The sequence below is a fragment of the Bidens hawaiensis genome, unplaced genomic scaffold (assembly GCF_021521415.1).
Source record: "Bidens hawaiensis isolate Kalapana, Puna unplaced genomic scaffold, B.hawaiensis_p1.1 tig00033471_1, whole genome shotgun sequence".
In the NCBI taxonomy this organism is placed as follows: domain Eukaryota; kingdom Viridiplantae; phylum Streptophyta; class Magnoliopsida; order Asterales; family Asteraceae; genus Bidens; species Bidens hawaiensis.
In genome coordinates this window covers 11327-81544 of record NW_027495725.1, presented here as the reverse complement: position 1 = coordinate 81544, position 70218 = coordinate 11327, and the positions used below count along the sequence as shown (strand labels likewise).

At 37.4% G+C, this 70218-nt stretch overlaps 3 protein-coding genes and 1 pseudogene across 4 annotated transcripts in view; 3 read left to right on the top strand and 1 right to left on the bottom strand.

Moving 5' to 3' along the window:
- The first annotated feature begins 14343 nt into the window (after positions 1 to 14343).
- On the top strand, positions 14344 to 17429 carry LOC143584812 (protein NETWORKED 2A-like). The gene is made up of 3 exons (XM_077066771.1): positions 14344 to 14571; positions 15199 to 16437; positions 16683 to 17429. The coding sequence occupies exons 1-3, from the start codon at positions 14478 to 14480 to the stop codon at positions 17186 to 17188; spliced, it is 1839 nt and encodes a 612-aa protein (XP_076922886.1). The 5' UTR covers positions 14344 to 14477; the 3' UTR covers positions 17189 to 17429.
- A 1559-nt stretch (positions 17430 to 18988) lies between these two features.
- Positions 18989 to 28323, top strand: LOC143584811 (cysteine-rich receptor-like protein kinase 44; annotated as a pseudogene). The gene is made up of 8 exons (XR_013144428.1): positions 18989 to 19353; positions 25328 to 25749; positions 25863 to 25982; positions 26079 to 26188; positions 26417 to 26637; positions 26740 to 26958; positions 27069 to 27219; positions 28026 to 28323. The product of XR_013144428.1 is annotated as a cysteine-rich receptor-like protein kinase 44 (transcript).
- Positions 28324 to 28680: 357 nt separating this feature from the next.
- On the bottom strand, positions 28681 to 31161 carry LOC143584810 (nicotinamidase 1-like). Its single transcript, XM_077066770.1, has 5 exons — positions 31006 to 31161; positions 30670 to 30853; positions 30471 to 30604; positions 30207 to 30392; positions 28681 to 29113 (listed from the first exon to the last, which is right to left on the bottom strand). Exons 1-5 carry the CDS (start codon positions 31141 to 31143, stop codon positions 29021 to 29023), a joined length of 735 nt encoding a protein of 244 aa, XP_076922885.1. The 5' UTR covers positions 31144 to 31161; the 3' UTR covers positions 28681 to 29020.
- A 28733-nt stretch (positions 31162 to 59894) lies between these two features.
- Positions 59895 to 70218, top strand: part of LOC143584809 (nucleobase-ascorbate transporter 11-like) — an 11404-nt gene continuing 1080 nt past the window's right edge. Inside the window, exons 1-9 of the mRNA XM_077066769.1 lie at positions 59895 to 60442; positions 61929 to 62026; positions 62114 to 62284; positions 62348 to 62448; positions 62538 to 62673; positions 62756 to 62806; positions 62908 to 63195; positions 63873 to 64107; positions 64540 to 64820. Of these exons, the coding sequence (XP_076922884.1) occupies positions 59920 to 60442; positions 61929 to 62026; positions 62114 to 62284; positions 62348 to 62448; positions 62538 to 62673; positions 62756 to 62806; positions 62908 to 63195; positions 63873 to 64107; positions 64540 to 64820 (1884 nt within the window). The 5' untranslated portion in view covers positions 59895 to 59919. The remainder of the gene's footprint in view (positions 60443 to 61928; positions 62027 to 62113; positions 62285 to 62347; positions 62449 to 62537; positions 62674 to 62755; positions 62807 to 62907; positions 63196 to 63872; positions 64108 to 64539; positions 64821 to 70218) is intronic.

Here is a 70218-nt window from a genome sequence, read left to right as displayed (position 1 = left end):
ATTTAAATAGTGTGTACTTTTAATATACTTTTTGTTTATCCAAAAATATTTCAAATAATGTTATTGTCCTTTTGTTGGGGTTTTATATAATGTTCTTTTTTCATTTTTAAAAATTTAACTATCAGAATACTCAGTGAGTAGATGTGATTAGTTTTTTAAAAGTTTTTATTAGCCATCTGAAATTAAAAATGCTCAAATTGACTTAAAAATTGCTAACAAGAGCTCCAGATTTAGACATGGATCATGAAATGAGTCGAAATTAAGCCTGAGCTGAACTTTTAAGCATCAACTTGTTTTCAGTTTTAACGCATAATATTTAACTTGCAAAGCTAGTTACATACAAAATGATGGTTCTTGCATGCCTTCTTGGTACCTTAATGGCCATGTATTTGGGTGTAAATTTAGAAAAAAAAAAAAGAAAATTTTATAATAAAGAATCCTATCATACTTATTTTTAATTCATTGAAAGATGCCAAGATGGTGGACCAATTTGACTTGGAGAGCAAGGAACAATGGCCAAATAATCATCATATTATATATTGCACCTTTTGAAACATCAATTGTTTAATTTATTAACATTTTGTAAATTATTAGAACTTTGCTACAATCTATATATTGTGTGTAATAAAACACAAAATAACTAAATATCATTCTATGATAAATAAGTAAATTAGACCATGATCGTGTTGATTTCTATGTATCGCTTTTGAATTATTACATAGGTGTGAACTTTTTAAGTCCAAATTATAGACATAAACTCTGCAAGTTTTGGTTTAACTCTACAAGTTTGAACAATTACAGTTTGAACTCACGCATTTAACTAATAACGTATCAGCAGGTCTTTCTTTTGGTTATGGAAAACTTTATAATCTTTGTTAAAATATCAGAAGTTGAAAGTTAAGATAAATAATTCACGCAATAACCCCCAACTTACGATTAAAACCAAGATTTATTAAATATATATTTAGTTTTTTAAAACCTAATAAAAATAATAGGTGTATTGGTTTTGATTAATCTAAACTATCATCTTTTGGTCGTTGCTGGTCACAACTAACGAATTGGCTAATTATGATCCCACCTTTTATCATATTTGTTTCCAACGACGAATTCTAACGTCGTTAGTTGTAGGTCGCCGGAAAACCCACTTTTTTCCCGGAAAACTCAACATTTTCGTCTCAAACTTCTTTATAACTTTGGATTGGACCTTTAAAACCTTTTTCTAGTAAAAACCCCAATTATTGAAGTAGCAGGAACCCTGGAGCTATCATCGGTATTAGTTGGTGGTGATGGTGTTCAGGTTGAGTTTTTTCGGCAAGAAATGCAACTTTTCCGGCCAAAAGCGTTTTTCCGACAACCTGTAAGTAACCGCGTTAGGATTCTGTTAGTCGCAGACTGTTAGAAACGAATACGTTAAAAGATGGATCTGTTATTTGCCAATTCATTAGTTGGGGCCATCAACGACTAAAAATTAATAATTGGGATTAATAACCAATATACCCGAATAATAAGATCAAAAGATAAAATTGTTAAATAACAAAAGCAATTTAAAAATACTTATAATTATAGAGTTAATTTAGCATATGGTTCGTTCATGTTGATTGGTCATATTGCAATTTTGGTAATTTTTTTTTGGAACGACCAATTAAGTAACACCGGGTACTCTGTACGCGGCCCCCAATGGCTAAAGGTAGCCCGAGCCGGCCATGAGTCCGGACGAACGAAGCCCCTAGCGGTCCACCTATTGAGGGATTCCTCGGATAAAACCCGACCTCCACGCCCGCCAAACGGCACGACAGTGAGGAGCCGGTAAAACCGGGTGAGATCAAGTTTCGAACCCTGGCAAGCTAGGGTTATCCCTCATATCTCCCATATAAATTAGTAATAGTGAAGTTTGAACCCCTACCTCTCACTAATAAAATGAATGCTCTACCATTGAGCCACATCCAATTTATTGCAATTTTGGTAATGATATGGCACCTAACTACCCAGGTTTAAAAAGTGTGAAACAATAAAACACCCTTTAATAAAAAATCAATTAAAAAACTTTAAACTAAAAAAAATAGTATTAGGAGATCCACTTTCTTTACAGTAAAATATATTAATATTCTATTTGGACCCACACAAATATGACCGGTGTTTCTATTTATCGGTTGTTCATAGTCGAAAAAATGAAAATAATAATTGTTTTTGCTATTGGGATTCCCCGATCATGTTAATCATAAATGGGTGTTGTAGAGGGGGGGACATATTAGATAGATATTTGACATTTTTGTATGAAAACCGAAGAAACGTGGATCGACTTACTAGTAGACGATCAACCTTCCTCGGGTATGAGTGTGCTATATCACCGATGGTTTTCCGGAGTATGAATTATTCCACCTACAAAACGAGCAGCACCGTGAACTTACCCCTCAGAAAGGGACAGAGGGGTCCTTTTTGGGGTAACCCTCCGGTGTGAGAATAAGATATTGTAGGAGAAGATAATAATAATTTGAAAGTGAGTAAGGACTTAGAATATATTTTCTTGCTTACCTCCCCTTGTGGAGGTGGTGTGGCATTTATAGTGTTAGGGTTTCCAATGATTGGACTCAGACCCAATCAGGGCCTTTTTGGCCTCCTCCTATTGCTTCGCGCCACGTGTCCTTAAGACACCTGGTGCTTTTTCATTGATTATTCTCTGACCAAGGTATTTCACCTGACCCATGTGCAATCACGTGGTAGCACATGGGTTTTGCTGAGTTGTCCACCCTTCATTGGCAGCTGTCAACATCAGCATATTCTTTATTCCTTAAAGGATACCTTCTGGAAGGTTGTCTGATGAGTACAATCATGGTTGTCCTTATCCTGATTTGGATAAGGACGTGGTTGATTATGTGCATGTGTGATACGCGCCTATCCTGGGGATGCGCGAGGTCTTCTCTTTATTCTCACGCGCAGATGTTTCATACGCAGATGTGATATGCGCAAGCATATGTAATATGCGTGAGCATATGTGATATGCGCCACGCGCAGATGCGCCACGCGCAGATGTGATATGCGTGAGTACATATGATGCGTGAGCATATGTGATATGCGCCACACGCAGATGCGCCACGCGCAGATGTGATATGCGTGAGCATATATGATGCGTGAGCATATGTGATATGCGCCATGCGCATAGGTTTTGGCTTTGTGTCTTCATGACATCCTGATTTCAAGCCTCTTGTCTATATCTTGTGGGTTGACCCGCCCCGCTCGATGTTAAGGCGGGTGCATACCTCTTCAAAAACTATATCTATGAAAAAGTTTAAGATATTAAGGAACATATTTTATTTTATCTTTTTAGTTTTTATTGAGACCTTATGTTTGATTAGATTGTTTGCTATCTGGATCAAGGGGATGCTAAATTACATGTATTCAAATAAGCATTGATTGATTTTTTAGGTTAAAATTTGAATTTAAATGACTCTAGTTTCATGTGAAAATGAAATTAACCGGAGTTGGAGGGTTATAATCGTAATGGATGATAAGTTGGATGACGCCACACCCCACGTATGCCGTGCACCCCACGATTATGCAGTCCACTTTCTATCTGACCATGCTGCCACTGTCTTCCTGACAATAATAAAAGGCAGTGGGGTAATATGTTTTTTATTTTTCTTTTAATGTTTTTATAGAGAAAAAAATATGTATTCTTAATAATATTTAAATTCAGTCAAATCCATTATCATATATAAAAGATTAAATTACACACCCTAAATCATAACTCAAGAAGTCCATTTAAAAATGTAAGTTATTAATTTTCTAAATTAAATATATAGATTCGTAATTGGCAAAGTAAAGCGGATGAGGGTGTTATCATTAAGTGAGCCCCGAAAGACTACACAAAAACGTACAAGAGAAACTTCCCCTACTTGCCTGCATGGGAGTTGAGATCCCATTTAAAAGGGGTGCCATTTCTCTTGATGGATTTTCAAGGCCAAACAGACAATTGATTTCAAAAACGAACAAAAACCTTTAAGTTGGGAAATTACATAACAAAAATAAACAACAATAAAAATATCTCTTCTATAAAAATATCTCTTCTATAGAAGAGATATTTTTTTATTATTGTTTCTTTACAACATTAATGGATGAGTTGTCAAGCAACATCCTCAACATCAACCTAACAACGACCCATCGACACCGACAAGGTCGCAATGGAGGAGAAGTGTCGAGTTGTCATCAAGCAAAGGGAAAAAAGGTTTGGCTACAAGGAAGCTTCTTGTGTTGTCTCCATTTCAAGACTTGTGTTGTGTTAAGGAAGTTTCTTGTTAAGGAACGTCTCAAGTCTTGTGTTGTGTTAACAATATTTCATGTGTAACCCTTCTGATAGACTCGTAGGTATAGCTAACAAATGAATAACAAAAATGCAAATATTAGTTAAGGAAGCTTCTTGTGTTGTCTCCATTTCAAGACTTGAGACGTTGGTCAAAGTTGACTACCTATTTAACCTTTTCTTTGGCTACAAGGAAGAATATCATATTATTAAGTTAACGTCTAAAGAATAATTTTTCGTGTGTTAAATCAGCATTTAATGTTATGCAAATTTTAATAAAGTATCTAAAATACATCTTAGTACAAGAAGTATATATAACAAAAAGTTCACTGATTTAAATATCCAGAATCACTAATTTTAAATACTAATTCTGGCAACCGATGAGTCCACGTAATCCATGACGTTTTCTTTCTCAATTTAGATTTTGTTTTCTTTCTAAATTTAGCACTTTGTTACTTTACGTTATCCATGACGTTCTCAATAACAAGTTTTCAACGAGAAATTTTAAATAATAATTAAACATCCAAATACTAAACATGGTTCAAGAAACCTATGACAAAGATAAACTAATAAGATCAGCAGAAGAGCATGAAAGATCAAACGTGTCAATGCACATTTAAATAAATAATTTACTAAAGATGAAAGGAAAAAATAATATAAAATGTCATTTTTAATAACTGTTTTAACGTTTTACACCGTTTGACAAGATATTATTTTTTTATTATGAAGTTCATGATATTTAATCAAAATATATAATGTACTGGTCGATGAAGGGGATGCGTAATATTGATCGAAAGCGTAAAAGAAAATGTTTTATATCTTTTAGACTTCAATCTAAATGAAAATAATGATTTGAACTTGTAAAAGTAAATCGGCGCCTAGATTGATCTAGTAGTCGCTGGGATTGAGAGCTTTCAAGAACCAGTGGAAAGGACAGACTTGTTCCCCGCATTCCTTTTTTTCCAAAGAGAGTCATTAGTGATGTAGGGCATAAAAGCTTTGATTGAATGAACGTGAACAAGCCACCTTGGTTGTATATTGCTTTCAAACAAATCCAATGTTGGGCCGGTAATAGCTGAAGGTAAAAAGGGGGAGATAGAGAAGAGAAGATTCAGAATAGTCACTCCACTCCACTCCAGATAGTGCACACAGATTCTTCTTTCATTTGCAATTCCTTTCCGGTCGGAAAGGAATGGATTTGAAAATCTAGTAGCCGTCTGGAAATATGCACCCGACGCCTAGAAAAATCCATCCGCCCTTGCCTGATTTTGAAATAACCAGGTGGCTTCGGAAACATTTTTGTTGGGCGTTCAGAAAAGGAGGCGGAAGATGGGAACATTTATGTCCGTTATCGCACACATGTCGGCCGTTTATTGATGTACAATGACCAGGCGACCCGGTTGCTTTTGCACCGAACAAGATGAACCTGAATGAATTTTGATGGACATTTTAGGTATTGTGTTGATCTAAATGAACATTTTGGTCATTTTCTAAAAATACACATATTTTAATTACTAACGTATCATTCAAAAGTAAAAGAAATAAGCAAATCGAAAAATAAATTACATTTCAAGTACACTATAATTTACATTGATAGATTTTTATCAATCTAATCACAACAATTTGTTTTCGTGTCACATAAAAATAAATTTAAAAAAACAAAACAAAAAAAATCCATAATATTTAGGAGGCTTTGGTCACGGCAGTCACAATTACTCTCTTCAAGAGACCCGTTAATAGCCTTCAAACCAATATGATAAGATAAATTGCAGTATACGCCTGGCCGGTGGTCTTGAAGCCGTTTGCTTTCTATCTATCATGATGGGCGAAGTGATGGGTCAGAAATGGTGAGAGTCTTTGAAGATGTGGGATGAATTTTCTTGAACAAAGTTGGGAAGCAGCTGATGGTTGAAGAATCGGCACAATCATCGGTCTCCAGTTCGATGTGCTTGGTTGTCTTCTTCATCTTTTCTTGATAATGCTTTCTCATCACATAGGCTTCTGCAAGGGCTGAAGTAGCAATTGACATTTTTGGCAATATTAGAAAGATGAACTGAACGGTTATGAAAGGTGGTGTTGTGGGTAGTTGGCAATGGGGTATGGTATTTATAGGAAAATCTTAGACTTGGGGGAGTGGTTGACACGCTTTCAAATTTGACCATTTTTTTTAAGGTTTGACTTGGCTTATTTATAGAATAACTGGTTTTCAATTAATTAAAAATATCATTTCCTTTTTTTTTTTTACCAAAAATGCTCTTTCATTTTACAAATTTTTTTTGGTCCACAATTACGCTCGACAACACATGTTTTTAAGTTATTCGTTTTTATGTCCAGTGACATTGAAGTGATGACCGAAAAGAAATGGTTTAAAAGAATTTTATATACAACTTATATTTTCTTTAAAAAAGCCGACATTTAGCTTTATGGCCGTTGGACTTTTTCATACCCGTTGAGATCTCCACGCAGTCATCCATACAAGTGGTCCATGCTGTTAGGATTAGTGAAGACCTTTGGGTCGGGTTCGTTAGTTGACGATTAGAAGATAAAATAGGCGGCCCGTTTAATTATGGAGGAAAGCCCATTTGACGTTTTCTTGGTCCCTAAGTCATTTAACCTAATGGTTCTCTATATATACCATAGTCATGTATTATAATCTTCGTACCGTGCTTAATAAAATACCCTAGTTGCAGCCCGTGTACGTAGGTCACCTTGACCGAACCATGTAAAATCTCGTGTCTCTTATTTATTGCTTTCGTTTGTGCGTGTGTGTTTGTATTCCCGCTGCGTACGACTCTGTTTAATACTTAACAAGTGGCATCAGAGCCGAGGGTTCGTTAAACGCGCTGTGCACTGAGACGAGAGCTGGTTCATCTTTGGTAGGCTGGTTCCTTATTTATTTGTTCGTAAAGCCCTTGTAATTTTGTTTTGGTGTGGCACGATATTCATGAGAAGATTTGAGGTTAATAAATCTTGTATCTAAAAAGGAATTAAATTTCCTTGTTATTTTCTGTCGTGAGCTGCAAGCAAAAAAAAAAGGAGTCATCACATAAAACAAATAGGTTTTCTTTTGTTTTTTTTTTTTTGTGTGTGGGCTTGTGTGACGCAGAACCAACAAAGAAAGGAACAGAAGTCGTATTTTTTCTTGTTTCGCGATTAGGGTTTAACAACCCTTGAAGTCACTGCCTCTTCTTAGCCGATCGGAACGCTGCCACCAGTTTTGCGCCACTGCAGGAAAATACTATTAACCACCACCGTCGCTCAGCCACTGCCGTTTGTTGCTGTCGCGCGACTGTTAATCGAAGTAAGAAGTAGTTTCGGCTGCTTCTTGTCGCCGGACTAGAATCGAAAGTTGGGTGTTCAGATTCGGTTTGTTATTCGGGTTTGCTTTGATTGTGTGGTTTGGGGTATTTGTTGACAGGAGTTTCGGGTTACAAGAAAGGTTTTGTGTTTCGGGATTTTTGGGTTAGAGTTTTTGTTTATTGGTTTTTTCTCTGTTTTCTCGTTTGCGATGTCTGAAGACGGGAAGGTTCGAATCGACAAGTTTAACGGGACTGATTTTGCATGGTGGAAAATGCAAATAGAGGCGTTACTTGGGAACATGATTTGGATATGGTATTGGAGGAAAAGCCGGATAATATGGATAAAGCAGAAGAAGCAATTTGGAACTCAAAGGACAAGAAGGCTAGAGGTAAAACTACATTAGCTTTGACGAGGAGCGTTGCTTTTAATATCATGAAAGAAACCACGGCTCGTGGTATGATGAGGGCTCTGTCAAATATGTATGAAAAACCGTATGCGGGCAATAAGGTGTTCTTGATGAGGGAATTGTTTATGACAAGGATGCACGAGGGAAGTTCAGTCACGGGTCACATTAATGATTTCAACTCGATTATGTACAGGTTAGCTTCTGTGGGCATGAAGTTGGATAATGAGACTCAAGCTATTATATTGTTATCTTCTTTGCCTGAGAATTGGTCTGGAACTGTAACGGCCATTATTAGTTCTGCGGGGGCCGATGGTTTGACATTTGAGGGGGTCCGAGACATTATGTTGGGTGAAGACGTTCGCCAAAAAAGCACTAGTGGCGGATCATCTTCTGATATGTTTTATGCAGGCAGGGGAAGGGAAAATAACAGGAGCAGTGGGAGTCGGGGGAGGAGTTCGTCTAGAACTCGGAAGAATGTGAAGTGCTGGAGGTGTAATGAAGTTGGGCATGTTAAGAGTGATTGTCCAAATAGATTACAGGGAAAGGCTGCTGAGGTGAACACTGCTGAACAAGTTAATGAAGACGTCAGTGATGACGAGGCATTATTTTGTAGTGTTGATAGCATGGTGGACTCTTGGGTCATGGATTCCGGATCTTCGTTTCACACTACGCATAGCGGGGAGACGATGGTGAATCTAAAAGTTGGTAACTTTGAGAAGGTACGTATTGCTAATGGTAATGTTCTTAATGTGACGGGTATGGCGGACGTTAATTTGGTAACTCCATTGGGAACCGTTTGGAACTTGAAGAATGTTAGAGTTATTCCATCGTTGAAGAGAAGGCTTATCTCTGTTAGTCAACTGGATGAACTAGGCATAGAAGTAAAACAACGTTGGGTTTTGAAGACCGTTATTCCGATTGATAAAATCTCTCCTGGGGAACTCTTGCTAAAAGAGGAGAGTGGTAATGGTTCTCGGGTTATCTCTGGAACTGGTGGATCGTGCGTATCAGTTGAGATAGAGGATGGATCAATTTTGACTGATGAGTTGGAGCTTGGTAGAGCTTCAACTGGCCCTTCCGGTACTTGATGTTGAAGGGGGGGTGCTGCAACTAGGGGGTAAGTATTAGCTTGTTTAAGGGAACTGGAAGCTTGGAAGACTTGGTAATAAAGATTACTGATATTACTAACGACTGGGTTGCTTTGTACTTGAATGGCGGGCTAGAATTTATCGCAAGGCCTTCAAGTGGGAGATTGTTAGGATTAGTGAAGGCCTTTGGGCCGGGTTCGTTGGTTGACGATTAGAAAACAAAAGGGGCGGCCCGTTTAATTATGAAGGAAAGCCCATTTGACGTTTTCTTGGTCCCTAAGCCATTTAACCTAATGGTTTTCTATATATACCATAGTCATGTATTGTAATCTTTGTACCGTGCTTAATAAAATACCCTAGTTGCAGCCCGTGGACGTAGGTCGCCTTGACCGAACCACGTAAAATCTCGTGTCTCTTATTTATTGCTTTCGTTTGTGCGTGTGTGTTTGTGTTTCCGCTGCGTACCGACTCTGTTTAATACCTAACACATGCCCTAGGGGTCCGGTGCTATTGGAGCGTGATGCTCGACACCGTGAAAAGTAGCCAACATATCTCACGCCTTCATACCGCTTGGTATTAGAGTTAAAATGTGTTTTGACGGTTAGACGACATCAATTAAATATACAAATTCTCTTTAACTAGTTTTTTTACCCGGCGCAACTTTTTTACCCGGCGAGTTGCGCCGGGCAGCTGGCAAAATCTCATCGTTGAAACACGGGTGTTGGTAAACTTGAGCGTTACGATGATGAGTCGACACGAATTTGGTCAGTATCGGCTACGTTCGTCACGATAGAGACACAATTGGTAAAATTTGAGCGTTAATTAATTCGTCAAATTAACATATAAAAACATTAGCATATAAGAAAACAAAATATTAAAGACGATGTTTATTTGGTTGGCCGGGGTGGTGGTAAAATCCAACCGTTGTTGGTCCCGGGCATTGAGGCGGTAACTTGACACGAATTCAGTCGGTTTTGATTACTTACATTACGATACCAGAAATAAAGGTTGAAAAAATTATAAAAATTGAGGTGGATCAACGACCAAATTTGTTTTTTACTTTATTTTTTTGGGGGGGGGAGGGGGGGGGGAAGTAGTCGGTAAACTTGCGCATTGGTAAAACCCGAACGTCGATCATGGGCTTTAAATAAGGCCACGAGTCTGCGCGACCTCGGTCAGTATATTTCAAGTTTGCTATGATACTAGAACTAAAATAAATAAAAAAATTTGATGTTTGGCTAGTTTCCATTACATTTATTATGGTAATTGGAGTAAAAAGAAAAAAAAATTCAACCATTACGGTGCAGTGGCCCAATACACCACTTGTGGCACCAAAGTTGTACTTTATATATATTAGTAATAGTAATTAGTAATAACACACTTTCCTAATGGGAAAATTCCCAAAATAGTCCTTTTTAGAGAAAGGATTCATAAAATAGCCATTTTTTCCTTAAAATATTTTACAATTTGGACTGGTCAGACGCTTTGGGAAAAGAGAATGATAAAGAGGGACCAGGCCAAATTTTGAAAGAAAGTCAGGTAGGAGACGAGATTTGGAAAAATAATGAAGGTAAAGTCCAAATTATATTGTAATCTTAGTGTAAAAGTTCAAATTTTTTCAAATCTTTTTTATTCTAAAACCGTCTTGAAAGACTGTTTTATTATGTTTCCTACCTTTCCCGTCCATATTTTCAAATTCTTGGAAAAAGAGATTTTGAAATCTCGTCTTGAGAGACGAGATTCTACCACCAATACCACCACCACCCACCTTTCACCTTCTACCACCACCACCCACCACCCCCACCACCACCACCCACCGTTCGCCACTACCACCATCCACCCCCACCGTCCACCACCACCATCCGTCACCACCCACCACCATCGTCCGCCACCACCATCCGTCACCACCACCCACCGTCCTCCACCACCACCGTCTTCATCTTCATCATCATCATCATCAACATCATCTTTTTCATCTTCATCTTCATCTTCATCTTCACCTTCTTCATCTTTACCGTCGGGTGGTAGACGGTGGTGGTGGAGGACGGTGGGTGGTGGTGATGGATGGTGGTGGCGGAGGTGGATGGTGGTGGTGGGTGGTGGTGGTAGTGGCGGGTGGTAGAATCTCGTCTCTCAAGACGACATTTTAAAATCTCTTTTTTCAAGAATTTGAAAATATGGACGGGAAAGGTAGGAAACATAATAAAACAGTCTCTCAAGACGGTTTTTGAATAGAAAAGATTTGAAAAAATTTAAACTTTTGCTCCAAAATTACAATATAATTTGGACTTTATCTTCATTATTTTTTCAAATCTCGTCTTCTACCTGACTTTCTTTCAAAATTTGGTCTGGTCTCTCTTTATTATTCTCTTTTTCAAAAGCGTCTGGTCAGTCCAAATTGTAAAAGATTTTGAGAAAAAAAGAGCTATTTTAGAAATTCTCACTAAAAAAAGGCTATTTTGAGAATTTTCCCCTTTTCTAATTCTTATGATTCGACCCCTAAAAGAAATAAGGTATTAACGGAAAGGGTTTTATTAACATGTAAAAAGTAGACCATATACAATGAATGTTTTATAGAACATGACAAAACTGAGTTATAATAATTTTTGAAAGAAACGTATTAGATGACGTCACAAGTCATCCTTGGAGCGCAAGCGAAAATGGTCATTAATGCCTATGGATGGAGACCTACGAAAGAACCTCACCCATATATTTTGTCAAATTGTTTTTGGTTATTTACTTATTTTTCATTGGATTATAATATACCCATGTATATAGGGTTATGGGTTATTTAATAAAAATAATAACTTATGATCTGTAAAAAATTACAGTCATCATCAATTTTTATTCATTGATGCCATTCCAAATGAATTTGACATAGGAAAAACGACATTTTACCAAACTTGATGGTGTGTGAGTGACGAAATATATAAACTATGTATTCATGTTAAATTAAGAACCAAACCTGTAACAATATAAAACGCATGTTAAAAAAATCTATTGACGAAACATACGTTTAGATTGAATTCATAGTGCCAAACAATGCAAACGTAGTCATAATGGTTATCTTGAAAAGTGGATTCCACTACAAACTGTTAAACTGTTAATAGGATACAAATCAACTAATTTATATGATAGCAAAGTCCTTTAATTCACTACGAGGATGGACATATATCAGAAAAAAAAAGAAAAGAAAGAAAAGAAAAGAAAGAGAGAAGTATTTATAAGAAATCTTTATTTTCCCTACATTTTGGGCTTTTTGGTCCATTTAACTCGTTTATGTTTTTCTCCTTTGTAAAAAATTCACACATTTAAACTAAACCAAATGTCAAATGTGAGGATATAGCATAAGTACATAACTGTTAACAAAATATAGCCATAGGTTAACTTAAAAACAAATACTCTTAAGACTCTGCCCCTACCAAGCATTGAACAATAAAATTTTTCAAAATAGGCTAAATCTTCTTCTTATCAATTAATTAAGGTCTCCTAAGAGTGGTTGTAACTTGTAACTGTAAGTGGTTGGTTATGAATTAAGGAAAAAGAAAATGTTATTGTTCATAACTAATTTGAAAAAATAGTGTTCATACTTTATAATTTTTTAATATTTGATGAAAGTAGTTGTGAGTGAAGAAGAAAGAAAATGTAATAATAATAAAAATACTGGATTTATCTATTTCTATAAATTTATTTTTAATATCATATCTATTCTATTTCTATAAATTTATCGACCCATAACATTTTCCATCTTTATCTTATCATTCACATCATTAAATTTTAGAGATAAAAGATAGAGATGAAGACTTTGAAAAAGAAGAAAAATAAAAGTAATCTAGAGAAGAAGATAAAGACAAAGGTACTGTGGTGGTCCAATTTCTTAAACAATTAGATTATTAGAGTTATCGTGTGATTAGTCTAGGATTTGTCATTTTAATCATAGGTATTCTTTCAAGAGCATACATAGTAAGCAAAATACTACGAAAAGAAAAGGGAAGATACGAAATAACCATAGCGGAATATTGAGTCATAATAAAAAAAACTAATACTTGATATAAATATTTGAACGGGTCAAGATCTACTCAATGGAAGGAAACTACATAATGTGTATGGTTAATGCTTGAAAGCTGTGAATTTAGAAGTTCATTTTCGCAAATTCGCAACTGATTAGATCAATTTAATGTGTTTCAAGAACAATTTGATCAATTCTTAAGAGTATGGTTAATGCTTGAAAACTATGAATTAAATATGATTCAAGACTTTAAATTAAATGCGTCTCACAACTATAAGACCATCACCAACGAAAGGTGCCACTAAAAAACGTGTCTAGTCAGCTGCCATATTAGATTTTCATAAATGTATAAAAACGCTCATTTTCTCTCAAACTTTACAAACATTCTTACTAATACTTACAATTCCACATCATCACCTTCACAATTCTTTTTAATACTTTTTTTTTTATAATTAGCACTTTTCTTTTAATTTTGCATTTGAAAAACAATTAAAATAATTACTGAAATAACTAAATATAATTAAGATATGCAAAAACTAATCATAATGGATTATGCAAACTTAGGTAACTTGGTTGAGCTCGATAATGTGGGTTTGGGATTTGTACGGTGCATTTTGAGTCATAAGGTTGATCAACACAAATCTTTTATGATTCAACCAGGTGATCGAGAAGCTGGATGTAAATTTGTTAATGATATACACTAGTGAAAGCTGATAATGAGTGTTATTAGCATAAAAAAGGGTTTTTAGCCAGCATTAGGATAAATAAAGTTGGATACTCGAATAAAAGCAGGCACATGACTATGACGGATTCATGTATCTCACTTATGCATTTTGTTCAAACATGGCTATATAAATATAACACACTACGTCTCGATTTTCTATAAAATAAAATATTAGTATAGTTTAGCATTAAAATGGTACAAATAGTGAAAAAGATTATAAATTAACAACATATAATCATATCTTATTACATTAATGAAATTATTCTTAAATCGAGTTAATCGAGACGGACAAAAAAATCCCCTTGACAGATGCCACTATATATTTATAGGCTGTGCGAAAAATTTTGAGTCCTAAATTGCTTCTCACCCTTTGCATACATTTTTTATATCTAATTTCAGAAACTACTTCCCTCTATAAGTTATCTCATCAACCTCCCATCTTTCCTAATTTGCCTCAAGAAATCAAAAAAATTGTTGTTTTTGTTCCTTGTTTTGTTTGCTACACATTATCTCTCCAACCTTCCTTCCTCGGTCCTGAATTGTTCATCATCTCCTCCCCCCTCTCTTACATTCTCCCCGTGTAAGATCGAGGTTGTTAAACAAAACGTGGGGGAGAGACAGGAAGGAAAGACGATCAACTGGTTTGATTGGAGATGACCGAAAGAGCAACAGGCAAGGCGCATTCGTGGTTGTGGGCTAGTCACATTCGAACCAAGCAGTCAAAATGGCTCGAACAAAACCTACAAGGTTAACTAGACTTTCCTTTTCTTTTCATGTTTAATAATTGTAGGAGCTTAGATTTTGAACATGACTATATAGTTGTCTTTATATAAACTAGTTTTTTGATAATTTAATTGTTTTAAGAAATTAATAAACTATCAAAGCTCATAAATGAATCTAAATTTTCAACACAAAATTAAATTTTATGGATTTTCTTTTAGTCTAACGAGTCTGGGTTAGTTTCAAATAGAACCTTGAACCAGCTTAGCCAAAAAGACCGTGTCTGTAACCAATCATGTTCACCAATTGACCCATTTAACGTAGATAAAATGTGATTGTTTTAGATACATTTGTGTTTTTATTGCAAAATTACAATTTTAAAGCAGTAATATGAAAAAGAAATAAAAACAAAAATTTCAGATTAATCATGTCGTGCTCATATCAGCAGCCATGCTTATATCAAGTCATGTTTGAGTTCATATATATTACATGATTTTTGGGTTAATGTGGCATTCATGTTGGACCACCCGCCAACATTTTAACACGACTCACTTAACACTTTTTTATGATCATAAGATAACAATTGCTAATGCATATACGTGTAACATAATTTCAAACTTGTAACGCAAGATGCTTTTGTTTAATTATATGTAGATATGGAATACAAGGTCGAGCATGTTCTGAACCTGATTCAAAAAGATGGCGATTCATTTGCTAAAAGAGCAGAAATGTACTACAAACATCGGCCGGAGGTCATAGGCTTCGTGGAAGACACCGCCCGCTCTTATCGATCTTTAGCCGAACGGTATGATAAATTGTCAACTGAGTTGCAAAAGGCCAACACAACCATCGCTTCAATCTGTCCGGAAAAGGTTACCTATAAAGATGATGACGACTACTCGGTTGGTCCTTCAAAATTATCTAAAAAACCCTCTCAAAAAGCCCCCAAAAAAGCAATCAAAATTCCCAAAGCCCCTATACTTCCTGCCAAGGGTGTCCTTAACAATACATCAAAGACAGCAAGTAATACCAACCCATTGGATTCCAAAAAGGATGATCAGTTGAAGTCTTGTGAAGAGACCATAAAGATGTTGCAGGATAAACAAGAGAAGATGAGCCAGGAAGCTAAACTTGAACAACAAAGATTTGAAGAGGCTAAATCGAAACTTGAATCCCTTAAACACAAATTTAACCTAAACGAAGACGAAACCAATGTCGACAAGTCGAATGATTCATGTGTAACCGAGACCATTGACAAGCTCGTGAATAAAATGATAACCTTAGAGGCATCGGTTGTATCACAAACTACACTTAGCGACATGATGAAAAAAGACAATGATGATTTGCAAACACGAATTCAAATCTTGGAAGCCGAAAAGGCTGCCTTGATGAACATGAAAACCTTTGATAACAAGGTTGAAACGAGAGCAGGAAAGATAGATCAAGTTATGTGGCTAGAGATGTTGTTGAACGGCTTCGAGAACAAAGACGATATTCTTCTGGAAAAGTATGTAGCAATATTGAAAAGCTACAAGGATACCAAGAACAAACTAACTGAAGAAAAGAAACGAAACCGAGGAACTCTTTCGTTGATGAATTCCGCCATTGTTGAAAGGGATAATACGATCCAACAGCTTGTACAAAAGCTGAAAGTTCTGCAAGAAAGTTTAGGTGAAGATAGGGTGGACATTCCTACAATTAACTTTGATCATGAACCACAAGTTGTGTCTCCAAGTGAAGAAAAACTAAGAAAGAATATTGATGCGATACTTGATCAAAATAATGATCTGTGGCTAAGACTCAGCACAACGTTTCGTCAAATACATAGGTTCAAGAAACAAGTTAAAGATCTGCAGGAAGAGGTTAAAAAAGTTGAAGCCAAGGGACTGGCAGGTACGTATTGTTAATCAACTATATATGAAAAGTATAATGAGCATAATTACAAAGGAACGTGTCGTATTTCCTAATTATAATAGAGATAATTACAATAACACTAACCAATATACTTTATGTGATGGAATAGTGTAAACTTCATAAGATATATATTATGTAGCATTAATCAATTATATATCAAATCATATCTCATAATTACGGTTCGAGATATTTAAACCTAACTAATATAATATATCTGATGGCAGGGAAATCTAGCACATCTGTGTTTACCACAGATGAGCTATTATCAGGTATCAAGCCGACATACATACATCTTCAAGAAACAAACACTAGACTTACAGGTTGGTTACAACAAAGCATAATGCTCAATGACGAACTCGAGACGATCAACTCGCGTTTGTGCAACATCCAGGAAGAAATAATACAGGAAAAGGTCAAGGTGAGCACACATCAGGCTGCAAAGTTCAAAGGTGAAATATTGAACATGAAACAAGAAAACAACAAAGTCAATGAAGAGCTTGAAGCAGGTTTAGATCATGCCATTGCCCTAAAACATGAAATAGAGCAGACTCTAGAAAGACTAGAAGTGGAGTTTGGTCTTTCTACCAATCAGAAGAAGCCACGTAAGGGAAAGTCATCGAGGCGGTCACTAAGCTTGAGGTCATTGCTTTTTGGCGGTAAATCGAAGAAGCAAAAGTTCTCCTTTTTTTCATGCTTAGGCGGCCATCAAAAAAGAACTCGGTCAATGTAAGATGGCGGTGTGTAAGTCTTTCTATGGGTTGTTCATATGAATAATAAAGACATGGTTCACAATGGAAGTGTTATTGCCCTTTTGTTCAAAATTTTCAGAAAAGCATGACTCCTTTAACAATGGCAAAATAAACAGAAAAAATCTTGAGAGTCATGAGATCCAATTATCAACTCCGGCTCAACCTTTTCAGGAAACTAAAGTGGATTCTAAAATTGGTGTATTTTTTCGTAAAAGGAAAGGTATTTTTGCTTAGGATGTAATTATATGTGAGAATCCGAACACAATTTTTTATACGATTTCTAAAAACTCAAAATCACAGAATTCTAACATAAAGTTCGAGAGATTGATAGCTTAGAGAGTTGTGATCGCAAAGAAAGAAACAAAATCGAATTGAACGTAGTCAAACTCTAAAATACTAGGACCCCATGCTTCATCTTATCTCTTTTTACAATCGCGCTGCCCCTGTCGACGCACACCAATAGTAATTATGAACATTAATTGTCTTGGGAATAGAAATAGAAAGCATGTCACTAACTAGGTACCGGCTTAATTGGTTGCAAATAATCATCTTGAAACGAGACTTGTTCCTTCTTTGATTTTCTTGAAAGAAGTTAGAAAATAATTACCGGTTTTCGTTCTTTGATGCTGCAAATTGAACTTCTAACAACACTTTAGCTCCTCGGTGCTTTGTTATACATGTTGCATGAGTTCTTCCAGAGTAGTTGTGTTTAATTAGTGGTATAGCAAAATTAGGAATTTAAGAAAACAAATATATTTAGTTGGGAGAAGTCTAGTCTCAAAATATGTTGAGACGTAGCACGGTTGTGATACATCCCAAATTTAAAACGAACCTATATCATATTTTATCGTGGAAAAGTAGGTTCCAAAAATTTTATGTAACATCCATCGCATAATCTATGTTTCCTTAACCTATATCAACACTCCACACTTACAACATTAGGTCCTAGTAGTGAAAGGCAACATTTGATCAAACATCATTAGACACTTAAATTTACAAACTTGAAACTTTAACTTGAAGCTAGATGTATGTGTCGATGCGCAGTTATGAACACTTGATCACCTTGTAGTTCCACGTTTATAGCTTCATCGAAGGGATTGCAATGTCAAAATTAGTGTTAAATAATACTTAAATAACTCTACTGCACACTAACTTATTATTTATCAAAAATTCAAAACCAACGGTATATTCGTAATTTAATAAAATGCCACATTATATTATTAGAATTTTGAAACACTGAATGTGTGGTAGCTTTTATAACATATATGTATACAATAATAGGCACTCATGCAAAAGCATACTTGTAATTTTATAAAACATCGTATTTTAAAATTTATAAATTATAAAAACAAAATCTGCTCAAATTTTCATAATAAGTGAGAAAATGAATAAAGTAATATTAAATACACTATACAAATATTTAAATACAACGTATAGACAGGAATTAAGTATGAATGTAGATTAATTGTTCAACCATGCATAAAATATAATACAACGTATTCATATGGATATATAGAAAGTGTGAATGCGTAGTATTCAACATGTATAATACATGCAACTTGCGAAGAACGTAGTACACTGGGTAGAATTGCAGAAAACATGTTAGGTCACACTAAATAGGCCCTACTCTTGTCACCACTAAATATATCCACTTGGACTATTATTATTATTAGACCCACAACTTGGTTTCAACTTTAAATCCCACAAATTTCAACGCAAACATGAAAAACCAAAATAGCAAGGCAAGCAATATCCTAGGTTCTCACGGTGGCTAAACTAAGATGACGATCCTGGTTGTGTTGGTAATACTATTGTCGTTGACGGAGACCGCAATTTCACAGTCGAACACCAGCGTTAATGATCCGGACATTCCCAATCATTGCAGTGGTAGTTTACCAAGGTCAAATTTTATCATGAATCGCAACTCTACCTTAGATGAACTCCGAAGGCAATTATTGAGCAAAAGAGTTCTTTATGCTAGAGCACAGAATTCAAGTGGCGGGGACCCGGTTTTCGCACAAGCCCAGTGCCGGAACTACCTTACTGTAGATCAGTGTGTTGATTGTATTGATGATGCGGTTTTTAACCTTGTCAAGTGCATGGTTGGTGACGGCGCTCATGTGTTTCTTGACGACTGCAGCGCCTGGTAACGTTTTCTTTGCTTGTAGTAAACTCATCAGATTTATTCCGTTGTTAAACAATCTATTTATCTGGATACATCATCAACTTTATCTCATTCATAGTGTCACGTACTCAACGGCAGACCTGTGGTATATATTCATTCATCTCGGCTGCATGTTTCTAAATCAGCTTTAGCCAACTGATTAAAATAAATAAAAATTATAAAAGCTAGTTTAAGTAATGCAAATTTAATTTTAAGAAACTAAAATTAATGAAAAACATATAAAACTAATGTAAAAATTAATTCACGTAGTATAAAATTAATTTAAATATAGTTAACAAATTCCTGCTTGATAAATTAAACCAACGGAATGTTTAATTGATTAACGCACACCTCTCGTATACAGAAGAAGACTCAATGATACTTTTTTTAGCGGCTATGAATCTTTCAAATGGGCTACTGGCTAAATTTACCGTATCGGGATACACTCGTTTTTCGATTCGGGAAAAACCGTCACCTAAGGCCAATGTCCGTGAACACTCGCCCGAAGGCAAGACAGTGCGGTGAGATAAAACTCGTTTAGTTCAAGATCCAACTAATGAAAGCAATCGCCTAGTCTCCCATCATCACCCTGGTATCTCTGAAATTAAATGTTGTGGGCATGAATCGAACCTGAGTCACATGGAACACCAAGTCTCTTCCTACCACTAGCTCATTGGCCTCAATGATATTAATATTAACAATATAATAATCACTGAATACATTAATAGAGGAGTAATTTTTCTACGACGGATTTCGTAGGAGGTTTGTTAGAAAACCAACCTTTAACGATTTTCAAACAAAAAGGGTGCACAAGAAAAACATATGCTTTGAAATGATTTTTAAATATTTTTTAAAAAACATTTCTTACAAAATTACTACAAAAATATACCGTTACAAACTTAACGACTTTTTTCTGGTTTGCTATTACATTCCCACAAAGTTTTCCAACCAATAATCATTTATTTCTTCTTATTTCCAAGAAACTTTCAACAAAAAGGTTTTATTTATTTACAACGAAATTCCAAAAAAATAAATAAATAAATAAACGAAAAAGTTTCAAAAAGTATCTGAAAACTGCAGAATTTCTTTTTATTTAATCTGAAATATGTAGAAAAAATTCCAAAAAAAAAAAAAAAGAAACATGCAGAAAAAAATCCAATAATATTTACAAATTAAACACCATCCTCAATAAAATGACCCGCCATCTTGGCTTTCAATTTAGATTGTCTTCTACATTCACCCATGATGTTTCCACAACGACCCTTTAGTACGCGCGTTAATGAACCTTCATATATGTTTTTGTCATCCTGTGGAATGTGGATCCCATCTTCACATGATCTGTAAAATAAATAGTAAACGTTAAAATTACAAAATTAAATTTATATATCATAACTTATATAAATAATAATTATTTGTTATATGACCCTAAAACAACTAAACATACGATCCAATACATCTTTTGAGACCTTTCTTAATGTAACCCAAGTTCCATCAAAATGTCGTTCTAGTGAGGGTTTAACACTCTTGTGAACCTTACCATTCCCAAACCTACAATATTGAAATAACTAGATAAATATAAATATAAGATGAGTATACAAAATTAATATTAAAATGCTAAAAATTAGAAACATACTTTTATCAAAATGTGCAATCCATTTCCTCTAAAATGTGTCATCAGGCTTCAATGATTCACATGGTAGGATCATCTTCTTCAACTTTATCTTCTTCAACTTTATCACTGTAACCCTTATCGTTATACTCATCATACTCATTATCATCACCACACAAACCCTGAAACCCACGGGTGACGAAACACCCCGGCCATATCCGCCAATGAATGCATCACCATCACCCACAGGGCTATTCTTGTATGTGCACCCCCCACCACAAACGACGACGCGTCCCCCGCAACAATATCTCTTTCTAGCAGCATTAGCTGCACTACTAGGAGGATTGGACTGATGAGATTTCCCAACCCGAGGAATGTTAATGTACAAGATATATATTCAAGTTAATTTAAACATAAAGGATGCAGTATATAATTTGCGGGGAAGGTTTATGTGCATTTTAATCTTAACACGAGAATGTAGGAAATAATACCAATTTATAGAAAAATGAGAACGTAAGAAACAATATCAACCACAATACCAATCTACATAAACAATGATTTATAATAACAAAGGAAAAAACCTAAAAATTACAACAAAAAAATCAAAATCAAGAACAAAATAATAACAGCAAATACCAACAAATACTTATAACAGCAAAAGAAAAAAAATCTAATAATAGCAACAAAATATAAATAAGCAAAGACTTATAACGTCTCATAATCGAAAATTAGCAAATACGAACAAAAAATAACAGCAAGCACCTATAAAAATAAACCTAATAGTAACAACAAATTGTTTCTCACTGTTTTCATGTTAAAAATAAAATGTATTTGATCATGTTTCTATAATTTGCTGCTATTATTGTTGTTGTTTAACTAATAAGAATAATAAGAGTTTCAAAATGTGTCCTTTATGTTTAGGATAACTTGTATATCTTGTCAACTTTAATAATTACATTTAACGTCTCTTAACTGAACATCTGATAATTATACTTTACTTGATTGAAGTTAAATGACATGATTCGTAAATCACCCTGAACAAAAAGGACGTAATTTGTAATTTACTCCAGTAATAGCAATATACTAATTTATTTAACACTTTTGAAAGAAAAAAAACCATACACAATTTAGGGAAATCTTGACAACTACTCACTATAAGTGGGTGTCCTTTTCTCGGTACCCAAAGATGGCGGGACAGTTTCTCAATGGTGCCGCTTGCCACGTCAAGCCATCTCGAGTTTTTTGGGACAATGTTTCCCAACAGAGTTTTCACCCATAGTAATACCTTCACATCTATGGCAAGCAACATTTTAGTATAGTATGCATATCTTGCAAGAATAATGATATGATTCAACCCTTTTCCTTACAATTAAGAAGATTAAGAATAAAATGATATATTTAATATATAATTGATTTAAATACTTCTAATTTTCACTCATTAAACTTAGCAACTTTTAACCCTGTTAATTTTCTTGTTAGTGTGGCATTTTTTAGTAATGTGACATACTTACGTGACATTTTGTTTTTAAAATCTTATAGGTCCCACAACATCACTTCATTATTAAAAATTAAAAAACTTAAAACAAAAATTAATAAAATCTCTCTTTCTATCTACACTCTTTCTTTCTCAAATCTCAACTCTCCGCAAGTCAAAACATAATTGACCGTGACTTAACAATAATTTATCATGTATGACCTAATGTTATCTTCTCATTTTGTAATATTTTAAAAGTTTGGATCCTCTTGTTTCTATTTTAACTTTAGTTTTGTTCAATTCAACGAATTTATGACTGATCTATTTGTATTTTTTTTAATATGCTACGTAATTTGCAACCACCTTATTTTTTTTCTTTTTTTATAAAGTTAATTGGGGCCGCCTTATTGCAACTTAATTTTTTTTCAAGTCGCAAGCAAATTTAAAACCAACTTGTTTTTGTTTTTTAAGGTTGCTACCAATTTGCAACTGACTATTTTTTTTTTTACCTTTTTATTACTATAAAAGTTAGAGACTGATATTTTGTTTTTATTTATATTTTACGAGCCAAGTTTTTTAAATTTGAAAAAATTTTTAATTTTATTTGTATTCTTTCTCTTTATAAATGTTGCGGATGAATTTGCGACAAACATATTTTTGTTGTCTAAAATGACGAATTTGCAATCGAATTATTTTCATTTTATTTTTTAGAAGTATAGAGCTGATTTGCAACCGACTTACTTATAATTCTTAGATGTTGGAACCGAATACATTACAGATTTATTTTTGTCATATTAAAATCTTTTTTCAAAAGGTTGCGACTGAATTTGGGACAGTCTTATTTTTATTTTATTTAAGTTTGTAATTTAAACTAGGGATTGCTTTATAGAATAGTAATCAAGTTTTAATTTTGTTTCAATCAGGTTGCTGGTGTAAAGTTTTGTTTAATTTATGTCACTTAACATTTATTTAGTGTTGCAATATTAGATATTTGACCTAGATAGCAGGTTATCAGATCCCTTAGCGACGGCATGTGAGTGCGACTTGCAAACACATAAAATGAAGGGTGGATGGTTTTTAGTTCTTTCTAAATACTTTTAGAAGAGTTGAAGAAATAACTCTCAAATCTTTTATGCCCATTTCTCTTAATGTACGAAATGTTCGCGGACTTCTATAATAACCCAAACGTGGGTGAGGACCCCGGAGCTGGTTCTGGCTTTTCGATTTGTGGCATCTGTCGACATCTCAAGCATTCTCATCAAAGTATACACAAACTGTAGATAACTTTTCGATTTGGGGTTTCACTGTTCATGCCGTATAATTTTTTTATATTTTCTGAAAGTGGTTGTAAGCGGAGGAAAGAGAAAAGATAATGATAAATGTATACAAAGTATTATTTAATTAAACAAAAGAGCGAAAAAAACAGTTATTTTTAGTGTAATTATATGATATATATAGATATATGGTAAGGAATGATTTAAGAATGCTCTAAGAAGATTATAAGAATAAAATGATATATTTAATATATAATTGATTGGAATTCTTTTAATTTTCACTCATTAATCAGGAACACTCTTAAACTTAACAACTCTTAATCCTATTAGTTTTCTTGTTAACGTGGCATGTTTTAGTAACATGACATATTTATGTGGCATTTTGTTTTTAAAATTTTATGGGTCCCACTCCATCACTCCATTATTAAAAATTAAAAAACTTAAAACAAAAATTAATAAAATATCTCTTTCTATCCACACTAAATCTTTCTCAAATCTCAGCTCTCCCCAAGTCCAAACATAATTGACCGTGACTTAACGATAATTTATCATGTTTGACCTAATGCTACCTTCTCATTTTGTATTATTTTAAAAGTTGGGATCATCTTGTTTTTATTTTAACTTTAGTTTTTGTTTAGTTCAATGAATTTACAACTGATCTATTTGTATTTTTTTTAAGATGCTACGTAATTTGCAACCAACTTATTTTTTTCTCTAAATTTTATTAAAAAGTTAATTGTGACCGCCTTATTGCGACTTTATTTTTTCAAGTCGCAAACAAATTTAAAACCAACTTGTTTTTGTTTTTTAAGGTTGCTACCAATTTGCAACTGACAATTTTTTTTATTACTATAAAAGTTAGAGACTGGTATTTTGTTTTTATTTATATTTTAGACTTGAGCCAAGTTTTTTAAAATTTGCAAACAATTTTAATTTTATTTGTATTCTTGCTCTTTATAGATGTTGCGGATGAATTTGCGACGAATGCATTTTTGTTGTCTAAAATGACGAATTTGCAATCGAATTATTTTCATTTTATTTTTTAGAAGTCTAGATTTGATTTGCAACCGACTTAATTGCACCACGGCGAGTAATCTTTTAGAATATTTTATAATTAAATCATATTAACACTAAAATGAGTAGCCACGAGTAGATTATAAGGTCAAAATAGTCGCGACGGGTTAACTAGTAACAAACTACTAGTATTAGTATTGGATATGTTTACGGAAGAACTGGTTGCTGATTTGATCGCTACTTTTGCTACTGCTTTTTTTTGTCGCAAATGTTAGTGGCTTTTGTTACTTTTTAGTATCGTCTGATGCTTACTGAACAGGTATAAGGATGGAATAGCTAGCAATAAGATAACCAATGTAAGAAATTAAAGAAATTATATATGAATCTAAACAATATAAAACACAATAAGTTATCCAAGACACTACAACAAATCCTGTCTAATACGTTGATCCTTTAGCGATGGCTCGTGAGTGCGACTTGCAAGCACATAAAATGAAGGGTGGATGGTTTTTAGTTCTTTCTAAATACTTTTTTAGAAGAGTTGAAGAAATAACTCTCAAATCTTTTATGCCCTTTTCTCTTAAGGTACGAAACGTTCGCGGACTTCTATAATAACCCAAATGTGGGCGAGGACCCCGGAGCTGGTTCTGGCTTTTCGATTTGTGGCAATCTGTCGACATCTCAGGCATCCTCATCAAAGTATACTCAAATTGTAGATAACTTTTTATCAGATGTTAGAGATGCTACTCCAAAAACAGCTGATTTATATGTAGCAAGCATGAGGCGAATTACAAATGAAAATGCAACCGTGTATGCTATTGCACAATGTGCTGAAAGTATAAGCAAAACCATTTGCCAAGCCTGCATGAATAAAGCATACACCAAATTAATAGAATGCCTTCCTAATACCGAAGGAAAGTATTTCGACAATGCGTGTTTTGCAAAGTACTCAGAGACTCCAATGTTTAATGATAACCAGACAATAGATATAACAAATGTCCTAAAAGGTGAGAACACTTCATTCAGTTTCTTGAAATAAATAATTGTTGATTATTGATATTTTGTATTGCGATTCTATTGAAATTATTGATTATTTGAGTTTATAACTTTTATATGATAGGCGATCATTCAAGCAAGGTAGCCATAATTGCCGGAGCCATTGGTGGTTTAGTTCTTGTATTCCTTTTCTTTGTTTTGTGCTTGATTCGATTACGAAAGAACTCCAAGAAGACTGAACAAGGTGATTGTATATATACTTTCGTATGAGATACTTTTCGTTTATTCCTTCATAATATTGATAACATATATTCATGTATGGACCATATTTTGAATGCAGAGGATTTAAAGGGGACACTACATTACAATTATAAAGATCTGCAGTTGGCAACCAATAATTTCAGCGAAGTAAACATTATAGGGAAAGGAGGTTTTGGTGAAGTGTTCAAGGTAATAAAGTAGAACAATAAGTAATTGAATGCTGAAATTTACGACAACGCTTACAGACTAACGAGATTGTAACAAACAATCTATCTGAAGAAAGATCTGAAACTTTTATGATAAATTTTATTGAATTTAAGTACAAAATTCCTTAATGAAGACACTGTTTAGTAGTGTATTTATATCTTTATGAAAAGAAGGTTGTTCTTTAACGAATTGGTCTCGATCGTTTAATAGGCAATCATTGATGATAAGAATGTCGTGGCAGTGAAGAAACTTCAAGCACAACATGTTAAAGCCAAAGATGAATTTGAGAATGAAGTTAGGCTTATTAGTAACATACGTCATAGAAATCTTCTTTGTCTCCTTGGATGGTCGAGTGACAGATCCGATCTATTCCTAGTCCTGGAATACATGGCGAATGGAAGCCTTGATCGTTTCTTATGGGGTAAGTTGGAGTTTCTAATAACTACATGTAATTTTAAATTGAAATCTTCATTTTGAAAGTGTTGGTACATATGATAAAAAAATCTGCTCATTATACAGGTACAAAAAGGGAGGACTCTCGATTGGAACCAACGATATGAAATAATATTAGGGGTAGCTAAAGGTCTTGCTCATCTACACAGTGAATTGCATGTAAAGATTATTCATAGAGATATCAAACCAAGCAACATTCTCCTTAGTGATGACTTCAAAGCTAAAATAGCGGATTTTGGGTTAGCAAGGTTTCTTTCAGAAGACGAATCTCATGTTAACACCAAGTTTGCTGGGACATTGTAAGTTAAACTAACCATACTGCATGTTATACTTCTTTAGATGCGTTTTATTTATAGTTGAGTTCTAAAAAGTTTATTGTATATAATATAATATAATAATGTAATGACAGGGGATACGCAGCACCAGAATACGCAGTTTATGGTGCTTTGTCAGACAAGGTTGACACGTACAGCTTTGGTATCGTGATACTTGAAATCATTAGCGGCCGAAGGTCTACTGATACAAACTCTGATAGACCCATGGAGTACCTCTTGGAACATGTGAGACGCCAACTTTATAACCATTTCAACTTTTATTTGTTCTTTTTATAGAAAATTAAGACATCAAATTAAGAAACACAAAATATGCAAAGTAGTTAGGGAAAAGGACAGAAAAAAATAATAAAAAAACAAAAATAAAAACAAGTCAACGAAAGACACATGCCTCCAGTGTTGAAATATATCGATCATTTAATAAAACACAATATATAATGTGCCATAGGATCAGCCGTATCACATCTCCAAGTCATTATTCATGCACACATGACGACAATGTTAATAAATTAAACAAACGTAAATAACATAATGTCTATGTGGTCAATCACGTTTTAAAGTGGATAAGCATGTTGAGGCACACGAATGAGTCTATATTTAACACAGAGCAGAAATGATAAAAACAACACTCTTGATAAGAACTTGTTTATATGTATTATATATTAGCGAACTAGATTAAAAATCATGTATCACACGGGTTGGAAAAAATAATAACTGGCAAGTAATGAAATTTAAAAGTCATAATACGATATTTTGATATAACATATATATGATTAAAATTACGTATAAGTTATTATATATTCGAGTTACCATATTTAAAGGACGAGACAAGAGAAGCGGGAAAACAAATTTTCAACTCACAAACTTTGTGACTCACTATGCAACAAATTTGCTTATTTATTAGTTATAGATAACGAATAAATCAACCACCTTTTGTATCGAAATTCTAAAATTGGCCCATATTGTCAAAACTAATAGCTAGTTCCGTAGTAGTTTTGAAATCTTAATAGAATTTGCTATGTATCTGTGACCAGGCATGGAAGCGGTATGAGGAGAAAATTCATATAAAGATTATAGACGAAACATTGGACCTGAATCAGTATCAGCAATAACATGTTATGAAGATCATTGAGATTGCCTTGTTGTGCACCCAATCGCCGGCTTCAAATAGACCACCCATGTCCGAAGTTGTTTTGATGCTGCAGGAAGACCGGTCATTGGGAACAAGACCGTTAACAAGGCCTACTTTTATACACAATCAAGATAGGAGGATTCATATAGCTTCTTCAAAGCAATATACTGGTGTCCCTAATGTCTAGCACACATGCTGCTAGAACTTGTCAATTTTGATGATTTTGAGATTTTAAAGTTGTTTAAAATAAAAGTAACGAACCAAAAACCAGGGTGCCTATTATTACTATTTTGGTGTATGAAACGCAAATCGCCAATTTAAAGTCACTTATTTGCCATGCCTTCTATAGAACATATCATGGGTTAGAACATCTATGCAACAACTAATGTTACATTAAGCAAATTTATATACTAACAGTTCTCAAATGAGGTGTCTCTGCTTTTTAATGTTCATTTTATGGCTTTAATTCAGTTAATTATTATACAAATATATACTTAAAATTTATGAACACTAGGCCCATGAGCCGGCCCTATAGCTTGATAAGTGAACACCAGGCCCGTTTAATATAAAAGCTATTTTCTATGCTTGAGCTTGGGCTCAAGCTCATATAAGCTCGGCTCAGTTTGAGCTTTTAGCGAGCCGGACTCGAGTAGCTCATGAGCGGCTTGGCTCGTTCACACCGCTACCTCCAGATCCCGGTCCGACCTTCGGTTCCTGAGATCATTGCATATGACCAAAGATTCATGTGCTATTAGTTTTCTTAATCAACAAATACAAGACATTTTCTGATTTTACACAACCCACAATTACTGCAGTCCTAATCATATATACAAAGACAAGAAACAATATTACAAATCTATATGTTTTCAAAGATCATAAACATGGGCCCACCTCAGCTCATGCCTTCTTTGATGCTGCAAATGACACTTTTGACACCACCTTAGCTCCCCTACTCTTTGCCATGTAAAGGCCAACATGGTGCATAAGTTCCTATTATTGCAAGATGGTAGACAAAAATTAATATATTTATTTTCAAATAACTATTTAAAAAACTAAGATATTGTTATAGCCATGCTGCCTTTCCTACCATATAAATTCAGGTTAGGCACATAAAACATGTGCATCCATGATTATGAATAATACTAGCGCGTTACATAGATAAATGTATAAACACATGTTCCTATTGTTTTAAGAAAAATATTCATATAGTGAGCTTTGTTACAAATGCCAATATTAAACTTAGAGGTGCGCAAATCGGTTTCTAACCCTAAACCGGTTTGGTTTGAGGTCAACGGAGTCAAAACCAGGTTGTAGGTGAAACCGGTTCGGGTTGGAACCCATTTAATTTGCTGCAAATGCCAATGTTAAACAAAGAGGTGCACAAATCAGTTTCTAACCTTAAACCGGTTCGGTTTATGGTCAACGGAGTCAAAACCAGGTTGTGCGTGCAACTGGTTTGGGTTGGAACCAATTCGAGGGATTGGAAAACCCTGACCAATGGTAGCCAATTTGGTTCGGGTCGGGTCGGGTTGGAACCGGTTGGTGCTTGAGGATGCCCCAACACCAATGGATGAGTGCCCACTGTCCATAGCCAGTTGCGAGCCTTTTGACTTTTGAGAGCGTTTTTGAGATTTTAAAGAACCATCAAAAAGTAGCAAAACAGTTCAAAAAAAGTCATAAAATGGTTTAAAAAAAGTCACAATATTTATTTATACCAACATACGCGGGCAAAATGGTTAAAAAAAAGTCGCAAAAAACCATAAAAAAACGGTTAGTCTTTTTGAATTTGCACCAAACCGGTTCCGAACAGGTTTCTAAAATCAGTTCTCAATCAACACCGCCAGGTTTCTCTGTGTAGATGCCCAAACCATCTGTTTCAATGTTTACCCGTTTCGGGTCAGGTTTCTTATTGTGCCTCTAGTTAAACACAAACGAGATTAGAATAGTCTACTAAAGTCGGTTCTCAATAAAAACCGCCACGTGATTACCAGTTTCGGGTTGGGTTTTCTTTAACCGGTTTCAATATGCGTCTCTAGTTAAACACACACTTGATTAGAATAGTCCACATAGCAAACGAGTGTACCTGAGGGTGAGCAAGAGCACCAGGGATATTTCTGGCAACATGAAGCGGAAGATCAAAAGTCGCACACGCACCAGAATATACGATCACTTCCTTTAGAGGTTTAACATGACCGCGGTTTCTTGCAGATAAGGCAGAACACACGAAGTCCAATACACATACGTCCGTGCATATCCCAACAACCAATATCTGAAAAACAAAAACAATATCACATCAGTTTGTTAATTTTCAACAAATTTGAATTAAAATAATCCTCACAACACTTACGGTTTCAATCTGGTGTTTCTTCACCCAATCTACAAACACATTAGACCCGTCTTTCTCAAACGAACCAAGAAATCCATCAATGCAGTCTTTACGTCTAACTGTCACATTTGATTCATTCTCTAGCCATTGCAGAGCTACAAAACATATTATAATATTAACAACAAAGAATCAACGAGTTTATACAATAATAATAATGTACCGGGGACCAAGTTGGCTTCATCTGTGCCGGTTATACAATGAGGAGGATAAGGGGGCTCGGGGACATCGGGATGATGAGAATCAAGAAAAGCAAAGACGGGCCAATTCTTTTCACAAAACATTCGGCAAAGCTGCGCTGACTCCTCAACCATTTTCGATATTTGTTTATCGGGTGCTTTTGGAGCCTGTGCACATTATTATATTAAAACAGAGTTACATAAAGATCATTTGAACAGATCTAAAAATGTAGCAATTAGATCTAAATCAGTGTATATATATCCTACAAATATGAGACAAGAATTAAATATATTAAGCAGTTGGATGAGTGAAAAAGTACCAGATGACCAGCACCGAGGGTACAGAAGCCATTAACGATATCGACGAGGACAAGACCGATGTCACCAGTCAAGACCACCGACTCTTGATCCACCGGCAGCTCATTTCTCACCACATCTATCGCCGTTCCCGACACCATTTTCACCGATCACAGACACGCCAATATTATTTATTGTTTCTCTGCTTTTCTCTCCCTCTGACAGTTGTTTACTACTTTATTATGATGCCCTTTGAAATGAATATAAAGTTTCTGTGTCTGATTGGATTTTTTCTTAATATATCATATGATGATGACCATATGATACCGGTCTTCAAAGGGAATTGGGTTTTACAGTTTAGTCCAAAGGGTGTATAAAGTGTTCTGAATGGTCCTTTTGCTTTGCTTTATATATTTTCTATATTGTATGTTGGTTTATTAGGGGGAGAGCCGATGAGTGCCCAACATCGGGCGGGTACCGGATTTCATGAACATCATTGCCTTCAGAAGTTTATCGAATTAGGGTAGCTAAATTCGGCTTGTAGAAGCTGATTAGGATAATCATTGCAATGTGACCGTTGGGGTGTGGGAAAATATTTTAAAAAAAAAGTAAAAAAAAAACAAATCCTATTTAACATACAAATCAGATTACCAATTTCACAAATAAATCAATTTACAATTACACACAACATATAATTCTCATGGAAAATTCAAGAAATCAAGCAACCAACAAATCCTCTAGCACTCAAGGAGGTCGTTCATCCAGCCGATGTGCTCATACAGGAAACGGCTCTAACATGAGGGATGGCAATTCGATCTCAAGTTATCTGGATCGGAAACGTCATTTGACCGGTGAAATGTTGAAAGTAACTCTATATCAAAAGCATCAAATAGGGGAGAAAGATGATTCGACTTGTTTTTAAACTATTCGTACGTGTTTGTTTTTTTAAGTTGTCGTATTTGAATGTAATATTTGAAGTTGTAATCAAATAATATTCTTATTTTTTATTTTATATGTTTAATTTTAATTTAATAAAGGAAAAAAAATAATTTTAGGATACCTGAGAGGAGTGTTTGAATTTGAGGCCTTAAGGTAGTTTAAAGTGTAAACAACATGATGGTACAGAATTGGATAAAGTAGGGTACTTTAAGGCAGCACACTTCTCCTCCTTATTGAAAAATAAGAAATAAGAACACCTAAAAACATTATATTCCCATATTTACAATTAGTTTATATATAGGAAATATTCCTGAACAAAGTATGAAAATAGCGTGAGGGGCAAAAAGTCACCGAAATCCAAATACGCGTATTTTAGGTGTGGCGCATAAATGCACATATATAAATATATAATTACGTAATATGTTACATAATCATGTAACATTTATAATCATGTACTTATATTATCTTACTAGCTTATGTACCCGTGTGCAACACAGATTGGAATGAATAAATTTATTCAAACGACGACATTATATGAAATACAAAAAATTTGTTAAATTGTTTGTACAATTATGTACCATGCGATATATTCAATTACATATTAAACAATATAAAAATATATATATATATATACATGTTGAAAATTTCTAAATCTCTAAATATTTCTTTATATAGAGCATTTATTGTTTTATTTGTAACGTTACCTTATCCATCTCTACATATATATTATGTCTTCATTTTTAGTTTTGTGTTCTTAACAACGGATGTAAAATATCGAATTGTACAAAATACAAATAAATACACATTTGGCTTCCTCTTTGATTTCTCGTTAGTGTATTAATATGGTATAGTTTTCTTTTGAATCTTAAGGTGGCAAGTGACACAAATCAAGCGCCACAACAATCTCTTTATTTGTTATACCAAACATAAAGCCAACATAGTCACTTTGTAATTCAAAAACATATAGTGAGTAAAAAAAATAGAACTATATAAAACATATAATCAATATAGTCAGTTGGCAACTCAAAATGATTCATTCTATATTATGGCAATTTCGACCCGTTTAGTTTTGAATGGATTGATTGAGTTATGTTTAATCAAGTTATTAGAAAAATAAATAATATTTGATACCAATGCTTTTGAAATTATACTTTAGACAAAAATCTTTATAGAAAGTAAATTAAATTTTGGAGGCAACTCGGCCCCCAAAGTATGTTAAAAATATCACATTTTCAATGTGGTTTAATTAATTAATGAGAAAATATTATTTAAGATCGGTTTTATATATCACCTTTGGTATGCTATATCTAGATTAAAACACACCATTATTAATAAGTTCTGGAATGAGTGGGTTAGGTTGACTTGCTACAACTTTTTTCTAGTTATTTTATTTACAAATAAATAGCGAATCATTTTGAGTTTTGTTACGAATAAAATTCAACTTATTTAACATTTTAACCCATTTTAGATAAAAGCAGCGTTTAGAAACCGGAGCATATTGGCCGTCCAACCGGCAAATAAATCAAAAAAATAAAATAAAAACCAGTCGGTTGTTCGCAAACCAGCTTTCAAACGACAAAAATAACTGGAAAAAACCAATCGGGATAACATTAAATATTTTTAAAACCGAGTAATTGTACACAATAGTTCACGCACCACCTAATGATAATGATAAGTTTGATGCACTACCTTGCCTTTTATAAATATTGGCTTCATTCTTGATTTCTCATTTGAGTAATATGACATGAGATATAGTTTTACCTTGAAGTGCCAAGTGGTATAAAGATTGTCCAGTTAGGTGTCAAGTGGCATAATCATGTTTTTGTTTATTATATTAAGGACGTGTTTTCGTTGTTCTTGTTTTTTTTCAGCAGCATCATAATAGGTATTGTTCGTGTTAAAGGCTGTAAGAAGATAACTATTTAGATAGAATAAAAACATATATGTTAGGTAGATTTTTATTTTTATTTTTCAAATTTAAATTCAAGTGGATAAAATTAATAATAATGACATACCATTTAAAATGTTTGACAAAGGACTTGTAGATGCATCAACTGAAACATTAAAACAAATAGTACAATCTTATATGCTAGTTGTAATATAAAATAAACACATATCCCATAAATTATAATTATAAGTAGGCAAACAAATGAATTATAATTTGTTGTATAACTCCTGTTAGAAACATCGTTCTCCGTAATAAGGTGAGCGTTTTATCTTTTAGGTATCGCCTTATCGTTTGACAAAAGAAATACATTTATATAAGGGAATCATATAAATGATAAAAGAAGGAATACATTTAGTTGTGTATAAGGAATATTTTAATATCTTTATTTTAATTTGAAATATTTATGAACTAAAGCTTTAAAGATAGAGTGTCACATGACAAAATATTAGACAAATTAAAGGTGATGTGGTTTAATCACATTTTTGTTTATTATAATAGTAGATTATGTATCACATATATACAATCATGTACTATAATGTGTAGATATAAAATGTCAATATATAATTACATACAATTTTATAGAATCACGTATTAGGTTATATAATCACATAACATTTACAAAACAAAAAAAAAATTGAAGAGTTGAGAAAGTGATCGATGAGTGAAAAACTTTACCATATTACTAGCACCGACGGAACAGAAGCCATTAACGATATCGAACAGGATAAGGCCAATAAGGACGTTATCTCTGTTAAGATCATCAACTCTTGATTCGTTGACAGCTCATTTGTAACTGAAGAGGTATGCACCCGCCTTAACATCGAGCGGGGCGGGTCAACCAACAAGATATAGACAAGAGGCTTGAAATCAAGATGTCATGAAGGCACAAAGCCAAAACCTATGCGCGTGGCGCATATCACATATGCTCACGCATCACATATGCTCACGCGTATCACATGCTCACGCATATCACATCTGCGCGTGGCGCATCTGCGCGTGGCGCATATCACATATGCTCACGCATCATATATGCTCACGCATATCACATCTGAGCGTGGCGCATATCACATGTGCTCACGCATATTACATATGCTTGCGCATATCACATCTGCGCATGAAACATCTGCGCGTGAGAATAAAGAGAAGACCTCGCGCATCCTCAGGATAGGCGCATATCACACATGCACATAATCAACCTCGTCCTTATCCAAATCAGGAGGACAACCCTGATTGTGCTCATCAGACAACCTTCCAGAAGGTATCCTTTAAGAAATAAAGAATATGCTGATGTTGACAGCTGCCAATGAAAGGTGGACAACTCAGCAAAACCCATGTGCTACCACGTGATTGCACATGGGTCAGGTGAAATACCTTGGTCAGAGAATAATCAATGAAAGAGCACCAGGTGTCCTAAGGACACGTGGCGCGAAGCAATAGGAGGAGGCCAAAAAGGCCCTAATGGGATCTGAGCCCAATCATTGAAAACCCTAACACTATAAATACCACACCACCTCCACAAGGGGAGGTAAGCAAGAAAATACACTCTAAATCCTTACTCAATCTCAGATTATTATTATCTTCTCCAACAATCTCTTATTCTCACACCGGAGGGTTACCCCAAAGAGGACCCATCTGTCCCTTTCAGAGGGGTAAGTTCACGGTGCTGCTCGTTTTGTAGGTGGAAGAATTCATACTCCGGAGAACCATCGGTGATATAGCATACTCATACCCGAGGAAAGTTGATCGTCTACCAGTGAGCCGATCCACGTTTCTTCATTGGCGCCATCACCTGTTACAACGGCAACAAAACCACTATCTCATCAGTTCTCTCTGAAAATCTTCACCATGGTTTCCGGTGTTCGAAACAGCGATCAAGTTCTGGAGGATAATGAGCTTGAGGATGTTAATGAGGGACAGCAGTTTCTGAGGGCGCCGCGTGATACTGCGCGCACCACCAGTAACCATCCCTTCATCACAACACCTCATAGCCAGACTGAAACTCCTCCAGACGATCTCACGTTCCAAAATCTGACTGGTGCAAAACAAAAAGGACCAATGGGTCCAGAAATTGAAACCAATGACCCTAAAGAATGGCTCATAAACGAACAACGGCGTTTAATGGACAAATACAATGAGCTGGTCAAACACAAAAAGTTAGCCGACTTAACACAAAGGCTCGCATTTGATAAGCAAACCATTCAGGGAACAAAAAAAAGGGCGCGCGTGCCGGAAGATGGTCACTCTGTTCACACCGAACACGCTGATTTTAGTGATGAAGAAGTGCACGGCATGAGGAAGACGCGAGATACTCATGCAGGAGGCTCACAGCTCCGCGCCCACATGAACATAGCGCCTGGAGCCAAAGCCGATATGGATCTGTACACACCGTACAACCCACCAGCGAGAGGGCAAGTGGACGTAACCACACCATATAGGCCAGCCATCTTGGTGAAGCATTCAAAATTCACTGAGCGCATCGCGAAGGCTCCCATTCAACACAAAACCAAGATGCCAAGTGGTTTGGGCAAGTACGATGGCACAACAGATCCAGACGATTTCTTACAAGGTTTTTACAACACTGGAAACCTAGAAAGCTGGACGATGCCAACATGATGTCACATGTTTGCTCGCTGCCTCACGGGCGCAGCGCGTGTCTGGTTCGAAAGCTTGCCGACTGGACAAATCGATGGGTTCGAAGAGCTATTGGAGAAGTTCCAGGCTCACTTCGTACAGCAGCGCAGACACACGCGCGACCCCGATAACATCATGCACTGCGTGCGCAGGAATGATGAAACAATTGAAGACTACATAACTCGTTTCAATCAGGAATCTCTTGCAATTGGAGGTATCACTGAACAACTCTTGCGTGTGGCCTTTATACAAGGTGCGCGCAGTGATCAACTCCGCAGAGCTCTCGTGAGCAGAGATGGCATGCCAACCACTTGGGCTAAGCTAATGGAAGCATCGCGAGTCTTCGCGCGAAATGAAAAACAAATTGCTCAAGATAGAGCAAGAGATAGAGGGCATCAAACAGAAGCACCACGCAACAATGAAAGGAGGGGCAAACAAAACTCCGTATGGTCCAGGTTGCAACAAACCAGTTTTTCTCCCGCAGAAAAGCAGGCGCAACCAAGTTCACCCCAGCCCCAAAAAGACATTCGTAATCGCGGAGAAAGTGACAAGAGGGAAGGCGGCAGAGAGCCTAACAGACCTCTACCAAGAATATGGACTCCCCTCACTAAAACGCCTTCACAAGTGTTAAGCACAGAGAATGTCCAGTTTAAAAGCCCCATGCCATTACTCCATAAGGGACCACCAAACAGTGGCAAGTATTGTGAGTTTCACAAGTCCACAGGGCACAACACCGATGCATGCCACCATTTGAAGGATGCGATTGAAAGAGATGTGAAATCAGGCAAGTTGGCTCACCTGGTGAAAAACCCAAGACCAGAGAATGAACAACCAGATGGAGCCTCAGCCAGTAAAAAATTCAAAAGAATCTGTGTAGCCGAGGGAGGAAGGCAAGGGCAAAGATTGAGAAAGAGAAGCGCGCAAGTCCAAGGAGATTGGCGCGAGCAACAAGTAATCTTCCCAAGAATCAGAGGAGGCCCGTCTATCAGCAGTCCTCTAGTCATCACTACACACATTGCTCATTATGAGGTGTCAAAAGTCCTGGTGGACACCGGCAGTGAATCAGACATCATGTATGAGCAATGTTTTAGGAAGTTGGATCCAGCAGACCAAGCAAGGCTCGAAATTGTGAATGCACCAATCTCGGGTGTCTCAAATGAAATTATTCACCCCCTAGGTCAGATACAATTTGAACTAACTATGGGGGATGAGAAACACAAGCGAGCTGAAATTGTCAACTTCTTGGTCTTGCCCACCACTTCATGCCATAATATGATCTTGGGTAGAGGAACGATTGCCCAATTCAACGCCATACCGTCACCAGCGCACGGCGCGTTGGGGTTCCCAACACCAACAGGTGTAACATTTGTATACCGAGATCATTTGTGCGCAGTGACAAGTATACCGCGGGAAGGGAGAATGAAACTTTTAATGGCAAACAACGCGCCAGAGGAATGGATTCTCAACCCAAAATTCCCAGAGCAAACAATCACAATTGGAGCTACGATATCAGACGACACAAGGTTGAGAATGAAAAGATTGCTCACAACGTATATGTCGGTCTTCGCGTGGCAACATTCTGATATGACTGGGGTTCCGCGAGACCTGGCGCAACATTCTCTCAACACGTTCAAGTCTGTAGAGCCAATTGCTCAAAAGAAGAGAGTCATGGGGGATGAGAAGGCAAAGGCCATGAATGAGCAAGTAGAAGATCTACTGCGCGCAAATATCATCCGCCCAATACGATACCAAACATGGGTAGCCAATCCTGTGATGGTAAAGAAGAGCAACGGGTCATGGAGGATGTGCATTGATTTCAAGGACCTCAACAAAGCATGTCCAAAAGATTGTTACCCCCTCCCAAACATTGACGCGAAGGTGGACTCTGTGGCGCCATTTAAGCTCAAATGTTTCCTGGACGCCTATAAGGGTTATCACCAAATTCAAATGGCACCACAAGATGAGGACAAGACTGCCTTTAGAACTGACAAGGGTGTTTTCTGTTACACAAAAATGCCCTTTGGTTTGAAGAATGCAGGAGCCACTTACCAAAGACTCATGGATGCGGTTTTCAACGAGCAAATTGGAAGAAACTTAGAAGTCTACGTGGATGATTTGGTGATTAAAAGCAGGGAGGAAAAACAAATGCTCAAAGACATCGAAGAAACCCTTTGGCGCCTAAAGGAAGTAAACATGAAGCTCAACCCGAGCAAATGCACATTCGGCGTAGAAGAAGGGAAATTTCTCGGTATAATGGTCACCAAGGATGGTTTCAATGTGAACCCAGAGAAGGTGGAGGCTATCCTTGACATGCCCTCACCATCCACCATGAAGGAAGTTCAAAAGTTGAATGTTAGATTGGTATCAATTAACAGGTTCCTAGCGAACCATGCAAGCAAATCTACCCCATTCGTCAACACATTGAGAAATTGCTTAAAGAAAAGCCAATTCAAGTGGACGCCCGAGGCCGAGCAAGCTTTCAATGAGATAAAAGAATGTCTGATAAATCTGCCTGCGCTCACAGCTCCACTTCCTGGCGAAACTCTAACATTGTACCTGTCAGCAGGAGAGCGCGCCATCGGCGCAGTGTTGTTGGTGGATCGCAAGGGAATCCAAACACCAATCTATTATGTAAGTCGGGTGCTGACAGATCCTGAGACGCGCTACACCATCATAGAAAAGTTAGTTTTATCACTAACACATGCGTCGCGCAAGCTTCATAGATATTTCAATGGTCATCCCATTGAAGTCCTGACTGATTACAACATCCAGCAAGTCTTGCGACGTCCCGCGCTCTCAGGAAGGCTGACAAAATGGGCGCTGGAATTAGGAGAGCACACGATCGCCTATAAGCCCCGTCCAGCAATAAAGGGACAAGTCTTAGCTGATTTCATCGCAGAAATCCCTGAAGGAAAAATTGAAGTGGCTCAGCGCGAGGTAGACCCTCCGCAAGCCAATAATGAAGAAAATGTTTGGAGATTATTCACTGATGGAGCTTCAAACAATGAAGGGTCCGGCGCAGGCCTCAAACTGGTGGATCCAGAAAGTCATGAGTATACTTACGCAATCAGGTTGGATTTCAAGAGCACCAACAATGAAGCTGAGTATGAAGCCTTGCTGGCTGGTCTGCGCATCGCGCACAAGTTCAGAGTTAAAAAGCTAGAGGCTCATGTCGATTCATACTTGGTAGCAGCACAGGTCAATGGCCTTTATGATGCCAAGGAGAACACTATGCCTCTGTATTTAGAGCAGGCAAAGAAACTCACCGAGCAATTTGACTTCTTCAGAATCATACATATTCCACGCAGTGAAAACAAGTCCGCCGACGCGCTGAGCAAGATGGCATCAACCAGCTTCGATCACTTTGGCAAAGATGTCAGGGTGGAAGTAATGAGCAACCCGTCGGTGGGAGCGAAGTCTATCCTTGTAATTCACACAACACCTTCATCATGGATAACTCCATTAATGGAATTCTTGAAGGAGGGAAGGGTACCGGACGATCGCGCACAGGCGAGGAAGATAAGACACAAGTCGCAGAACTACGAACTGCTTGATGGTACGTTATATCGACGCTCTTATCTTGGACCGCTCTTGAAATGCCTGGATGCCGAGGAAGCAAGCTATGTGATCAGAGAGATACACGAAGGAATCTGTGGAATACATGCTGGCCCGCGCATGGTGGTTGCCAAGGCAATGAACGCAGGTTACTATTGGCCAGGCATGTACTTGGACGCGTTAAAAGAGATCCAAAAATGCAAAGCGTGTCAGAGCTATGCGCCAAACACCATGCGGCCAAAGAACAACCTGATTCCAGTGACCTCCGCATGGCCTTTCCACAAATGGGCAATCGATATTGTGGGTCCCTTACCACAAGCGCAAGGGCGAGTAAAGTTTTTGGTAGTGGCAGTAGACTATTTCACAAAATGGGTTGAAGCCAAGCCACTAGCAAAGATCACAGCCGAGGCAATGAAGCAATTTATTTGGAGCCACATCATATGCCGTTTTGGCCTGCCAATGGAAATTGTGAGCGACAATGGCAAACAATTCACTGACAGAAAGATATCCAGTTGGCTCAAGGAATTGCGCATCAACCAAGTCTTCACTTCAGTGTACCACCCTCAAGGGAATGGCCAAGTGGAGCGCGCGAACCAAAGCTTGCTGAATGGGCTGAAGAAAAGGTTGGAGGGAGAATCCCATTCATGGGTCGAGGAGCTACCTAATGTCCTGTGGGCGCACAGGACATTAAGCAAAACCAGCAATGGGGAATCCCCGTTCAGCCTAACCTATGGAACGGAGGCTATGATTCCAGCAGAAATTGGATGCCCATCCCATAGAGTGCTCATGATGAGTAAGATGGATAACGAGCGCGAAAGGAGGTTGGATCTCAACTTACTTGAAGGGCGCAGAGAGGCGGCTATCATCAGTGAAGCCAAATACAAGAAAAAACTAGAAAAATATTACAATCAGCGCGTGAAAGAATGCTACTTCAAGAAGAACGATTTTGTCCTTCGGAGCAATGAAGCTAGCCGCGCGATACCCCCGGGAAAGATGTCTCCCAACTGGGAGGGACCTTATCAAGTCTCGGAAGAATTGGGAAAAGGCGCATACGCTTTAAAAAATTTGAATGGAAAGAAGATCCCGCGCGCATGGAACGCAGCACAGCTTAGAAAATGTTTCATGTAAAAATTGTTAAGTTTGTAATCACGGCTTTTTAAGCCATTATGAATAATGATACACGCTATTTTCTCTTAATGTGTGTTCTATTACCTTTTGCATACATGTTTCACACTTCCCTTTATTAATTTTGAGCAATATGACAGCATTGTATTGACATCAAAACTAAAAATAAAACGAAGTAAAACATACATGCGCGAGCTTCAAGCTCAAACGCGTTAACGAGTTTTAACTCTAAAACATCAGGGCCTTAGCCGAATAATATGAGCCTTAGCTCAGGGTCTTAGCCCAATAATACGAGCCTTAGCTCAAATTACTCACAACATCCATCCTACATGCTACGCAGCTAGACCATAAAAATACCTAAGCACAGCTAAGGCAAAGCACATGCCAAAACATAGTTGTTAAGGTCTCAGGTCGAGGTCGCGCATGGAATTGTAATGGATATCAGAGTAACACATACTGACACGTAAAGGCTAAAAAACTCAGTCATAATTCCCTATAATAAATGCGCGATAATGTCGCGCAAAAGAGGAATAATGAAATGCCAAGGCACGTGTCAGCATATTCAGAATATTGCAAAATAACTTGAAATATGACAAGGATTAAGTAAAATAATTTCCTTACAACCTTGTTCAAGTTTCAACGTGCAAGCATATCTTATATTCAACAAGCAAACATGCAATATAAAGAGATGAATTGGGAATGCGCAAGATGCGAATAAGGGGAAAACAAAATTTCATTCCAAAACATAGAAGTTTACAAATTTACAAAATGATGAGATAAAAACTACAAAAAAAAAAAAAAAAAAAAAACATGAAGGGCTTCTCAAGTCTCTATATCAACATCAGCCTCTTCATTGTCCTCATCATTACCCCCTCCCTTAGCATCTGGCGCAGCCCGCTCCTCGTCATCTCCAAACTTACCATAATCAAGTTGTTCGTCTTGAATGGATTCGTCTTCTATCACGATAGTGTCAGGAGTAGGTCCTTTGGCCACGCCAGAGCCGCTAGCAGAGGCAGCATTGCGCGCGCCATCATCGCTGCCACCAGCCCTTTCACACTCGTCAAGTAATTTCTTTAGCGCGCCGAGATCGGGCTGGTCAGCAAGCGAGGCTATCTGCAAGTCACAAGGAAAAGTATGAGTACAAAAGACTAGGAAAATAAGTCAAGGTAAACTCGTTAAGGTTAAAATACCTGCTCAAGGATGGAAATGGGAGTATTCAAACACTTCTCCCCCACCTCGGCCATGTCAGCGCAGACAACGTCGAGCTGATAAGGGTAGCCGGATGGGTTCTTCTTCAGCATGCTATATTCACAGCCATCCTTAAACCCTTCAGCTCGACCCACCAAGCGCGACGCAGCGTTGCAATCCATCACAAAGGTCTGAAACTCGTCTGAGTATTTTCATCGCATAAGCGCAACGAGTCATACCCTGTGAAACTAGCCATTGGCGATCCTGCGCGAGAGAAGAAACAGACGTCTCAAGAGCAGGAATCTGAGAGTTTAACAACTCAACAGTTTCCTTGGTCTATTTTAGCTCTTCTCTGTCGGACGTTGCTGCCGCCAAGGCCTCATTCCTTTCCGCTCGCGCAGCATCGAGCTCTTCTTGGCCAGACGCTGCTGCCGCCAGGGCTTCATCCTTTTCTGCCCGCGCAGCTTCGAGCTCTTTCTTCAGGCGCGCAACCTCACTCTCTAATAAAGATTTGTCAGTGATAGCCTGCACAAGAGTTTGATCACGCGCCTCTGCCTCTAACTCCAAATCACGCGCTCGCCGCGCGTACCTGGCCGCATCCGCCTCTGCCGCCTGCAGCTTCTCCCGCGCAGCCTGCAGCTCATGCCCGCGCTTCACAAAGGCAGCGTTGGCACTTGCTCGGTTCTCGCTAAGTTCTGCTTGGAGTTTCTCAGCTCTCTCTCGAGCGTCAGAAAGATTCCAAGCAGAAACCTTAGCCTCTTGCTTGGCCTCCACAAGGGCATCACGCACTTTTATATAATCATTGCGAAGCTCTTGGGAGGCAGCAAAGAACGCAGACCCAGCAAAAAGATGGTCGTTGAGCAAGTCCACGCGAGCACGGTCCTCCTGAAACCTCCTTTCAGCCGGAGGCACAGAATGAGCCCAGAAGTCTTCACACACACCCATGGATTGAAATGAGCTATCCTCAGTAATATTCCATCTCGAGCGGTACATGTGATCGGCTTCCTGCAAACACAAAGCAACGCAAAAAGCAACGTTTGTCATCTAAACACTAATATGGAAGTCCGCACAGCTGAGCAAAACAAACTTATACCTGCGGAGAGCCAGCAGAAAAGTCAGCGCCAGCCTCACGAGAAGGCTGCGCCAAGAAATTTGGTGGCGCTACAAGGCTTGCGCGGCCGCCATCGGAGTCTTCAAAATTGACCTCCTCGTCATCCTCCGTAACAGGTCTTTTCTCCTGCGACTTGGAAAAATCAAAAATAGTCTCGCGAGGAGGGCTGCGCGCAGGAGGAGGTGAGGGAGGTCTCGACGCCGCTAGATCAGCGCGTAAAATAGTCTCCTGCTCCTTAGTAATCCCAATAAGAGGAGATTCAGTGCTTGTCGGAGCAGGAGCAGAGCAACGGCGCCGGCGCCGGCGCTAGCAGTGCCGCCAGCAGCTTGTGTGCCAGCTATAATTCCTATGAAAAAACCAACAAAGAGAAATGATTCATGACTTGATCTAAAAGAAAAAAGTCAGAAAATCAAAGCGCAATATATACCTTGGCGCACCACCGTCCGCGAGTTGAGCATCGCCATGAAGTCCATTTTCCCATTTTTTGAGGGTAAAACAGGGGACTTCAAAGCAACCTTCGGCGCAGCCTCGGTACCTTGCTGCGCCTGAGGTTGATCCACCAAGGTCGCCGGCTCTACAAACATTTGAGTGAGCAAAGATTCATTAATAACTCTATCAGAATCACGCTCATAAAACCACAAAATATAAACAAAGTATACCTGTTGGAGAAGATGAAACAGCAGGCGCAGCGCCGCTTCCCTTGTCCGCCGCGCGAAGAGAGGAGGTGGCAGCACCATACCTCGTGTGGACAGGAGGATTGCCCACACCCCGAGGCAAAGAAGACGAGGAAAACTTGGAGGTAAACCCCTTGGTTTTCTCAAGTCCCTTCGCTTGGGTAGGAGGATCCTGGGCAACAGGGGCATCATTTTTCTTTTGTTTTTTACTGGCCCCTGCGCCAATTTTGCCCTTAGCTTTGCGCTTGAGTTGTGGCGCCTCAGCTTCTTCCTCCACCTCTTCTTCCACGAGCTCCAGCTCATAGTTCTCGAGCGCATCTACAATACGTGCAACAGAAAATGTTAACCAAATTTGGTATTCTAAAGGCATAAGCATAAGTACAAAGGCTTACCAGGCGCATCGCTGTCAAAGCAAAATCCCAAATCAACGGGGATGAACATATCATCGAAGCGATCGGGGAAAACAACTTCCCCAGCGCCCAGCGCGACAGAGCCACCCTCCATATGCTCATCATAGGCGGCGTGGACGTATTCCTTGCTTACTGCATAATACAAGACAAATGATATCAGCAAAACGAATTATATTCGCGCAGAAATAATGCAATGAGCTAATAACTCACCTAAGCCATCAACTTGGACGACGGGCTCAGTCGCGCTGTCGGTCCACCTCTTGCTCATACCAACCCCCACCAGCGCCTCCTCGTAAATATTCTTGGCGGGGGATGGTTCAGCAGTCAACTTGTTAACCCATGTGCCAGTTGGGTTTTTAAGAACATTCTCATCCTCGGGCGCAGAAGTGATCGCGCGCATGGTCATGCGGATGGGAATCACACCAGCCTTAATATAAAAAAATTTCTCAGACCAGTCATGAAGGCTTTTGAAGGAAACAGTGCAGCACTTAACCTTCTGACTGCGAGGTATGAATGAGAACCAAGAATCTTGGATTTTTGGCTTGTAAAAATATTGAAAGCGCCGAGGGGTGGGCTCCTCGCGCTGAGCTTTGCACATGAACTCAAAATGAGTCATGCGCACTAGTCCACAAGGATGGACTTGGGATATGTGAATCCCATAAAACTGAAACAGCGCACCCATGAACCTTGTCATCGGGAGACGAATGTTACAGTGAGTGAAAAAGTGACAATATAAGGAGATATAGCCGGTGGGCGGATTTGCCGCCGTTTGTCCGGCCGCCGGGAGCAGACAGCCGTACTCAGGGAGAAAACCCTGAGAGGCGATGAGACTGTCAAAATCAGACTGTTTCAGTTTGCAGGGAATCTCATCCCATCTCTTCACTGTTTTACCCTTCCCCACCTCCTCCGACGAGGCCTCGGCAGCCCGTTTTCCCTTGCCGGTCTTCTTCAAAGTGGACTAATGATTTTACACGGCGTTTGCTGGGGGAGATAGTGGTGTCTGGGTTATCAGACATACAACTGCGAATCAAACAATGGTTACTTCAAGAACGAAAATCTGGAAGCAAAAGACAGGCTCTTAATCGGAATGAAAATGGAAGGAAAGACAAAGCTCTGAAATAACAATGAAGATGAAGAATAACAACTCAAAAGGCTTGCTTTTATAGGCCCAGGAGAGAGAAAGAAACAGGTACTGATCAGGTTTCACGCGCCCCCACTCGCAGGTGCAGGCCAACACGAGCGCGACACGTGTTCCTGACACTGTGTGAGGAGACATGAAAGGCAACTGTAGCACCTCGAGCACACAAAAAGTCTGACACATGTCTCCATCTCTGACGCATGTCAGCACCAACCAACCACGTACATGGACGATTCATTTCAACCAAAAGGATAGAATTTGATGAGAAATAAAAAAGAAAAGACAAACCCTATTACAAGAGCAAACTATTAAGTCTAATATCTATCTTACCTCGCTCGCGCGAGACAAGACACACATTAGACTGGGGGGGCTTGAAGAGGTATGCACCCGCCTTAACATTGAGCGGGGCGGGTCAACCCACAAGATATAGACAAGAGGCTTGAAATCAAGATGTCATGAAGGCACAAAGCCAAAACCTATGCGCATGGCGCATATCACATATGCTCACGCATCACATATGCTCACGCATATCACATATGCTCACGCGTATCACATGCTCACGCACCATATATGCTCACGCATATCACATCTGCGCGTGGCGCATCTCACATATGCTCACGCATCATATATGCTCACGCATATCACATCTGCGCGTGGCGTATCTGCGCGTGGCGCATATCACATGTGCTCACGCATATTACATATGCTTGCGCATATCACATCTGCGCATGAAACATCTGCGCGTGAGAATAAAGAGAAGACCTCGCGCATCCTCAGGATAGGCGCATATCACACATGCACATAATCAACCTCGTCCTTATCCAAATCAGGATAAGGACAACCATGATTGTACTCATCAGACAACCTTCCAGAAGGTATCATTTAAGGAATAAAGAATATGCTGATGTTGACAGCTGCCAATGAAGGGTGGACAACTCAGCAAAACCCATGTGCTACCACGTGATTGCACATGGGTCAGGTGAAATACCTTGGTCAGAGAATAATCAATGAAAAAGCACCAGGTGTCTTAAGGACACGTGGCGCGAAGCAATATGAGGAGGCCAAAAAGGCCCTGATTGGGTCTGAGCCCAATCATTGGAAACCCTAACACTATAAATACCACACCACCTCCACAAGGGGAGGTAAGCAAGAAAATACACTCTAAATCCTTACTCAATCTCAGATTATTATTATCTTCTCCTACAATCTCTTATTCTCACACCGGAGGGTTACCCCAAAGAGGACCCCTCTGTCTCTTTCTGAGGGGTAAGTTCACAGTGCTGCTCGTTTTGTAGGTGGAAGAATTCATACTCCGGAGAACCATCGGTGATATAGCATACTCATACCCGAGGAAAGTTGATCGTCTACCAGTGAGCCGATCCACGTTTATTCAGTAACCACATCTATTGGTATTCTAGATGCCATTAGATCCATCACAAAACAAAGATTCAACGTAACGCATGTCTCTAGAGTTGTTTACAAATTTATGCCCTCATTTCAAATGAATTTGTGTGTTTGATTAGATTTTTTCTTAATATACCATACTTGTTTTCAAAGGATATATGAAATGTTCTCAATGGTCCTTTTCCTTTATTTGTTTATTTTATATACTTTACTTGTATGTTAGCTTAGTAGAAAAGTCGAAAAACAATATATTCTTGTATTGAGTTAATATATAGGGGAAACTCCTGAACAAAGATCCGTGTGACTAGACTTGGAAATATGCAACAGTGGTGGAGAGTGAACACTAGCTCGGGTGTTTCCTTCTTGATTCACGAGGTAAAATTCGTCAGTCTCATCGCCCAACTTTGGTACGAGAGTAACAACTGGAATTGGGTAATAAATAAGTGTTAGAGAGAATGTGAGTACAACAAAACAAAAGAGAAGCGGGCTCTTCTATGCCGAGACATCCTTTAGTCTTTCCCTAACAAATAATATATACGGTCTATGTTATATGTGGTGGCATCAAATATGTCAAATCTATCAGACACATCATGGAGCCCAAGGTATAACTTGTCGAATCGATCGTTAGGATATATGTTAGTCGGTAATTCGGTATTGTTTATGACATGTTTGTATTAGGTTTTATTCTTACCTAAAGGTTCTTACCTTGTTAGGTCATAAATCGTGACTAACTTCTCCTTGGTAAGGAAATATGCACATCTAATTAGATCTGGAGCTTTAAAAGCACCCCCCCCCCCCCAAACCCCCGGGTTTTCTAAACGCATTTAGGAAAACATAAATGTAATAATTTAACAGATGGTGTCTTCTTAGTATAGGGCTATGATTGTAGTTTCCAAAACCAAAAGGGAGTCGTATGGCATTAAACTAAAAATCAAATACCATAACTCTATAACCGAGATAATTAACAAGTAGGCCCTTTTATTATTGATTATTGTAAAAGAGATTCGGATTCCAAAAAGACGGCTTAGAATCTGACTTCACTTTACATTCATGGATATTTCTTGTACATTGTTTTGTCTTACTAAAGTTTTTATTTACGATGACTTCACAATGGCAAAATGTCACCGCCAGCTGACTCAATTTAGTCGTACGGAGCCCTTAAGCGTCTCCAAAACGTAAGCTTCCTACCACTACACCATATAATTGGTATATAAAAAATAAATAGAATTTAAATATATAATAGAAATAACACAATGATAAAAGCATGCATGTCAACCTACATACCTTCAACCTCAAACCGGCTCCAGTTCTTAATAACACGAGTTAAGAATGTGTGTTGTCGTTGAAACTCCATCTTGGATTGTCCTGAAGTGCTTACTGAAAGCTGACTGTATACTCGTAGAAGTACTTGTTGAAGTCATCTGAGCCTGTGGTGGTTCAGGTGAACAACGGCTTCAGCAAAATTTTTTTAATGTAAAATAACAATAAAAAAGTCAAAGATAATAAATTTTATAAAAAAAACAACCAATATAATACAAATTATTATAAACATAACATATGAAAAATTAAATAAATAGATAAAAAAACTAAAGTCCAAACTTATAACCATTTTTTCTCTAAAAATTTAACTTATAATGCCCAAAGTTAAGGACCCAAAAACTCTTCACTAAATTAGGGCAAGCCTTCTTACAGCCATTTTTCATGTTTCTTCTTCAAATACAGCTTAGGGCATGCATTAGCACAAGATCCAAGCACTCCCCACTTCCAAATCGCTCTCGCTAGTTTGATGTCGTTGTGGTGTTCGTGGTCTACGTGGCAATGCACATGGGGATAACACCCTTGTTCGTTGACCATGTCAGACAGTCTAAACTGAAATATGAGTGGTAATTGACTCAAATCAGCCCCTAGCTCAATTTACTCATTTTTCTGAATTTTTATAAGTTTGTTTGTTTTAATATAAACACGAAGGAGTAGCGCTGGCCTTAAGTTGGGGGGGGGGGGGGGGGGGTTCGACGCCCAATCTTCAAGGAAGGCCCGCAAATTAAAAAAGAGTTATATATGTATATCTTTTATTTTGAAAAGAGTAAAGTGCTAAAATCGTCCCTGGGGTTTGGTTATGCGATTTTCGTCCAAATAGTTTAGTTAGTGCAACTGAACCATTGAGGTTTCCCATTCCTTGCTAATATCGTCCAAATCAATAATTCCGTTTGTTTTCTAATGTTAAATGAGGGGTATTTTGGTCTTTTCAATTTATTTATTTATTTAATCAATTTTAAGTCTAGGGGCTAAATGATGTTTTTCTCAAAGTTGTGAGTGAAAAACGAAAATATTCTTTCAAACATCATCGTCTCCCTCACTGAGTCACCTCAACAACACTTTTCCGGCGAGTCTATCCGGCCACTATCCGTCATTTCGGCAACGACTTTCAACACAAAATTGATGGCAAATCAATCTCGAAACATGGCTATAGACTCGTAATCCTAAACTGTGTTTCAATTAAACAACACCACAACCCCATCAATCCATCACTATTCATTGCCACCACATCACCGGAAAATCGACCTCCACACCACCGGAAAAAAATATATGCCACGGAACCACTTGAACAGCACCTGACGACGGCGACATTTGCGGGTAGTGCGACGGCGGCGATTTGGACCCCCGATCTCATCTTTTCCCCAAATCCCCCTTACATAAAACCCTAATTTCCCACCTGATGAAGTCTCTCGGTCTTCGTCTCTATCATCGCTCTCCGTAGTTGCAGGTGGTGGCTGTTTGGCCGGTGGTTGAAGGCTGTCGGGTGGTGGACCGGTGGGGCTTGAATGGGGATCAGTTTTGTGTGTATACATCTGTATATGTATGCATATATTTTTTAAAAAGTATATGTATGCATAGATATTGCTTACATATATTTTTCAAAAATATAAATAATATTAGAACAGGAAATTAAAAAAATTTACAAATAGACAAAGAGAGTTTTGTCCCAGACTTAACGATAAAAATTAACGGAGTTAACGATTTGGACGACATTGGCAACAAATGGGAAACCTTAATGATCCAGTTGCACAAAATAAACTATTTGGACGAAAATCGCACTTTACTCTTTTGAAAAAAAATGTGTACATTTAAAGAGAACCAACAATATAGCCCATGCTATAAGCCATTTACCCAATTTAAACTCATTTAAAAGTTTAACCTAAATAAAAAGTTTAAATTTAGGGATCCACATTTTTACTTGCGCCCAAGAATTCTTAACGATTCCTTGGGACAACCCTGTGAGGAGCCGAAACAAAATGGTATATCGTAATAAATGTGATTAATCTCAATATGTTTCATATGCTGATGAAACACAAGATTGATTGATTGTTAGATAAGTGGCTACAAGAGTGTCACACCTTATATGTAGGTGGACATAGTAAAGTAATTTGGAGCTCACATAATACATATGTGATCCAACGAATCTATGCAATTGTGTGGCTAGGGCACGATACACAACCTTGGTGCAAGAGTGAACAACAATATGTTTCCAACTAATAACTTTGGGACCAAGAAAAACATAATACTTTGAAGTAGAACGAGGACCGGACATCTAGCCCAATCAACATCATAATAGGTATGTATATCAAAACTAGATGCTCACTGAAAACTCAAACTATAATTAGCCGTAAGGCACTGTAATATGTGTTTGACTGCAACCCAATAAAGGTTAGCAGGTTTCTATAGAAAATGATAAACTTTGCTGATAGCATAAGCATCTTAATGCAAATCAAGACGAGATAGTGTAAGGCTCCCACGGGCCACGGTACTCCTGTCTAAAAGGGGATAATCCAGAGAAATTCCAAGATATCGAGACAACTGGTGGCCTAGGAGACAAGATTAGGCGGGGGTTGACACATAGTGAGCCCGAGTGCGATGTAATAAATCAAGTGCACAACGGTGTTGGGATAGGTGTAAGTTATAATTGAAAAAAGTTGTCTGAGTTAAAAGAAAATAAGATAGAGTGTTCATGCCTTTAAGCACAAACTGAGCGTGTAAGTGCCCAAATCAAATCCTTGACAAAATCTTAGAACTCCCAGTGATGATCGATAATATGATATGCATATACCAAGATATAGCACATAATCGAGTCATGACTACAAATAAAAAGTGAGGTATCAAAAACACACTAAGAGACCCAAAGGAGAGAAAAGCATAAGAGAGCTTGAAAAACCAAACTTGTGTGGTGCTTGTTTGAGTCCATAAAGAGCCATCTACAATAAGCATACATGATGGGGCCAATGTGATTGAAAAAAAAATTGGAAGCTGAGACATATACAAAGTCCTTGATAACCCAACATGAAGAAAGGCCTTGTTGACATTCTCATAAAGAATATCCCACCCATGATAAAGAGAAGTGATAAAGCAAGATGCATATTAGTGAGTTTAACCATATGGCTAAACGTCTAACGGTCTAAGTGTAATTGATACCCTTAATCTGGTGAATCCCTTAGCAACAAACCGGGCTTTATATCAACTAACAGACCTGCCAAGATTATGTCTGATTCTGTAGAAGCACTGAGTGAGAGCCGACACGAGTGACACCAATACCCATGAAGTAGTTACAGGAATAGTAAATATGGTCTCATGAAAGTTAACATGCCATGTAGCCACGATGATCTAGAGCATAACCAAGAAATATGCATGAAGTGGAATTGGGTGAAGGGTCCGAATAAGTTACCACTACCCATGATCATTGTTTTACTTAAATTATTTTTTATGATAAAAACGATAAAAATTAGTGACTTATTGTGTGGGCTTAAAAAGGCACAGGTTAACGCATGGTGCATGATTATAGATATATCTAATATAAGTAAAGTAGACAGGTCACAAGAGTCATTTCTGAATTTTTTATTGCTTTTTGTTTTTTCTTTTTACCTTTCAAGAAATGTTTGTTTCTTTGTTTTATAATTGGTGTAAAATTTCGTTTTTAATTTTTTTAATTGGTAAAATGTTTTTAATTTTTGCTTTTTTCCTAGATTCGTAACAACCGTTATTTTATATTATGTTAAGTTGATGGTTGGTGCCGCAAGCCTCTGATTGTGCCAAGTGACACCACCTCAACGGTTCATTTTTTTTAATTATTTTGTTTTATTAGTTAAATGTTTTCTGTTTTTGTTTTTTTTCCTAGATTCACAACGAGCGTTTCTTTTTGCTTTTTTCCTAGATTCGTAACAGCCGTTATTTTATATTAAGTAAAGTTGATGGTTGGTGCTACAAGCCCCTGATTGTGTCAAGTGACACCACCTCAACGGTTCATTTTTTTTTAATTTTTTTGTTTTATTAGTTAAATGTTTTTTGTTTTTGTTTTTTTCTCACAACGAGCGATTTGTTTTTTGTTTTACTGAATTTGTGTCGACTCACCGCCACAACGTCCAGGACTGACAATGCTCGGGTTTTAACAACTCACCGCGCAACGTCCGGTATCGACAACGCTCGGGTTTACCCACTCCCGAGTTTTAGCTAACTTTTTTTAGTTCTGGTACCGTCACAAATGTAAACGAAATCAACAAAATTCACGTTGACCCACCGCTAGAATGCTCGGATTTAACAGCGCCTCGGTTTTACCGACTCACCGCCAGACGCCCGAATACGAGCCTACTCGTCGTTGCAACGATTGGGTTTTACCAACGCCCAGGTTTACCGACCGAATAAAATTGTTTTAAATATGTTAACAAAAAAAATTATAATATGTTATACGAGTGTCGTTGAGTCACTTACTCAGTGTCTGGGACCGACCAACATCACCCCATTGGCGACCGACATCACTCCATTCGCTCACCTCAGTTTTAATTTTAATTTTTTGTTTTAGTTCCAGTACCATAACGAACGTACCTAATACTGACTAAATTCGTGTTGACTCGCTGTTGTCGTCCGGGACCAACCGACGCCACACCATTGGCCTACCTCAAATTTTGTTTTTAATTTTTTGTTTCCAGTTTGTTTTAGTTCCAATACCGTAATGAACGTAACTACTATTGACTGAATTCGCGTTGATTCGTCACTACAGCATCCGGATTTTAACGGGATTTTAACGACCGATTTTACCGTGGAACGTATGGGGAAATCACTAATTTCAATGAAAACACCAATTAGTATTAAAAAAGGAAAAAAAAAAAAAAGACTACTTTTTGTTACCGACATCAATTGTGTTTTCCACTCTAAATTTAAATTTATAATCGCATCTAATCTTTCAACCTTTAACTTGAGTATTAAGATAACCTTTCCCTATTGACAGTCACCACTTTCGTAGTAATATTAATCTTTTAAGGGGACACAAAACCAAGAACCACATCATGTTATTAAAAGTTTTAGGAAATCACTTTCAAAACAAAAGCTTATCGTCCTTTTTTTTTGTGTGTGTTTTTGTTGTTGTTGAAGCATTTTTAGTTTTCATAGCACTTCTTAAAAATTAACAAAACACGAATTCATGTATAATATATGTTGTGTGTATTTTACTAATTGTATGTTTGTGTGTGCATGTTTTCCTAAACATAAAAAGAACGTTATCCCTAGGCCCGAGAATACAGTCGGGCAAGACTTCGTACCCAAAGTTACTTTATTATAATTAGAAAAATATCTCAAAACTTAATTATTACAATACACCTTAAATTCATTTCATCCATCACTTTTTTTCATTCCATCCCTCTTTTACATTATATCATCTCCAACATCCTCCCAGCACCACCAACCATCACTCCCAGCCATCACCACCACCCGCCGCCCATTGCAGCCACGACCCACTTACCAACACCACTTCCGGTCACTACCACCTATCACCCATCACCACCAACCATCACTCCTGGATCCTGTCACACCCCGACTTAGGGCCTAGGCGTGACACCCGTAGTTGGTACCTGTTTTGAAAATATATCAGAGTTGCGGGTTATTAGCGGAAGTCTTTAATTTATTTTGAAAACCTCTTAAATAATAAATATTCAAATATTTGATTTACAAACCTTTGTTTATTCTTGTTTACAATATTTTATTTATTAAAAACTGAGCCATCTCTATCTGCGAGCATCTATCTCCAAGAGTAACTCCTATCCCTTGCTATCTGTGCTATTCTTGCTTTCCTGTAATGAGGGGGAAAATACGTCAGCGATATGCTGGTGAATCGTTGACTCTGAAAATATTTGACTGACAAGATAGTTTTGGAACAAACTCAGCAGAAACATCTCTTATTTCTGGGATCTTGTGCCACTGCCATACACACACAATTATGGTTCTCCAAGAACTAATGTCCATTGGAGAACTTTCGTTATGACTGTATAGCCTGCGGCCACGTAGCCTTGATTGAAAGACTAGACAGTTATGTTTGGAAACAGACACATGTGTACTCGGCCTGAGTTGCTTTTATTATCTACCTTGTAACTTAGGGATCACGTAATCCCTTAAAATTTAGAGATCACGTAATCTCATATTTGACTGACTGTTTAAGATAAACAACCCGTTTATCTGACTGACTGAAAAAGGTTTAACGTATTCACCTGTGATTGTGATTGTCTTTTCTAAATGATGTGGTGATCTCATTTGAAAACCCTTGTGAATGATTGATTGATCTATGTAATAACATAAGTTTATATAAATACTCGGAACGTCTCTTGATCCAGCTACAGACCTTTAGTTTGGTTTTGATAGCTTTAAACCTTGACTGATCATTTGTTTGAATAAAATATTTAGACTCATAATCTTTTCATTTGTCTACAAATCATGTGTTGAGTTTCTTCTTCATGAAGAAACATCAATTGATAGGTTTCTTTGTCAAGAAGAAACATTCAATTGACTATAACCCTGGTATGTAAAATCTTATATTTCTTAGTTGTGAAGAAACTACTATATCTGCTTGTATGTAAAAGCTTATGTTTCTTAATCATAAAGAAACATTATTTTAACTATAACCTTTGCATGTATAAAGCTATTATAAACATAATGTGACATTTGAGCCAAAACAAGGTACACCTCAGTACGTATTTACCGATTAAGCAAATAAACGCCTTTTGCGTAACAAACGAACGATTAACCGAACGGGTCGGGTTATGACCCAGATATCTCGGGGGGCCATTTATAAGTGATATACGATCTATACAAGCTAAAATATTAGAAATATGGTCTTAGTTTGATAGCAAACAAGTTAAACGAAAATATGCTCGTTTAACTACCCGCTATAGATTTAAACGCGAAAGATAGTTACAAACCAAGCATTGTATCATCCGTTAAGCCGAAAAAGACTTACCAAACACTTATTTGAAATGTTTTAAGCGATCCGTAAAAATATTTTTGATCTTTACAAACATATAGTATGTTTTTATAATTTTACACAAAACTAGCCGAAAAACACTCGTTTTCGCGTTGTTTAACGCACCCGATAAGTTTTTCGCGCCAAAAACCGAACCCGAACTAAATTTGGACCGGGCGTTTTGTATTTGGGCTTGAGGAATCAGAAACTTGGGCCAAAATGGGCCCATGGACCTCCGATCGCAATTCAGCAGCCCCCCCCCCTTTTAGTTCTTTCATATTTAAACTAGATACAAGATATTTTAACCTCATTTTCTTGAAAACTCTGGATACAACTTCTTCTCCAGCCAAAAACAGCAAGAAAACCTAAGGTAAGAGCTTAAATAAGTAGCTTTTGAACTTGTTTAATACCATAAAACATGTCTTGGCTACTAAAATCATTCCTAACCGTGTAAAAATCCTAAAAATGGTCCGTAAACATGTTTTGATCACAAAAACGGTAAGGAACCTGTTTTGATAGTTTTTTTGGCCATAAACACGGATTAAAGGGTTGAAACGACGTTTTTACGGTTCAAAAGTTCGTTTTTGTGCACTAGCCGAAACCCTAACTTAAGGGCTGTTATGTTGATGAAATATTGCTTGGTTTGTGATATAGGACTTGTACCTAGCTTTCTTAGAAGCACAAGAACCTGAAAACTTGATTAAAAGGTCGTAAATGAGCCAAACCCGCTAAGGTAATGCCGAAACACTCGCTTACGGGCTATTTAGGTTAAGGTTGTGATGTGCATATTTTTAGGACTTGAAATTTTTCAGGAACATCAGAGACCATGTCAATAAGTCCATGTTCAAATTTGGTAATATTTTCGACCATCCGAGAATATTTGGCGAATTTATTACCGAATTGGGACGTTTATTTGGGAAAAATAGCTAAAATACTTCAAAAATTATTAAAATTTTCTGGGAACTCAGATTTGATGTATTTTGATCACATATGAATTTTGAGATCATTTCGAGAAGTTTAAAGGTGTTTTGTTTATTTGCGTTCGTGTGAATTTTTACAGCCGAATTTGGGCCGAAAAGAATATTGCACGAGCTTTTTACATTCTGGAATTGATACAGGTTGTTTTGGGACATGATTTTAGTATTCAGGAATTTTTGTGGAATTTTTTGAAATTGTTCAGGGTAAACGGACGATTTTCAGGCAAAATATAGCTGATAAAATGAATTTTTATAAATTAATAAATCAGTAAATAAATTCCAGAAATATTTTTATAAAAATCTACATATTTTAATTGATAAGTGGTTAAATTTTCATAATTTAATAATTAACGGTTAATTAATTATGCTAATCTGAATATTAAACAAATTCAGTTTTTATAACAACCGGCAAGTTCGCGACTAGTGAACCTGCGGGAAAATCAAAACACCAAAAGTGATCAAAAATCATATGTTTGGACTAATTAAGTGAAAATGAACTTTTCTATGAGAAACCTGGACAATCCGGGTGGATTGTGCGCGTTTCTTCTCAAATCAAACTGAATAAACGGAAACGGGCCCCATGGCTAATCCGGGACCCCAGTATGTGATATTTCTTTATAACTTAATCATGTTATTAACCAATACATTTACCCAAGCTTATTTTCCCATAACTGCTTTCTGAACGCGTAAACGAGCAACTTGGCCCAGCTGGGAAAACGGGAGTCTGAGCCAAGTTCGGTTTTAAGTATTAGACATTGAACAACATCACAACCTAAGCCTATTGCCACTTTCTGGGCGTTCCAGCTACACCCAGATTAGTTATACAGCCCAGCTTATATTGAAATTATAATAATATTAAAATATTAATATTATTATAATATTGATTATAGAAACTACTGATAGCAGACCGAACAAACCACGAGCTGATACAGTACTGAATATCTACTAAACCGTGAGTTTCATGACCCCACTTTTAAACTGTTTTACGAACTTTTGGGGTGAAAAGCATGTTTGATTATATCTATATACTTATCTGAAACATGTGATGATGTGAATTATCTAAGTGCTAACACACGAAAGTCCCCACGATCACAGTGATTAACTTCGAGCCGGTGGCTTGTGAATAGTACTATTGGTTTGACAAACCCAAACGGAGCCGGCACGGTTTGCTGAGACACCAAAACCGTTTGCACATGACCATAAATTTTACGAACCAGCTATGTAGTGTTAGACATAGCTACCGGGGCATGTTGTGGGCGGAAAGGGGCCACAGTGGTTGATTGAGCGTGGAAAATGGAGGCACGCAGCACGAACAGTCCAGGCTTCACTGTAGCTTAGCATAATTACATCACATACATCATTTACATACATACATACTTATTTCATGATTACAAGTGTTGACTTGTGAGTACTCATTACTGATTTCTTGAAACTCGTGAAACTCACCAACTCTAGTAGTTGACCCGTTTTAACTGCTTTTCAGGTGTACCTAAATCGGAGTAATTTGATGACCTGTTACTTGCCTGAAGTGTGTGGTCGATGCTATGTGAATAGAAGCAAGGGTGTTAGTAATAAGAATGTATAATTAACGAACTAGTTTTGTTTGTATCGCCTAGACTGTAAAACAATGATATAACGAAGAAATGTAATATATTTTAAATTAGTTTGTAATGTTTCTTTATAAACAATGTGTTGATATCAGAGGTGTCTGTTACATTCCCGTTTTACGCTTCCGCATTGTGCTAGTCGGGGTGTGACACATAATCATGATCAAGGTTTTGGGCTATACCCCTGACTATGGTCTAAGCCATATAATATAATAATAAAATAATATTTAGGCAGAACCCCTACCTTATGCGGTATTTGGAGTTTATATGCCTAAGTTTGTACGGGCAGCAATTCTACTTTATATCGCGTATCGAGGCTCAAATCGTCAGAACTTCGGGGCTTGGAACGCACTACGAGGTCGACATGCTTCTCGATGCTAAGTGTGTGTGAGTGGTGGTGTTTTGGTGTGAGAATGGAAATGCCGTTAGCTTCCCCCTTTATAGCCGATTTTGGGAAACACCGCGTAGCGTGATGGTCCTTTTTACTGGGGTATCGCGTAGCGCGATGTCAGGTTTTGACGCGTGGCATGCTGACTCAGCCCTAGCGTCTGCCACGTGTCCCCCGTTGCGACACGTGTCTGGTGACTCATGCAACTCCATCGCGTAGCGCGATGGTGATCTTTCTGGGCTCATCGCGTAGCGCGATGGGTCCCGAAATCCGATTTTCAACTTTTGGTCCCTTGTCTTTGATAACTTGTCATTTCTTAATCATACTTCCATTTCCAAAAATACTAAAGCGGCCCTTATGCGGCTCTGCGAGCGTGCGAAGTGCAAAGTGCGCCATCAAAACGCCACATTACGCCCATCGCTCGAGTCCGTGCGCATCGGGTGCTTCGCACCCTCCACTAGGACTATGGAGAGTGGTTAGCCACATTAAAACATTTTTATGGAAACTTCCTTATAAAGAGCTTCCATTTATTTGTTTGTTTTCATGTGGGATGAAAATTACATTCCTTATTTATACCCATGGAATGCTTCCCTTTTTCTTCCATCTATCCATGTGGGATGGATTTTCCTACTTCCTTAAACATAAGATGCTTAATCTTTCCTTATCTCATTTTTCCCATTACTTGATTTTGAGGTTATTTTAATCCTCCAACTTTCAAAGTTGACATTTTTAGTCAAAAATAAATATGGATTTTTCTAGGATGTTACAGCTCCCATCCATCGCCACCGCCGCTCACCACCCACCACCATTTTTATTTTATTATGGCCCTTTCTAGCCTAATAAACAACATAAAGTAATAATTCATTCCATTCTCACATGGTAACCAAGCATCTCAATAGAATGGTAATGATCTATTTCATCATTCCCTCGCCCATTTCATTCAATCCTTTATTTCGTTACTCAATACCAAACAGACCCTTAACACTTAAATTACCTGGCCTTCATTCAACCCCCTAATTTCGACATCATGATTAGGAAGGTCTTCAACTACGTGCAGTTTAGATATCTCCTTAAACTTGATTTGCACGCGTGCTTTCATGAGTCTGTCGACTTTTTGAATCTCTTGGCTAATTAACATGTTCATCTTCGATCTCCTCATCTTCAACACAATCCCTAATAAAATGAAACCATGATTTAATGTGTTTTCGTTTGACTGTGAAAAAACGGGATTATTCACGAGAGCTATAGCTATAGTAGATGCATCATGTATCATCTATCTTCAATACAATCTTCTTTAACAAGTATCTTTAGATCTCTCCCAATAATTATTGAAGCCAATATGATTAATTCAGAAAGAAAAAAGAAAAGGAAAAACTTGAAATCTAAGTAGTGACCAATTTGACCCATCTTCTTTTTCTCTCTCTCTTCCGTAACGGTCACCAAAAACCCTTTGGTAAATCTCACCAAATCATCCATTAATTCTTTCTTTGTGGGTATATACTGCAAATTGTTGTAATTGTAATCATAATATTTTTCTTTCTTCAAAATCGGCCAACAAAAAGCTGCAATGGAACATGAATCGAACCCAGAATCAACCAACAAAGCCGACAAACAAAAAGACAAAAAGTTGAGATCCAAAATCAAGCCTTTTGTACCCCACGGCGACCACAATGCCCGAGATTTGAGATCCTGGGCTAAACGAACCGGCTTTGTTTCCATTTTTTCCGGCGAAGTTGGCTCTTCAAGCTCCGCTCGCGGCGGCGGCGGTGGCTCAGTGCCGCCGAGGGTTGCAAATGACTCTGAAATTGGACCCGAGGTGAACCCTAATAGGAATAGTAGTAGTAATAATAATAATAATGAGACTGAACCCATTTTACAAGAAAGAGGTGAAGATCATGGAACTGCAGGTAATGTTGGTGGTCCAGTTGTTATGGAGAATAATAATAATAATAATAATAATAATAATAATAATAATAAAGATGAGGAAGAAGAAGTGATTGATATAAAGTATCCTGGAGGTGATGAAGGAGATTTTGGAGCACAAAATCCACCAGAAATCAAGTGTGGAATCAGAGATAATCCTGGTTTAGGTTTGTTTTTTTATTTAATGATTTTGAATGTTGAATGATAAATTATTAAAATTTATTATTGCATTGTGTTTATTATATTTACAAGAATCTAGTATTTGATCATGTTCAAAGCAGTCTTTTAGAACTAGCGATTAATCGTACTAATATGTAACCTTTTCAATCAATCAATCAATCAATCAATCAATCATGCCCAGTAAAATCCCACCGACAGCAAAGCTATAAGTAGGGTCTGGGGAGGGTGGGATGTAGGCACACCGTACCTCTATCCAAAGGAATAGAGAGGTGGCTTCCAGAGAGACCCTCGGCTCTAAGTACATGTGAATGAAGCAAAATAAAGGAAATCAAAGTTTAACAGTTATATAAAAACTACTACTAATTATAATAATATTAATAATAAGATCACAGTTTAACAGCTATATAAAAGCTAATAATAATTATAATAATAATAATAATAATATATGTAAGGGAAATACCATTATGGTATGTGACCTAAATAAGTTAAGTCTAAGCCCTAAGGTATTCAATTCTCTCTAAAAATCCTTAACTTTAATTCTACTTCTCCACGAATTCCTATCCTCAACCATGTCCTCGGAGAGGTTTAGGTCTATCAAATCATGCCTAATCCTCTCATCCCAAGTCAATTTCGGTCGTCCTCTACCCCTCCTCCCCTCTAAAGTAATGTTTTCTACGGATCTAACAGGATTCGTCGTCTGTCTTCTCTTTACATGTCCAAACCATCTCAATCTCCACTCTCTTATCTTGTCTACTATGTTCGCCACCCCTAATCTCTCGCGAAACACACCGTTTCTTATTCGGTCTAGCCTTTTCAAGATTATTTATATATAGTTTTTCAAAATAAGTCTAATTTTCAAGATTATTTATATATAGTTTTTCAAAATAAGTCTAATTTTCAAATGTTTAAAAGATTTTGACCAGTTTTGACCGACTACTGATTATAGGGTCCAATACATGAAATTGAATTGGTAAGCCACCGATTATTGACTTGCCGCTGACTAATTCAGATTTTTACAACACTGGTTGAAAGTAGCCTATACTAGATCTGATTGTGTTCAATCTAACAAATGTAATTATTTATACAATTTGAATTTCATTTTAGGCAAATTGGATTTTAATACTTGAAGAAATAATCACTCTCACTACTTCTCAATCCTTTTCTTTAGCGTAACTCAATTCGCCGGTTATATGCTTTACCTTGTTGCATTGTTACGAAACTTTATGCTTAACACTTATGTGAAAAAGTATCATTTTTCGTTAATAGTTTTCATTATTCCATAATATGCTTTCCGTTAGAGTGTGTTCACCTTGGCAGCAAAAGTGAAAGTTAAGAGTGTGACTTATCAATCTGCGAGTATGAATTATTATCGGCCATTGAGTCACAGTTTGTAATCTTAATATTTATTTTGCCTTCTTTTTATGATCCATCATATGTACTGCTGACTTAAATTCATTATTCTATGCAATGCAGTCCCACTCATGTACTACGGTATGCAGCATTACCTCTCACTCGCGGGTTCACTTGTTTTCGTCCCGTTAATCATTGTCCCCGCCATGGGTGGCACCGATGTCAGCCACTCTTCCTTTTCCTTCCGTTAATGAAATTTCATAAATAACTGTTTTAAGTTATAATACTTTATACTTTGTTTCTAACAGAAGGACACCGCCACTGTAATTTCCACAATAATGTTGGTTTCTGGTTTAACCACAATCTTGCACTCATACTTTGGGACGCGCTTACCATTGGTTCAAGGGAGTTCGTTTGTGTTTTTGGCTCCCGCTTTAGTTATCATCAATGCTCACGAGTACCGAAATCTTTCTGAAAATGTAAGTTTTGATTTACTTATTTATTCCCTTCACGTGCATCTTAAATAATCTTCTATATTACAGAAATTTAGACACATAATGCGGGAACTCCAAGGGGCTATAATTGTTAGTTCTATCTTTCAATGCATTATTGGATTGAGCGGCTTAATGTCCTTGTTATTAAGGTAAATACTTTAATGAAAAGCGGTCAATATCTTTAAATTTTGAAATAAAATACACTGTTGAGTGAGTTAGTTCAAATTATTCACTGCAGGTTGATTAATCCAGTTGTGGTTGCACCGACTATTGGAGCTGTGGGGTTGGCGTTTTTCAGTTATGGTTTCCCGCTAGCTGGTAGTTGCATTGAGATCAGTGTTCCTCAAATATTATTGGTGCTTATTTTTTCTCTGGTAAGCGCGCACAATATTTTCTGTCTGAGTAGTTTGTTTGAACTTCAATGTAAAATGTTATAGTTTTGCTTCTTTTTTGTAGCACCTCCGGGGAGTATCTGTTTTTGGAAACCGTGTATTCCAAATATACGCGGTACGTATCATAAATTCTCTCTCTTTTTTTTTCTTCGTTTTTATCATAATATTTATGTCTAACAAATAATATTGATGTTAACAATATTAATCTTTTTATAGGTCCCTTTGAGCATTGTAATTATATGGGTGTACGCGTGTTTCTTGACAGCTGGCGGTGCATACAACTACAAAGGATGTAGTGCGGACATACCTGTCTCCAATATGTTAACCGATTCATGTATTAAACACGCGTATACGATGAAGCATTGCAGGACGGATGCATCTAATGCATGGGCAACTGCTGACTGGATTAGGATACCTTACCCTTTGCAATGGGGTATCCCCATCTTTCATCTAAGAACCTCCATCATCATGGCAGTTGTGTCTTTCGTGGCATCGGTTGACTCGGTAACCGCTAAATATAGATTGTTGCTAGTCGCTAATTGTCTTTAGCCCACAGGCCTGTTATAGGTCTGTTTAGGGTTTCTGGTCTCTTAAGTTTTGAGGGTTCCCCCTCTTTGTAATTACAAGCAGAACGTGCAGTGAACAGTTCGTACAGGCGGGAAGTTTATTTATGTTCATTTATTTAACAAACGAACATACATGAACAAAAGTCTGGTTGGCTCGTTTATGTTCGTGAAAGTTCACTTACGCTCATTTGAATTCTTTTATGCTCATTAATATATTCATTTAAAGTTTTTTGGCCCGTTACAACTTAGTCTGGTTTTAATAACTTTTTAGGTCCAACATGCTCTTCTCATTACTTCTAACTGGTTTTAGCTAAGTTATATTCGTTCATCTGTTTCAGTTATGTTCATTCATGAACCTTTCTTTTGTACTGTTAACGAACGAACATAAACGAACATGAAGATGAGCATTTTCTTAACGACCTAGCAAAAACAAGAAAACCCTGTTTGTCTTATTGTTCGTGTTCGATCGTTTGTTCGGTTAAAGTTAAACGAATGAACACAAACATGCTCCGTTCATGTCCGTTCATAAGCCTACTTTTAGAGTAATTAAATTGAATATTAAAAAGTGCATATGCCCAAGATTAGATTTGATTCGTATGTGGTCTTTTTTTAAAGGTTGGGACGTATTATTCGGCATCAGTGCATATTAATGGAAAACCTCCTACGCGAGGTGTTGTAAGTAGAGGAATAGGTTTGGAAGGCTTTTGTAGTGTATTGGCTGGGCTCTGGGGCACAGGAGGCGGGTCAACAACTTTGACTGAAAATGCTCACACGGTTGCCATCACAAAGGTGGCTAGTAGACGGGCTGTGGAGGTGGGAGCGGTTATCTTAATCATCTTCTCTTTCATTGGTATATCTATATTCTCTTAATTTTTTAATAACATTCAGGGTAAATTACAGTATTTGTGCTTTATGTTACAAAAAGTGTATCCTTTAACTTCAATAAGTACAAATATGTCCATTAATAGACATTAGATTTTATTTCTGAAGATTATATTTTGTCACACTTTTTGTTCTTTCCACTAATAGACATTAGATTAGGTAAACTTAAGGGAAAATGACCATTATAAACTTACTACTAAAAAACAAATATATACTAATCTTTTTGTATTAAAAATAAAAGGCATATATAAATACTAACTTCAGGGAGGTTTGCTGTACTTATTGAAGTTAAAGGACAAGAATTGCGAGTTACCCATATAAAAGATGAAGACTAGAACTTACTCTAACATTTATTAATGTTTAAATGAATTGAATCTGTTGTTTAATGAGATTATATCAGGTAAAGTAGGTGCGATTCTTGCTTCTATACCGCAAGCGTTGGCTGCTTCTTTGTTGTGCTTCGTGTGGGCCCTAGTTGTGGCATTAGGGCTCTCAGCATTACGGTATACTCACACCGCAAGCTTCAGAAATATAATGATAGTTGGTGTATCTCTTTTTATTGGTTTGTCTTTACCGGCATATTTTCAACAATATCAACCAGAAACTGCCTTTATTCTTCCCGGTTACTTTATTCCTTACTCAGCAGCAGCAGACGGGCCAATTCACTCTGGAAATAAACAGGTGTGTTCGTTTTGTATTGTTTTCTGGTTTTGAATTTAACGTGTTTGACCAAGTCAACGCTAATTCAAGAATGTATCCCTGGAAAATTATGAAAATAGACAGTGACTTTTAATCATGCCAAAATTAAACATAAAGCAATCAACAAGAAAACACCACATAAGTGGAGCCGGATAAGAAGATTTGAATTAGGGGTGTAAACGAGCCAAGACGGCTCACGAGCTACTCGAGATCGGCTCAGTAACAACTTGAATCGATTGGAGCTTAAATGAGCTCGAGCTTTATAAATAAGCTTGTTTAGGAAACGAGCCCGAGCTTCACTTATAGAGCTCGAGCTGCCGCGCTAGCCTTAGCGAGCCTATTATTTATATGGTTCTTTATTGAGTTAAATATATAATTATATTTATTACATATAAAAAGTATAGTTAGAAAAATTTGTTAAACGAATGCATATAAATTACCGACCCAATTACAAATTTTGTCCTTTAAAATAAGACGAATTACGGTTCGTGTCCTTTTTTTAGTTTCCTTGCAGGCGGTGTACTTTAAACTGTTTTTTCCTACAAGTTTTGTCCTTTACGCTAACTGGGTTAGAAAAAGTCAGTTAAATCCCATCACGTGAGGCACATGTGAGGATAGTTTTGTCCTTTCATATATCTCTGCAACTAAACCCCCCTTTATCAGTCTTCCCCCTCTTTTTAACCCAACCCCACCTTCAATCGATCAGGGTACGATTAGGGCTTCAATCAATTAGGGCTCAATTGATGATGGCTTACTGTGTTTGTGGCAAGGTAGCAGTTGTTCGAACTTCATAGACTGATAGAAATCCAGGTCGTCGGTTTTTCTCTTGTCCGGACATGGTAAGTGTGTAATTCGATTTAAGTTCCAGTCAATTGTTTATACTTCATGTTTCTCCTCTTTTCCAGACATCGGATTGCCCCTTTCTTGGATGACGTGACCCACCAATGTGTGAACGGGCATTGGAGATTATCCCGGGCTTATTGAAGTCGAAAAACAAGGTTGAACAAAGTTTAGAGAGTTATAAAGAACAAACAAGGAAGATGAAGAACAGATTGGTCATTAGTTGGATCATTTTCATTGCAATTGTAATTGCAATGAAAATGTAACTAGTTGACTGAATTTGAAGTTGTTGACTATTTGTATTTTGACTTTATTAGTTAATTTAGGACTTTATGCAGTTTAAGTATTATGTATTTTTACTTTATTTTGGATGTAATTTTGGATCCCTTTTAAGCAATGTATCATCAGTTTATTTTGGATTTAATTTGGATCTTTGGTTAGTTTATTTTGGACTTTTGGATGGATGCTATACACAATCTGCACATTGTGCACTATCTACACATGATGCACAATCTGCACATTGTGCACTATCTACACATCCATCTACAACATCTATAAACCATAAACCAAGAGATGAATACTGCATAATATGATCTGATCTGATCCAAGGGCAAATAAGTAAAAACTGCACAATATGCACAAAAAGATGAATGAGTCATCTGCACAAACATCCATCTGCCAAACCATTAAATTATGTAAAATCTGATCCAAGGGCAAATATGTCCAAACCCTTAAAATAAGTAACATCTGATCCATCTGCAGTTCTGCACAACCATTACCAACAACCATAAATGCAAACAACAACCAAGTTAAATAATGAACAACCATATTAAAAGCTACTTGTCATTTAACAACTACTAAACATTAATCAACCATATTAAAGTCAACAACTTAAAGCAACATTAGTCCAGGCAACAACTTAATACATCCATACCATGAAAAACTTGAAAAAAAGTCTAACTTAAAAATATCCATACCATAAAGTCATAAAAACTACAAAAACAGTCAAACAGTAGGCACATTAATCAGCAAGATTTTTCATGCATGATCTCTTGTTGTGACCCTTTTGACCACATGTCCCACAAGTGTTTGATCCTTTTGGCTTTGTCTTTCTCACTGCCTTCACTTTCTGACCATCACCCTCCATAGCCTTTCCCTTACCCTTTGCATCAACCTTTCCCTTGCCCTTTGCATCAACCTTTGACTTTTTCCTTGAACCACCATCTTCCCTTTCCACTGCTGACTTTTTCCTTGATTTCTTTTGCCTTCTAGTTTGCTTTTTGAATTTAGGAGCTGTGATCTGGATTGGGACTTGTGATGTGGGCCACATACTCATACCATTGATGGGATACACCTTGTAGCTATACACTGCCTTCCACCTATCCATTGTGTAAATTGGTTTGACAAATGTTTCTTGCCTGCCAACAAGTCTGTCATGTGCACCCTTCACCCAAATACATGCCACCACATGTCTACAAGGTATCCCAGTTATCTCCCATCTCCTACATGCACATGTACTTGTGCTCATGTTCACTACACACTGATCACCACATGGACCTGTTACCTGATAATGATCCTCACCATTCCAATGCACAGAGTACCTATCATCCAAATATGTAAACCATTCACATCATTTACAAGACAAGTAAATATTCACATACAACTCACCTGCTTGCTTCCTTCTTCACTGACTCCATAATTTGTGTAGCATATGGTGTTAGTAACCCTGATGACCTATCAATTACCTTCAACACAGTAACAATCTTCCTCATCACATATTCTCTGATGTATTCCAGCAATGTGATAATAGGCTTGTCCCTTCCATCTACCAGCTTTGAATTGAAACATTCACACATGTTGTTGGTCAACACATCAGACATTGCTCTACCTATTATAACAAAACACAACATATAAAGGACAAAACTTGAAAGTTATGAGAGAATAAAGGATACAAAATTAAAAACTTATCAGAGAAGTGTGACCTTGACCATGTTTCTGGTGGGATCTTAGATACCCAAAGATGACACCTTTTGTTCAAGTTTTTTAGGTTGTTCATCTCTCTCTTATAGTGTGTAGGTGATGTACATCTAGCCAGCTTCCAAAGAGCATCCCTTAAAAGCTTTCCTTTGAAGAGTGATCTTAGGTTATCTTCAATGTGCCTCACACAAAACCTATGCTCTGCAGAAGGAAACAACTTATCTACAGCCTATATAAGACCCTTTTGCCTGTCACTCATAAAGGTAAACTTGGATCTGTTGTTTATATCCAAGTCATCACCAAGGCATTCCAAGAACCATTCCCAAGAGTTCAATGTTTCAGCTTCAACTACAGCATATGCAACAGGGTAGTATCCATTGTTTGGATCTAGAGCAACTGCTGTTAAAAGTTGACCAGGCCAAGCACTTTTAAGGAAAGCCCCATCCAGTCCCAACAGATCCCTACCTATTGCTTTGAACCCCTTTTTCAAAGACCCCAAACAGATGTATATCCTCTTGAATTGTCTTGTCTCAGATGTTGGATCTGAGCATTCTTCTAATTCAAGCTTCACTGTTGTATCTGGATTAGTCCTCTTCAACTCTTCAATATAATCCCTCAATAACCCATATTGGCCTCTGAAATTTCCAATTATATGTTCCCTGGCCAACATCTTTGCCCTATAAGCTTTCATCTCAGACACACCAACTTCAAACCTCCTTTGAAACCTTTCTTTGATGGATTTAACTTTCAGCTTTGGGTCATCTTGAAGATCAGTAACCAAATGGTTTGAGAGGAACCTGGCTGTGCAAGCATAAATTTCCCTAGATTGAAGGCATTTATGTTCATTTATCAACCTTGTAATTTTCCATGAAGCTGTTCTCTTTTGGTATGACAACAACAGTACCCAAGGGCATCTAATAACAAGTGGGTCTTTCCTTTTTCCCCTACCCCCAATACTTTTCTGGACTGGTCCCTCATCTTTATTAGCACTGCTAGATCCAACCCCCTGCATGTGGGACCCATCTTCCATATCTCCTTCACACACAGCCCTCACCCTTACCAAATCATCTTTTCTTATCCTAATTTGTCTTCTTGTTTCAACTGCATGTGCCTTGATCATATCCTTCACCTCTGCTTTTGTACCAAAAACTTGTCCCACATGGAAAAGATAATCCATGTCCCCCTCATTTCTTTGTTTCTCATTATACATCCTATCATTATCCAACATCACATCATCCATTTCTATGTCCAAACCCTCTAAACTACAATTTGCATCCTGCTGTTCAACTTCAAAATCAGTATGCAGTCTGAAATCCCTCATATCTACATCTACATCATGTGTTTCACCATCTTCATAGTTGAAGTCACTATCTGAATCACTTTCTGAATCTTCATCACCATCCCTAGTTTTCTTAACATTTTTAGATTTCTTTTTGTTCTTAGATTTCTTCACATTCTTTGGTTTCTTAACTGGACAACCCTCTAGATGTTCATCATCATCAGAACTCTCATCTCTCATTTCATAGTTAGAATCCCTACTATCATCAGTTCCACTTTCATCTGAACTTGAAGACTCATCTCCACTTTCTTCATCTGAAATTGAAGAATCTTCACTATCTCCATCCCCACCTCCATCCCCGCCTCCATTGTAATCCATATCCACCTCATTTGTAGGCTGCACACCATATCCACCTCCATCCCCACCTCCATCTACATCACCATTGTAATCAATCTCCACCTCATTTGTAGGTTGCACACCAAAAGCATCCTCTCCAAACATAGGGTCAAATTCTGGATCCTCATGACATATATCAATCTGGTCTTGTTGTTCAACAACACCAACATTATTCTCTTCTTGAACATTCACATTTGCATCCTGTTTGTCTTGTTCCACAACTACCTTTTGAACAACAACCTCATTTGTGCTATTTTGCCATTCCAACAACAACCTTTTCTTAACTGAGTTTGCTTCATCTAGTACGACCTCACTTGCAAGAAACTCCTCATCTGTTATCTCTTCAATGGTAAACTTTGAGGGTGAGCAGAAGTATGTGTGTACAGAGGTGAACTCATGCTCAACATACACATTCATTAACTGATTAAAAGCTCCAATATACTTAGCAAATCCCCTAACATCATCATCACTTCCCAAAGCTCTAAGCCCCCAATCCAATTCTGAACCCGGTACTACATAATGGTAGAATCTAACCTTATCTGTAGGATAGGATAATTCAAGCAAGATTCGATCAAGCTCGTGAACTGAAAACTTGTCAATATCTAGCATGTCAACAAAATGGACAACGACTCTGTTATAAACCCGTCCAGGAAATTTGGTGAAACTGCCACCATGGTGCAGCTGATCGTGAACAAATGTGGATTATTTACTACACAAACAAGATTTAAACAGCTGTTAGTTAAATAAACCCAATTATAAACCCTAAAATTATAAACCCTAAAGTTTTAACTTACCATAAAACGCATCAGCATTTGATTGTTCATCAGCTTCACGAATGTAGAATCGAGGAGGAGGAGGATCATCCATCTTACGTTTTTAAGTTTTGAG

What these genes read in the sequence shown, in the direction of transcription:
- LOC143584812 (XM_077066771.1), top strand. Translation starts at nt 14,478, where the DNA reads ATGACCGAAAGAGCAACAGGCAAGGCGCATTCGTGGTTGTGGGCTAGT. An exon ending in GCTCGAACAAAACCTACAAG is followed by an intron (nt 14,572 to 15,198) that starts GTTAACTAGACT and finishes AATTATATGTAG; the next exon opens with ATATGGAATACAAGGTCGAG. An exon ending in TGAAGCCAAGGGACTGGCAG is followed by an intron (nt 16,438 to 16,682) that starts GTACGTATTGTT and finishes ATCTGATGGCAG; the next exon opens with GGAAATCTAGCACATCTGTG.
- LOC143584810 (XM_077066770.1), bottom strand. Translation starts at nt 31,143, where the DNA reads ATGGTGTCGGGAACGGCGATAGATGTGGTGAGAAATGAGCTGCCGGTG. An exon ending in CCCTCGGTGCTGGTCATCTG is followed by an intron (nt 30,854 to 31,005) that starts GTACTTTTTCAC and finishes TAATGTGCACAG; the next exon opens with GCTCCAAAAGCACCCGATAA. An exon ending in GTGCTCTTGCTCACCCTCAG is followed by an intron (nt 29,114 to 30,206) that starts GTACACTCGTTT and finishes TTGCAATAATAG; the next exon opens with GAACTTATGCACCATGTTGG.